The sequence below is a fragment of the Mustela erminea genome, chromosome 3, assembly GCF_009829155.1.
Source record: "Mustela erminea isolate mMusErm1 chromosome 3, mMusErm1.Pri, whole genome shotgun sequence".
Lineage (NCBI taxonomy): Eukaryota > Metazoa > Chordata > Mammalia > Carnivora > Mustelidae > Mustela > Mustela erminea.
The window spans coordinates 42,813,391-42,885,479 of NC_045616.1; positions in this window are offsets into that span (position 1 = coordinate 42,813,391).

Consider the following 72,089-nt stretch of genomic DNA (forward strand, 5'->3'; position numbering starts at 1 on the left):
AGGGATTTAAAATAGTATTAATTGACCTAGAAATGTGTTTAATTGGTGAATTAGAGTGTCCTCCAGCAAAAGGCACACTGTATAATTGCTATGAGTAAAATAAGTAAGTATAAGGCAAAATGTGACAACCTTCGGAAAAAAACACTAGGGGAAAATGAGTTCTAATAACAAGTAATTTATTTTTCAACCTAAGTGACTTCATTTAAAGGAGTTTATGCCTGAGAGCATTCAATCCATAAACGGCGATAATAGAATTCTGGGATGTTCGTGAGGCATCGTAAAAGACAGAAGGTAGCAACACCCAGGTACAGGGCAGGAGGGATTAATTGACTAGGCATTGGTTCGAAACACAGGCCTTACCATCTAGGGCAAAAATTAAGTTTTGGGAATTTACGTATGTGAGTTTTGCCATCTTCACCTTCCTCAACCGGAACTGAAGGAAGGTAGATATTACAGGCAGAATTAGTTGAGATGAATCATGCATTAGTCAGCACTGTTTTCCCAGACATCTACATTCACTTTGCCGACTTCATCTTTTTTGAGTACTTCTGAAGGGAATCTATCTGGTGTGCCTGTTTGGCATTCAGAACTGAACAGCCTTTGAAGAACTTTATGTATTCCCCAAAGGCCATTCTTCATCCTCAATTCAAAGGACCTAAACTTTCTGGCAGACATTTCCCTTTATCTTTGCAGACTACTGCGGACTACTGTAATTACCACAAGTGCACGGGGCAGTCAGAAAACTCGTGTTTTGCTTGTTTCTCCTGTATTCATTCACTTCCATTTCAACTTCCTGTCCAACTAAACATTCCTTTTTCATCTGGCTAAAACATTCTCTGTCTCTCCCATCTCCTCATCTCTCACTATCCCTCAGTCCGTGGCTGACAGAGTTTTTACCCTTTAATCAACAACAATTCCATACCTAAAAATTAACCTGCTGAGAGCAGAAGGGACAAGACAGCCTCAGAAGCACGTAGGAAGAAGGAGCCTTGTATTTTTTTCTACCAGTTGAAAGAACAACAGGAGGCCAACTTTCTACCAAGCACCACAATTTCTTTACTAAGAGAAGAAATCAAATTAAGCACATTTGTTGGTTCAGGGTTTGTGGATATATAAGGCTCTCCCAGATATCAAGGTGAAGCACTCACAAGCTTTCATGAGCCACAGTATTCTACAATCTTGCTTTTTACTCCCAAGTAGCAGCAAATGCTGTGATTTATTTTGTATACAAAGTAACATTACTTTTAGATAGTCCCTTTCTACACCGAGGGAATTAATCTGTCCTGAGACCTGGTGTGCCCTGTAGCCAAGAAAATAAGGACAAAGCCGCAACCACAAGTAACTGAAATGGAAATGAGTGTCCTATCTTGTGCAAGGAAGGAGAGAGAGGGAACAAGTGTGGCAAAAAAAGTCTCATTAGGGAAGACAAACCAGGCAGGATCCCTGAGTACAAAAGCATTTGTTTACAATTCAAGTCTCTTAATGAGAATTTAATTTACTTTCTAATTTTGTCTCATATTTGGTTACACTTTTATTCCCCCTGAATTTCCTAAATGTCTTTTTGTAACATAAATTAAACTACAAAGAGAAGACAAAGGACATGCCGCATGTTCAGCAGAAAGGCAGACGTCACCAAGGAGACGCGTCTTACAGGCCGACCTCTCACCATTGGTTAAAGCTGCAAGCTTACACTGTTTGCAACCGTCACACACGTATGGGAAAACGGGACTCTTCCAGTCCAGGGAATTCTGGTTGTCTTTCCAAACAGTGATGGTGACCCACTGGCCCAACAAGACAGTGCAAGTGTAGTCTCGAAATTTACACCTTTCCTCACTATGACTATGTTGATAACATACATCGCCATGACTACAGTCAGGAGAACAAGGGGCCAAGTAAGCCTTAAGCCCTCAGGTGTAGAAGTTCAAGTTACCCATTTTATTCACATTCTTCTGCTTTCAACCATCATTTTTTTTTTTCCTGTGACATAAAACTTTTATGAATGCCACCCTAGAAGGCACCACCCCTCTCACAAAAGTGTCACTAGTGGGATGACTGACGACCTAGCTGGTACCACATTTTCTCTCATTTGAACCCGGTTTTATGAATTATAATACCATTACAATAAACTAAGGTTCCTTTGCTCAAGAAGAGTAGCCAGTCAGCTATGGGGAGGGCAACTTGGGCTTTAACTGTTTTCCAACATACTACTACAGGTTCTCCTTTGTCTTCACTATTTACTTGAAAGAATCTAAGTTACAGTACTCCTTTTCCAGATTCCTCTTGCTTAATTCTCTCACCCCACTGCACCCCTCCCCTCCTCATCAGCACGCCTCCCCACCACAGTCTGCACTTGATCTTAGCCAAAAGGCCGAGAAGCGATCCCTCCCCACCACAGTCTGTCTCTTTCTCACTATCAGTCTTTCTCTAAGGTCTGTCGCCCCTCATATCCCGGCTGACCCGCAGAGTTGTTGGCCTGTGCCTTCCTCAATTTAGGAAATTATTTCTTTCATGAATTTTTTTCCTCCCTGAGTAAAAGATTGCTTTCTGACCGGTATTTTTCAATTAAAATTTGTCCAAATAGTCCACAACCACAATCCTGTGTAATTATCATGAAAGTCCTGATTAAACAAAATTACATTTAAAATGAAGATAAGAATCAATGTTGCTATGGAAGAGAGTGGCTTAGGACACACAGACTGAACGGACGTTTGTTGAGTGCCTGTCTTCTGGCTCCCCCAGCATGTGACTAATGCCACATAGCCTCCATCTCTATCTCAGGAAAGAGCTGAGGAGTTCTGCAATACAACCTACAGCAGCTCCCTCCTCCCTACCCCGAGGAAGCATCACAGAGCAGCTGAGATTCCTGTCAATCTGAAATTCACATTTAATAGCAAAAATGTTCCATTAACAAAAAAAGAAAACAGCATTATGCTTCATTATGAACAATGAATTGCCTTTTGTAGAAAATGGGCTTCTACATGCTAAACAGAATGACAGGGAGACCAGACATTATGGTGGTTTGGAGCATAGGCTTCAGTGTAAGGAGACCTTGGATTCAACTACAACTCTAATATTTATTTACTCAACAGGTAACCTTGAGGAAATCACTTCATCTTCTGAGTCTCAGTTTAGCCATCTGTAAAATGGAGCTAATAATGTACCTATCTCACAGGACTATTATTAAGGTAAGTGAAATAACAGAGTAAAGCAAGTGGTACCTCATCTCACATCATCTTTTAATTTTTTTAAAATTTTCATCACATCATCTTTTTAATGTTCAAAAAAATTTTTATAAATGAATTTGCAAAAAAAGTCTCAAAAATACACTGAAATAATTTTTCCTTCACTCTCAACTCATTATTACATTATTATGTAATGCACCTGAATCACTTTCACTGGTTTCCTGTTGATTTCTGGAAATACAAAACAGTGTAAGCAGCATCTCTACTCATCTGGGGAACACAGCCATGGGATCACTGATACACGGAGTTCCTGAACAGAACACAGTCTATCATTAACTAGGACTCTCCTAGCTCTGGGATAGTAAGGGAAGCATGTTTCAATCAAGTAAACTCATCTGCAGATTCAAAAAACAAAAACCAGTCTATCTTAATTGGTGCACGTGGATCTTTAGAATTGTAATGTGGCTGATCAAAGTAAGGTCACAAGACGTACTTTTCATTCTATAATTCTAATACCGTTTGTCCCAATTTATTGTTTTCTTTTCACGTTTTCTCTTTTCTATGGTTTGAAGCACCTTAACTGCTGTTAATAAACCCTGACTTAGTATGTATGTAGAAAGCAAGGCCCCCCACGATTATGCTTGCACAGACCATGCCTAATCACCTAATCATCATTTGCTAAATGTGTGATACGGACGTTGACTCTCTCTAGGGTGCGCACTGATGCAAGGCCTTTCATTCACTCATTTATTTATTTAACCAACTGATACTCATCCTTTCATCTTCCTGAAAATAAAACTATGGAAGACTAAAACAGAATCATTCTTTAAATGTTCTTAGTTCTATAAATATTCTCTTGCTGAGAGATTTGTTGATACTGATAAAATAACCATTTCTGGAGAAAACATGAGTGTGTGAACTACTAAACTTGGGCCCCCCCCCAAAAAAACGGTGTCTTTTGCCAGCACTCAGAATGTATTAGAGATATAATAGCATCTTTATTTACATGAGCATTACTAGAAGGCATTGCATGTGATCTGAAAATGTTGGGAATCTAATGCTCAAAAGCTCAATGAAAATATCACTACCAAGAGGGTCAACAGTTTCATGGGGTAACTGAAGGCAAAGAAAGTAATAAGTACAGTTTGATAAGCATCAAACAAAATTGGAACTCGTTCCCATACATTAATGCCAGTAAGTTTTCATAATAACATTTTAACCTTTGATCTTGGTAACTTCTTCTTGATCTACAGCTAACTCATATAGTTTTGAGGGGTTCTCAACAATTCTGCATATTATATTGTTCCTAGTGTGCACCACATTAACTTGGGCTTTTTTTTTTTTTTTAAATTTATTTGAGAGAGAGAGAGTGGGAGAGAGCATGAGAAGGGAGAAGGTCAGAGGGAGAAGCAGACTCCCCATGGAGCTGGGAGCCCTATGCGGGACTTGATCCCAGAACTCTGGGATCATGACCCGAGTCAAAGGCAGTCAACTAACCAACTAAGCCACCCAGGTGCCCTTAACTTGGGCTTCTGACTATGTTTTGTATTGGCTTAACTTGATTTTTATAAAATTACCAGGCTTATTTTATGTACTGAATAAAAAGAGCATTTAAAAATCTCTCCCAAATTTTTATGATTGCAACAGATTATTATGTGCTTTAGAAGGGCAAAGTATATCTAATCCACTGTTGGAAGATGAAATAGAAGACATTTAACATGTTTAGATGTAAAATATTTATACAGATGATAAAATAGTTATAAATAGTTAAAACAGTTATATTAAGAAAATATCAAACATCAGCCTGCCTATCCCTGATACACTGGGTTTTTCATTGAATACTTTTCAGATGACATGAGTATTATTTGCAGGAGAGTTCAATAAATATTGCAAGTAAAAATTTTATTGTTAAATGTGTTACAATAATATAATGTAACAATGTAATGGCAACCTAAATTTTCTCTGTCTGGAGTTGACCAAGGAAAGGCACCAGAGAAGAGCAAAAAAGTGTTAATAGAAAATGACAGGATAGAACAGTGAAGCTCCCAAACTCCTCGTCTTTCTCGTTACAGGAAAAGCTTGCTTCTTTGTGCTCATCTATGTCATTAATGAGCCAACCAACTAAATCTAATGTAATTTTAGGAGCTTCTTGTCATAAAGTAGGAGTCTATTATAGACTAAATTTCTTGCCTTATATAGAGAGGTTTAATACATAAGAACATTCCTCTAGCTGAGTTTTAGTAACCTATACAAAAGTCTTTTGATTTACGCTTTGAGCCAATATAAGCTCAGTGTATCAACACTAGCCAATATTTATGTTAGTAGTTGAGTATCCTCTTTCATTCAACCCCAAAGAAAAATCCAATTAAAGCTAAGACTCCCATGCTCTAATGCAACAATGTTTGAAAGACAGGTCTGCCAACAGTAATACTGTGATAGATAAAAATAAGTTAGAGGGAAAGCAGAAGTAAGCACAAAGGCATCAGAGCCTTTAACTTGGAAAACTAGACTCATATCCATCCCTCTAGAATGATGAGAATGATGACTTCTATTTCTATAACTTTCTTGACATGTAGAGAACAGCTATCAATGTCTTGGGAAAATCACCAGGATCAGGTTTCCCATAATACACCCATATTCTGAGAGGGAGCAAACATCTGCACAGGGATCTTTCCCAATGAGGCTAGGATATGAAATGAAAGATTGAGTCACGGAGAATGTGTGTATCTTACTTTGTCCACATATCTACTGATGTCTATCTTTCTTTTATAAATGTCCAGTGTTAAATTCAGTAGAAACACATGGCTAGCATAGGGATTGATTAAGTAAGCTAAAAATACAGAAGATAGCTCACAGAGGTCATATGAAGAGGGAAAACAAAAACCTTTTCTTTAAATAACAAAAAAAGATTGGTCACATAGAAAACAAAAAGGATTGGGGCACCTGGTTGGCTCGGTGAAAAAAGATTTGTCACATATAAAACAAAAGGGACTGGTTTGCCTCAGTCAGTTAAGCGTCTGCCTTCAGCTCAGATCATGATCTCAGGGTCCTAGGATCTGTCCTGCGTCAGATTCTCTGCTCAGCAGGGAGCCTTCTTCTGCCCGCTTCTCCCTCTGTCTGCCACCCCACCTGCTTGTGCTCACTCTGTTAAATAAATAAAAAAAAATCTACGTCAAAAACTAATGACACACTGTATGGTGACTACCATAACAATAACAATAAAAAATAAAAATAAATAAAATAAAACAAAAGAGATTAATATCCATAATAAATAAGTACCACTTATAAATAATTCAGACCTGAAACAGTAGAAGCATGGACAAAAATCTATTAACAAGCAATTGTATAGAAATTCAAATGACTTAAAACATGAATAAATGATCAAGTGTTGCAATTAGATGAGTAAAACTGATAATAATCACTGATAGCATATGGAGAAAAAGGCAGTTTCCTACAACTATTTGGGGAAGGGTAAACAGGTATGCTCTTTCTAGGAAGAACATTTGGTGAAATCTAGCAAAAAATAAAATATACAATTTTGTCTTTTCTCCAAACAATTACTATAATTTCACAGAGACTGCTAATTGATTTTTTTTCTATTTATTTCTCCTTCAATATTTACTGTAACCTCAAGTTCCATAGGTAACGAGACCTTATCTATCTATACTCTGCCTTCACACATACATTTTTACAACCTCATTGGATACAGCCTATGGCCATACTAGAAGATTTCCAGGACAGGTGTAAAACTGAGTCACTGCTGTTAACATGGAAACAATATATCCATTTATGAAGAAATCTTAAACTGAATTATACTTTACCTACAACTGTACTACCAGTAAATAGAAAGGTATACGTATGTACTTGATATGAAAAGATGCTTAATATATGAAATTAGTAAACCCAGTTGTAACCTCTAAATTTTATTTTCCTTAGGAATATCTAATTTTCCATTATGATTTTTTTTATTAATAACCAACCATTATATAACCTGTACTATATTTAGGAATATAAAATCACATGGAACCAATAACAAAAAATATATGTATAATATATATGTATATGTGCTGCTTACCCTGATTACCTAAAATGTGTTTTTTTTCTATTAAAAATGTTGAGTGTGGGTGTACCTGGCTGGCTCAGTTGGTAGAGCATTTGACTTCTGATCTTGGAGTTGTGAGTTCAAGCCCCATATTGGGTGTGGAAATAACATAAGAATAAGATCTTTAAAATAAATAAATAAAAATGTTCGGTGCATAGCTTTGCTCATGTTTTATCTCAGAAACAGACCGGTGACTCACATACTCATAACACCTTGCACTCATGACTTGCAGAAATGAATTTTACTCATTCGGTTTTTGAAAAGTGCTAATACTGGATCAAGTCACATTAAAAAATATCAGTTTAATTTCTAATCTATTTTTAAAACCCTGAGTTTCCTTTTAGTGCAGTACATTTAACAAATTATCACTGCCTCATCACAGATCCGGGGGCACATTTCAGAGGCTGCCTTGTTCCACTTGCAGCCTGGACCCACAAGATACCACCACCTGGCCGGGGGCTGCCAGACACCTTGATTTCAAACCTTTCTTAGGTGACTGAGACTTTGAATGTTCCATCACCACTTCCATCTGGATGCATACACACGAGCTGACCTGTTTACGTGTTGTACTTCAGCAAAAGCACAATATGGCATCCCTCGGGAAGGCTGTGAGTCCTTTAGGTCAGTTTCTTACCTTCACTTTCACAGTCATAAATATTCTCCCGCTAATCACATCACATTTCTTATTTCTCCCTCCTCTCTCTTCATTCCTTAATTCTGTCTTAATGTATCTAATAGCATTCCCTTGATTTCCTCCTTAGGTGCTTCTGTGTCTTGCTGCATACAGTTTAAGAAATTACCACTAAGCGGCGCCTGGGTGGCTCAGTGGGTTAAAGCCTCTGCCTTCTGCTCAGGTCATGATCTCAGGGTCCTGGGATTGAGCCCCGCATCGGTTCTCTGTTCAACGGGGAGCCTGCTTCCCCTTCTCTGTCTGCCTCTCTGCCTACTTGTGATTTCTGTCTGTCAAATAAATAAATAAAATCTTTAAAAAAAAAAAAAAGAAAAGAAAAGAAATAACCACTAACGGCGACTGTAACTCAGGGACACAACATACAGTTTTAGAGCCTGTCATTTAGATTTTCTTTGCTTCCTATTACTTATATTCTAAAATCTGTCATAATGACATTGACCTCCTAACCTTTCCATTCCAGACTATGAAACCCATTACTGTTTAGAAGACACAGAAATATTACTTTGGCCGACAAAACATTTCACATTTATAGCTTTGCATTCTGTCTGATAATGTCCCTGTATCCCAAAGAGGCTTTTTTTTTTTTTAAGCATTAAGAAACCCACTTATTATTCTTTGACATTTTCCAAGGTATTATTTTACTTTAGAAAGATGTTTTGTCCCAAACAAACAAAATGAGAGAGAGAGAGAGAGAGAGAGAATTATGTCCAAGAATATTATGGGCCATAATAATAGAAAACAATGTCCTAAAGCATAGATTGTCAGGGCCAGGATCCAAATGAAGTCTACTCCAGTGGCTAAGGCTGTTTGAGGGCATGTCAACATTGTATTTGGGAGAACAAAGGGGAGCAATAATACTGAATGCTGGACATGAGCAACCTCAATGGATTATGAGAACTTACTGCAAGCAGTTGAAGGTAAACTGTTTGGGGGTTTAAGGTTTATAACTGGAGATCCAGCTCTATTGGGTTCATCATATATAAACTAAAATTCCTTTTTGGTGTCCAGGTGGTAGAAGGCTCTCTCTGCCTTTTTTTTTTTTTTTTTTTTTTTTTCTGACAGACAGAGCTCACAAGTAGGCAGAGAGGCAGGCAGAGAGAAAGGGGGAAGCAGGCTCCCCGCTGAGCAGAAAGCCCGATGCGGGGCTTGATCCCAGGATCCTGGGATCATGACCCGAGCCAAAGGCAGAGGCTTCAACCCACCGAGCCACCCAGGTGCCCCTCTCTGCCTTACTTTTAAGATGTTTTCCACTACTATCTTCCCAACACCGAGAAAAGTATCTGTAACATTTACTGACTTGGTGATTCTTGTTCTAACAGCTTGGGAAGTGTTGTAACATGAGATGTCCATCATTATCTGTGCTCATTTCAGGAAAAAATAATAAATAAATAAAAGGCAGCATTTGTTTAAGACATCACATGACAGCACTCAGTTCCCCTATCTTGCTGTAAATTAAAAATAGGGAAAATTCTTTAAACAATGAGCTATCCAAAAATAAAATGTGGACTTAATGTATGGCACTGGACAAGTCCTATCTACAGGGGACAGGAGCAGTTCCATAATGTACTTTCTCTAACATAAGATACTTCAGGGTGTTCAATATCGATTCAGGAGATTGTGTGTTGCCTAATATGTCAGGAGTCAAACTCACTTTCCCAGAGGCGATCACACTGCATAAGTTAAACACTATTGTAGGGACTGATTTCTTCTTGGGTATAAATAAAGCAATCAGGTTAACAACTCTCATTCTAAGGACAAAGATAAAGAAGAGGAAGAAAGGAATGACAGAGACTACTACCAAAATGGCTAAGATTAAATTACCAAAACTTATTTGTAAGCATTGCTATGGCCCAAGGCAATTCAAGCAAGATGATATATCAACATGAGATTTGCTTTAATTAGAAATTTACTTCTAGTAAATAAATAACGTGATTATATACTTAACAGTTTGAATTGAAACATATCTCACTATTCACATAAAATAAAGTTTCTGTTCTGTGCCTCCAGATGATTTCCATATTCCTTATTTCCTCCATATTTTCCAGAGATACCTACTTTACCATCAACACATTACCTTATTCCTAAGATTTATTTTAACCATACTCATGGCAGAGACAATTTATTTAGCTGCAGCATTCCAAGCAAACCTCTTTGTTTTATTGTGTGACAGAGAATGCTTCCTCGCTCCTGGGTGTTTTCCTTCCAGTTAAAGATGTCTAAGCCTAATAAATTTTAAATGTAATCTTACATTTCTTCAATATCTAGTACCAAAAGATGAGAAAATATTTTTCTAAATAGAATCTTTGGACAGTTTCAAGATTGGGAACCCTTGAACTTGCTAGTCATTTTAGATCCTTCTAGCAAGTATTTTTAGTAAAATAAGCAATTCAAATATGCATTATTCCACCAGGTCATTTGGTAAGAATATAGCTACAGACCAGTTGTCAATGATGAATTAGAGGCGCAAATACCTAAGAATCTTGCTAAGGTAAAAGAGCAGAAAAATTAGTAAAAGATCTCCAGAAAAAGACAAAACACACATACAACCTATGAGAATACATCATATAATTATATAAAAAAAATATAAGCTCTTCTTTGAAATTGTAGCTATCAGTCTTATTTTTCCTTTGGGGACACAAACAGCTGTATTAACAGTAACAGCCTTCCTCGGGAAGCATAGGACACAGCAATCGTGGAACCTGCAGGTTGAAGACGTGGGCTTTAGAGATGAGTCTGAGCGCCTACATCACTGCTTTGCAAAGAGCCACCCTCCCATCAGAAACATCTATTTTGTTCTTTACTGCATGAAAAATAAATCCTCACATTTGACCCATTACCCACGTGATCTTTTTTTGGTGCTACAGCAGCCAGGGCAAACTTAAGCCACCTTGCTTAACAAAAAGCTCTCTTCCCCAACACTGAGCATGACAGATTGGCTAAATTTCAAATTAGAAATAATTTAACCTTTAATGTGACTGTAGAGGTTTGTAAAGCTTGTCACTGTTCATACTTTTGAGCTGCTTTTCATCTTCCAGCCAGATGATTTTGATGAAATACCTTAAAAACTAGGTGGTTGGGTTCTGAGTATGGCTGTTTTCTTACTTATACTAGTTGATCTCTTTCAAGGGTTTCCAAGTTCTGAAATTTTTGTCACCCTGGGTCATCAAAATTCTATTAATGCAAAAATACTATGTAGTTTTAGTTAGGAAGGAATTGTGGCACACAATTCATTGATATCAGACCATGTTAATTTTAGATACTAGGGTCTAAAATGGCAACTGTGTTGCCAACCTATTCAATTGTGTATCACAATATATCATAATATATCATAAAGTGGATCTCTATAGTGTATTGACAATGAAGATGAAAAACAAGTTGTTAAAATAATATTGGTCTCTATTGTGCAAAATGGTAGGGAAAATTAGAATGAAAATTAATAGTAATGGAAAAAATATTGTATCAAAAGGGTCTCATATGGGGCACCTGGGTGGCTCAGTGGGTTAAAGCCTCTGCCTTTGGCTCAGGTCAGGATCCCAGGATCCTGGGATCAAGCCCCACATCGGGCTCTCTGCCCAGAGGGGAGCCTGCTTCCCCCTCTCTTTCTGCCTGCCTCCTGCTTATAATCTCTGTCAAATAAATAAATCTTAAAAAAAATTAAAAAAAAATTTTTAAAGGGTCTAATTATAATGGGTTAACTGGCTACACCATGGCATGAACAAACCCTTTGTGTACCAAGGGCTTTAATGTGATATAAAAACCCCTTTTCACAGTTCTAGAATATAGGTATGCTTATTCACATCTTCCAGATAAAAATAAAGGGCTAGTGAGACTAAGCTGCATTAAGCTCTAAGGTCTAAGTCAACACTTTGTGTCTAAGTCCACATGTTTAACCATTATGCTCAATGACCTCAGTGCAGCCAGGTCATATTAAAAAGTATTAGTGACAATTATCATATGATCTCCCTGATATGAGGAAGTTGAGAGGCCATGTGGGGGTTTGGGGGTTAGGAAGAGTATAAATGAAACAAGATGGGATTGGGAGGGAGACAAACCATAAGAGACTCTTAATGTCACAAAAAAAATTGAGGGATGCTGGGGGGAGAGGAGAAGGGAGAGGGTGGTGGGGTTATGGACATTGGGGAGGGTATGTGCTATGGTGAGTGCTGTGAAGTGTGTAAACCTGGCGATTCACAGGCCTATACCCCTGGGTCTAATAATACATTATATGTTAATTTTTAAAAAGTATTAGTGAATGTGTTCTTCATATTTCTATCATACTGTCCTTTATCCTCTAATTTTACCTTTTTTTTCCCCCACTTGAGATAAGATCACCCTTGTAACAAATGTTAGCAGAACCAGAGAACAAAACTGTTCAATTCTTGATGTCAAAAGCAAGGGAGAAAAAAAATGAACCCAGGTAAATATGAAGACCCAAAACTATGCACAATCTTTTTTTCATGTGTCTCTTAGTTGCCCTGCAGAGAATCCCCTCTTCTATGGCAAGGCAAGCAATCAAGCAAAGGTTGGTTGGATAAAATGCATAAGCAGGTAGGGCTGTGTCAGGCTCAGTCAGCCCACGCAAGTCCACACACAGCTTGAGAAACAGCCACATACCTTCTCATGTTGCTGAGAATCGTGCATAACACGAGAAGCAGAGGACTTGGAGGAGTATCATAATCATGGAGAAGACTTCCCACTAAAACACAGCATTAACTGTGGCCCCAGACAAGAACATAGTAACGACAGAAGCAACCGAAGAGGCCTCAACAAAGGACCAGCTGCCTCCCTAAACCCAATACTATGACTGCCTGTAGCTGCTTGAGTTCATAGGCCAGTCCCTAAGAGATGGCAGGAGAAGGGAAAACTCTGTTACGTGAATTGAACATGGATGAGCTGGAGAACCCATGACTGAATAATACATTTATCAGGAAGAATTAGGATTCGAAATAGAAATTCGGTGGAGATAGAGAAACATAGTTACAGTACTTGTACCTAGGACTCCATGGCCTTATATTCCCTCCTGTAAATAACATATCACTACTTTTTTGTGCTAAGAACCCTCAAGATTTACTTTCTTAATAAATTTGAAATGCATAACATACAATTATCAACTATAATCACCATGCTACACATTGGATTCCCACTGATGTGTAGATGGATTAAATCACATTTTGTACCTTAAAAAATTCATAGTACGGGGGTGCCTGGGTGGCTCAGTGGGTTAAGCCTCTGCCTTCAGCTCAGGTCATGATCCCAGGGCCCTGGGATCAAGCCCCGCATCGGGCTCTCTGCTCAGCAGGGAACCCGCTTCCCCCTCTCTCTCTACCTGCCTTTCTGCCTACTTGTGATCTCTATCTGATAAATAAATAAAATCTTAAAAAAAAAAAAAACTATACTCATTCTAAAAAAAAAAAAAAATTATTTGTTCGATTGAACAGCAAGGTAGTAGAGAACCCCAGATTATCATCTTCCATTTTCTTACAAAGTATCACAACAGAAGAGACTAGAAAATAAACACTGAATCCAGTACAATATCTTCTTTTTCCTCTTAAATCAGTTATCCATTTTTTATCTTATCTGAGGCTTTCCTCTTACATTTCCAGGTTATTCCCTGGGTGGCATCAGAATTAGTAGCATATGATTATCCCCCAAAATAAACAAGTTGTTGCAATATAAGTACAGGCATTTTTGGTACCTCTGTGGATCTATTTGAAAATAAAGGATAATTGATAGTTAAATGTATTCTCAAAAGGAAAAAAGCATGCCTCACTTCTCTCTTTAATGAAAAGTCAGATTCACTTTTCACTCCTTCTAACTACACAATCTAATGATAAGAACAAACATTTCTAGCCTTCTTAGAGTTTTATGTAATTAATGTTAGTATTAAAATCAGTTGTCAAATATTTAGAAGTTTATTGCCATCTTTTGAGCACTATAAAGAGTTTGTAAAACCAAGAAAGTTCACCAACAATTTTATTCCCTAATTGCTTCTCTACCCATTTTAAGAGATTTTTTTGGGGGGGGGTAAAAATTTTTAGTGACATTTTTTAGGTTGTAAAATTAGCCAGAGTATGGAATTTTATGGTTATGGCCACATCTACCTAGATATAACCTCTCTCTCCTCAGGAGAAGATCAGTTTTACAAAATGATTAGGAAGTCACCAGTTTAAAAAGTAGCTAGGTATTGTGTGGCCTAGCAGATAGGACAGAGTGCTATCCCCCAGGAAGGTTTTAAGCCATTTATTTAGAGCAATGCTGAGTGAATAAGTAATAAGGGCTAATAGTAGAAGAAAATAGCTTTGTCTTCTGCTAATGAAATGAAGAAGTTGAATCCAAGCTACTGTATAAACTTGAAGAGCTATCTTTTAATAAGTGGATTAACTGCATTATGATCTTTAGCTACGTAATTTTCCATATTTAAACCAAGTCAGTTTTAACAAATACAAACATGACTCGGTCTAGGTCAACTTTCATCTGCAGGAAAAAAATTTTTAAATACTAAAGACAAGACATTTACTCATTACATAGCAGTGATGAGAAGCAAATGCTTTTCTATAAAACCCCCAGTGAGTATAATACTGGTTACCTTGTTTTTGAGAGTTTTTGGAACCTCAGATATTGGTAAGGAAGCCAATAGTTGATGATTCAATTATCTTGAGGGGTGGGTTTCTATAATCCGGTGCTTTACACAAAGAGAATGTTCTTTCTTTCTCTTTGCAGATAATCATTGATCAATCTATGCATTTTATACAATATATCCTCTGAATTGTAGGATTTAAAGTAAGAGAAAATATGCATTTTTTTAACTTAAATAAAATTCATTATTAAAAGAAACAGTCATCTTAGTCTCAGGAGACACATCTGGTCAACTTCAGTATTATAAAAATGATTCCTAGGGATGCCTGGGTGGCTCAGTCACTTAAGCGGCTTCCTTTGGCTTGGGTAATGATCCCAGTGTCCTGGGATCGAGTCCCACATCGGGCTCCTTGCTCGGCAGGGAGCCTGCTTCTCCCTCTGCCTCTGCCTGCTTGGGTGCACTCTCTCTCTCTATCTCTCTGAGAAATAAATAAAAATTAAATTTAAAAAAAAATGATTCCTGGAACACAGGAAATAGAAAGCTAATTCCTCAATGCATTAAAATTTTACATCCATTATAATTTGTAGGAATCCACCCTTAAATATAAAATTTGATAGCCTTTTCCTTTAAGTCATGGGTAAGACAAGAGTATTAAATATTACTTCTTTCAACATTGTAGATATCCTTGCAGATTGAAAAGAAATAATACAATCTATGAAAACTGAATTAGAAAAAAATTACTTTTTTGTAGATATGCTTAATATTAAGACTTGATATAAAACTTAAGGGAATTTACATGGGTGCCTGGGTAAGTCAGTTGGTCACACACATGACTCGAGTTCAGCTCATGTCATGATCTCAGTTTTGTGAGATCAAACCTTGCATCAGGCTCCACACTGGGTGTAGAGCTTGCTTAAGATTCTTTCTCTCCCTTTCCCCTGTACCCCCCCCACTCTCTTGCCCTCTCGAAAAACTAAAAAAGAAAAACAAAACTTAAGGGAATTTACAGAAAAATTATTAAAACTCAAAAGAATTCTCTTCAGTAAGATGATAAATTCAAACTCTGGTGCTGGCTAACTATTGGCTAGAGGTCTCTCTTGGCTTCTTAACACATGGGCTTCATCAAAAAGATAATGCTAGAGAACACCAGAGAATGCAAGCAAAGACAAAACAAATGGCAGAGTCTAAAAGGACAATAAACATTTATTCCTTATTTTTTTTAATGCTCCTAATAAATTAAGAAATAAAGAAATGTAATTGACATGATGAAATAATCCTCAGAAACAACACCCAGCATCTTTTTTCTCTTGTGGCACAGTCTTTTGTAACCTAATCCTCTAAATGACATCCAATCTCTTCTGCCATAACCCATTTTTTAGAAGCAAACCCCTAGCTTCAGACCTCAAGTGGAAGAGGATTTCAGAAACTCATGAATACCAGGAAGTAGAAATCACTAAAGCAGAAACCACCGAGTGTCATTTTAGAATCAACTAGTTACAGGTATACAAAGAAAATGCATTCCTTTAATTTTTCCTGGGGCACAGTAGTGACCTTAGAGCTAAACATGAAATCCTCTTCACCTTGTCAAGCTTTATTGACAGTGGCCACATATCCACATTTATCCATATTTATCTAAATATCCACAGTTTATAACCATTACCCCAGTATTCCATCTGGTTAGGCAACTTTTCATTCCTGAAGTGTCCCAATTTAGACAATAATTTAAATGGCTACCCTAATTCTTTAGACCTTAAGGAGGACACTTACCCAACTTAATTCTTCTAGATCTTAAAGGTACAGATGACCCCATAATAGATGAAGAATATATTCCAAAAACTAACACCAGGAACTCTATTAGAAGGCATGGAGGGACACCTGGGTGGCTCAGTAGGTTGGGCATCTGCCTTAGGCTCTGGTCATGTCCCAGGATCCTGGGATCCAGTCTGGCATCCAGCTCCTTGCTCAGCAGGGAGCCTGCTGCTCCCCCTGCTTGTGTTCTCTCTCCTTTCTTTCCCTGGCAAATAAATGAGTGAGATCTTAAAAACATAAAGGGGGGGGGGTGGAATTTGCATATGTAATCATGTGACCTTGGATACCTTAACAACTGATCATGTAGCTATTTATGTCCGTAGTTCCTTTAAGAATAAAAACCTGGTACACTGTCAACCTATGGGAGGTTTAAATTACCATGAGCAAGTTACCTGAAATTTTCCCATAACATCTCCACCTCCATCATTATCTCACACAAGTGGTGAACATCTATGAGTCATCATTATCTCCAAATCTCCTATGGTAGCATTAAAGAAAAGAAGTATTTGACATGATTTATAGCTTCAATATATTTATGTTATTAGTGAATAAAGGACTCAGAAAAGTTAAGCAATAATGTCATGAATTAAATGATCCACAAGCAATTAACTTTTAGAGAAAAATTAAGTTAAGACAACAAAGTTAAAAAGAGTATTAACAATTAGGCTACATAAAGATTGTTTTATAGAAGTGTAACTGGACTGAGAGAATACAGTACACTTGGGTGAGAATACTGCAGAAGGCTTCCAGTCAGGTTACGGGCATTTGAAGAGCACTGAGCTAGCAAAGCCCAAAATAAGGATGATGTGACAAAATGCAGTAATGGGATCACCTCGTTAGTAGGTGTGATGTGGCTGGATAGGCAGAGTAGCACTCAAGTGTAAATGGTTTCGAATACATTCAAGGGAGTCTGGATCAAAGTGGCAATCTTTAAGGTTAAAGTGGTGATAGTGGAATTAGAAGAGAGACACGTGAGTAACAGGAAAAGTTCCTGCAGAACATGGAAATTAATTGATCTTGGGGTTAAAAAATACTAAAGGCAATTTCAGGATCAGAGCTGGATGACCAAAAGCTAGCAGTGTCCCGCTAAGTAATTCAAACAGTCAAACTGAGTCAGATGCAGGGAAATAAATTCGTAATTTTTCAATTTTTTTTTTTGGAGCACACTGCCTTCTCAGGTTATTTACCTAACGTTAATAGAGTTGTGAACCTGAAGCAAATTTTGCCATCACAAGAAAGCATTTACTTTAACATGAAGGGAAAAAAATGTTCTACCTTACGAGAAAAAAAACCTGAGCACTTATGATTCTAATTTCCACCACAATTCAGAGTCAGGGAGATGACTGTAAGGACCTGTGCTAAAATGTAGAGCACAAGCCCTATTTTACAGGAAGAGGTGATTTTCACCTCTAGCCAGCTGTTAACTGAAAGGAACTCAAGCCAAATATATTAAGATCTTCTGATCCTAAGGTAAGGCAGACATATACATTTTATGTTATCTATCCCAGACTTCTTTTTTCCCAATATACCTGAAAACCAGAAATTTCATTTATTTAGCTGCCATTTCTTTCTTGTTAGTGAAAAAATAATGATACTGTTATGCTGAAAATAAATAAATGAAAAAAAAAATACTTGGTATTTTCACTTTCTATTAGACTTGCTCAAGAATAGCAAAATGAACCCCAGAAAGAAAAAGATACTAGCAAAAAAGCTTAGGAGGGTATGATGTATATTTACAAATGTGTAGCAAACTTATTGACTTCAGACCTCTAGATATACACCCAATTTTTGTTCATCTAATTCATAGGGAAATAATGACCTCCAGGTAAATAAGTCTTCTTGAAGTGTCATCTCTCCAGGGCTAGAACTAAAGAGTTCACATCAAGTACATAAAGTTTCACAGGGATGATTTTATATATATATGATATATATATTTATATATACATAATACTTTACCTATTCCTAAAACTAAGCTTTTCACCTTATAACAGTAACCAAAAGCAATACTTATATCTAAGTGGCCAAAAAAAGTCTTAGAAGATAAATGTGTGCACAATTTGACCACATGCAGCATTGTGTATTAAAACAACAACAACAACAAAATATATATAGTGAGTTTCACCACATAATTATCATTTCTTTTTTGTGGTTAGAATGTTTAAGATCTACTCCTTCACCAACTTTGCAGTATATAATATGGTAATGTTGGCTGCAAGTACAATGCTCTGCCTTAGATCTCAAGAACTTACTCAACCTCTATTCTCAAGCTGATACCCTTTTAACCAACATCTCCCCACTTCCCCACCCTCCAAGCTCCTTAACCATTACGCTCTTCTACTCTTTCTCTAAGTGCAGCTTTTATAGATTCCACATGCCAATGATATCATATAGCATTCTTTATTAACTTATTTCACTTAACATAATTCTCTCAAGGTTCATTCATGTTGTTGTAAAAGGCTGGGTTTCCTTTCTTTCCCATGGCTGAGTAATATTTCATCATCTGTGTATATAATATATACAATATTATATGATATATATATATATAGTCTTCTTTTATTCATTCATCCCTTGACAGACACTTAGAGACAGACAATATCTTGGCTATTATGAATAATACTGTAATAAACATATGAGTGCTACTATCTTTTCAATATTCTGTTTTCGTTTCCCTTGGGTATATACCCGGAGGTGGGATTACGGGATATGGCGGTGCTGTCTTTACTTATTTATTTTTTACCAAACTCCTTACCACTTTTCTTATTGACTGTACCAATTTACATTCCTACCCACAGTGCCCAAAGTTTCCTTTTCTCCACATCCTTACCAACTTCTATTTCATCTTATCTTTTCAGTGGTAGCTATGTTAACAGATACAAGTTGATATTTCCTTGTGGTTCTGATTTGCATTTCCATAATGATTAGTGATGTTGAGCACATTTTCATGTACCTGTTGACCGTTTCTAGGTCTTCTTTGGAAAAATGTCTGGGCACCTGGGTGGCTCATTTGGTTGGGCAACTGCCTTCGGCTCAGGTCACGGTCCCGGAGTCCTGGAATTGAGTCCCGCATCAGGCTCCCAGCCCCATGGGGAGTCTGCTTCTCCCTCTGACCTTCTCGCCTCTCATGCTCTCTCTCAAATAAATAAAATATTTTAAAAAGGAAAAATGTCCACTTAGTCCCTCTGTCCATTTTTCAATCTTATTATTTGTTGTATGAGTTCATTATACATAATACAGTTCTTTATAGATCTTTAACAGATATATGCTTCTGTGACATGACAGGTATTTCCTAAACTGCAGGGATACTCTCATTGCAATATATATGTACCAAATCAACATGTAATCCTTAAACTGACTGTGTTATATGTTAATTACATCTCAAAAATAAATCAATAAAAATACATAAGGGGGAGGAGTCAAGATGGCAGAGAAGTAGCAGGCTGAGACTACTTCAGCAAGCCGGAGATCAGCTAGATAGCTTATCTAAAGAATGCAAACACCTAAATTCCATCGGCAGATCGAAGAGAAGAAGAGCAGCAATTCTGGAATCAGAAAAACAACCACTTTCTGAAAGGTAGGACCGGCGGAGAAGTGAATCCAAAGCGACGGGAAGATAGACCCCGGGGGGAGGGGCCGGCTCCCGGCAAGCGGCGGAGCAACGGCGCACAAAATCAGGACTTTTAAAAGTCTGTTCCGCTGAGGGACATCACGCCAGAGGCTAAACCGGGGCGAAGCCCACGCGAGGTCAGCGTGGCCTCAGGTCCCGCAGGGTCACAGAAGGATCGGGGGTGTCTGAGTGTCGCAGAGCTTGCACGTATTGGAACGGGAAAGCCGGCTACAGAGACAGAGCCGACAGTAAGCTCACAGCTCTGTGTTACCTTGAACCGGTCGCAGGCTCGGTGAGCTCGGAGCGCGGCCAAAGGTCAGGCAGACGGGAGTAACTGGGCGCTGTTCTCTGAGGGCGCACTGAGTGGTGGGGCCCTGGGATCTCGGCTCCTCCAGGCCGGAGACCAGGAGGCCGCCATTTGTATTCCCGTTCTCCGGAACTCTACGGAAAGCGCTCAGGGAACAAAAGCTCCTGAAAGCAAACCCGAGCAGATTACTCACCCTGGCCCCTGATAAGGGCAGTGCAATTCCGCCTGGGGCAAAGACACTTGAGAATCACTACAACAGGCCCTTCCCCCAGAAGATCAACAAGAAATCCAGCCGAGACCAAGTTCACCTACCAAGGAGTGCGGTTTCAATACCAAGGAGAGCAGCAGAATTCCAGAGGAGGAGAAAGCAAAGCACGGAACACATGGCTTTTTCCCTGTGATTTTTTTTAGTCTTGCAGTTAATTTAATTTTTTTCTTTTTCATTTTTTGTTTTTTTTCTCGCCTTCTGGTTAAATTTTTTGTTTAACTTTTACCTTTTTCTTTTTTAACGTTTTTTAACTAGTTTATCTAATATATATATTTTTTATTTTTTATATTTTTCTTATTTGTTTTCTTTTTTTTTTAATTCTTTTCTTTTCTTTTTTTTTCTTTCTTCCTTTTTGAACCTCTTTTTATCCCCTTTCTCCCCCCTCACGATTTGGGATCTCTTCTAATTTGGTTAAAGCATATTTTCCTGGGGTTGTTGCCACCCTTTTAGTATTTTTCTTGCTCCTTCATATACTCTTATCTGGACAAAATGACAAGACGGAAAAATTCAACACAGAAAAAAGAACAAGAGGCAGTACCGAAGGCTAGGGACCTAATCAATACAGACATTGGTAATATGTCAGATCTAGAGTTCAGAATGACAATTCTCAAGGTTCTAGCCGGGCTCGAAAAAGGCATGGAAGATATTAGAGAAACCCTCTCGAGACATATAAAAGCCCTTTCTGGAGAAATAAAAGAACTAAAATCTAACCAAGTTGAAATCAAAAAAGCTATTAATGAGGTGCAATCAAAAATGGAGGCTCTCACTGCTAGGATAAATGAGGCAGAAGAAAGAATTAGTGATATAGAAGACCAAATGACAGAGAATAGGGAAGCTGAGCAAAAGAGGGACAAACAGCTACTGGACCACGAGGGGAGAATTCGAGAGATAAGTGACACCATAAGACGAAACAACATTAGAATAATTGGGATTCCAGAAGAAGAAGAAAGAGAGAGGGGAGCAGAAGGTATACTGGAGAGAATTATTGGGGAGAATTTCCCCAATATGGCAAAGGGAACGAGCATCAAAATTCAGGAGGTTCAGAGAACGCCCCTCCAAATCAATAAGAATAGGCCCACACCCCGTCACCTAATAGTAAAATTTACAAGTCTCAGTGACAAAGAGAAAATCCTGAAAGCAGCCCGGGAAAAGAAGTCTGTAACATACAATGGTAAAAATATTAGATTGGCAGCTGACTTATCCACAGAGACCCGGCAGGCCAGAAAGAGCTGGCATGATATTTTCAGAGCACTAAATGAGAAAAACATGCAGCCAAGAATACTATATCCAGCTAGGCTATCATTGAAAATAGAAGGAGAGATTAAAAGCTTCCAGAACAAACAAAAACTGAAAGAATTTGCAAACACCAAACCAGCTCTATAGGAAATATTGAAAGGGGTCCTCTAAGCAAAGAGAGAGCCTACAAGTGGTAGATCAGAAAGGAACAGCGACCATATACAGTAACAGACACCTTACAGGCAATACAATGGCACTAAATTCATATCTCTCAATAGTTACCCTGAATGTTAATGGGCTAAATGCCCCTGTCAAAAGACACAGGGTATCAGAATGGATAAAAAAACAAAACCCATCTATATGTTGCCTCCAAGAAACTCATTTTAAGCCCGAAGACACCTCCAGATTTAAAGTGAGGGGGTGGAAAAGAATTTACCATGCTAATGGACATCAGAAGAAAGAAGGAGTGGCAATCCTTATATCAGATCAATTATATTTTAAGCCAAAGACTATAATAAGAGATGAGGAAGGACACTATATCATACTCAAAGGGTCTGTCCAACAAGAAGATTTAACAATTTTAAATATCTATGCCCCCAACGTGGGAGCAGCCAACTATATAAACCAATTAATAACAAAATCAAAGAAACACATCAACAATAATACAATAATAGTAGGGGACTTTAACACTCCCCTCACTGAAATGGACAGATCATCCAAGCAAAAGATCAGCAAGGAAATAAAGGCCTTAAACGACACACTGGACCAGATGGACATCACAGATATATTCAGAACATTTCATCCCAAAGCAACAGAATACACATTCTTCTCTAGTGCACATGGAACATTCTCCAGAATAGATCACATCCTCGGTCCTAAATCAGGACTCAACCGGTATCAAAAGATTGGGATCATTCCCTGCATATTTTCAGACCACAATGCTCTAAAGCTAGAACTCAACCACAAAAGGAAGTTTGGAAAGAACCCAAATACATGGAGACTAAACAGCATCCTTCTAAAGAATGAATGGGTCAACCGGGAAATTAAAGAAGAATTGAAAAAAATCATGGAAACAAATGATAATGAAAACACAACGGTTCAAAATCTGTGGGACACAACAAAGGCAGTCCTGAGAGTAAAATATATAGCAGTACAAGCCTTTCTCAAGAAACAAGAAAGGTCTCAGGTACACAACCTAACCCTACACCTAAAGGAGCTGGAGAAAGAACAAGAAAGAAACCCTAAGCCCAGCAGGAGAAGAGAAATCATAAAGATCAGAGCAGAAATCAATGAAATAGAAACCAAAAAAACAATAGAACAAATCAACGAAATGAGGAGCTGGTTCTCTGAAAGAATTAATAAAATTGATAAACCCCTGGCCCGACTTATCAAAAAGAAAAGAGAAAGGACCCAAATAAATAAAATCATGAATGAAAGAGGAGAGATCACAACTAACACCAAAGAAATACAAACTATTATAAGAACATACTATGAGCAACTCTACGCCAACAAATTTGACAATCTGGAAGAAATGGATGCATTCCTAGAAACATATAAACTACCACAACTGAACCAGGAAGAAATAGAAAGCCTGAACAGACCCATAACCAGTAAGGAGATTGAAACAGTCATTAAAAATCTCCAAACAAACAAAAGCCCAGGGCCAGACGGCTTCCCGGGGGAATTCTACCAAACATTTAAAGAAGAACTAATTCCTATTCTCCTGAAACTGTTCCAAAAAATAGAAATGGAAGGAAAACTTCCAAACTCATTTTATGAGGCCAGCATCACCTTGATCCCAAAACCAGACAAGGATCCCATCAAAAAAGAGAGCTATAGACCAATATCTTTGATGAACACAGATGCGAAAATACTCAACAAAATACTAGCCAATAGGATTCAACAGTACATTAAAAAGATTATTCACCACGACCAAGTGGGATTTATTCCAGGGCTGCAAGGTTGGTTCAACATCTGCAAATCAGTCAATGTGATACAACACATCAATAAAAGAAAGAACAAGAACCATATGATACTCTCAATAGATGCTGAAAAAGCATTTGACAAAGTACAGCATCCCTTCCTGATCAAAACTCTTCAAAGTGTAGGTATAGAGGGCACATACCTCAATATCATCAAAGCCATCTATGAAAAATCCACTGCAAATATCATTCTCAATGGAGAAAAACTGAAAGCTTTTCTGCTAAGGTCAGGAACATGGCAGGGATGTCTATTATCACCACTGCTATTCAACATAGTACTAGAGGTCCTAGCCTCAGCAATCAGACAACAAAAGGAAATTAAAGGCATCTAAATTGGCAAAGAAGAAGTCAAATTATCACTGTTCGCAGATGATATGATACTATATGTGGAAAACCCAAAAGACTCCACTCCAAAACTGCTAGAACTTATACAGGAATTCAGTAAAGTGTCAGGATATAACATCAATGCACAGAAATCAGTTGCATTTCTCTACACCAACAGCAAGACAGAAGAAAGAGAAATTAAGGAGTCAATCCCATTTACAATTGCACCCAAAACCATAAGATACCTAGGAATAAACCTAACCAAAGAGGCACAGAATCTATACTCAGAAAACTATAAAGTACTCATGAAAGAAATTGAGGAAGACACAAAGAAATGGAAAAATGTTCCATGCTCCTGGTTTGGAAGAATAAATATTGTGAAAATGTCTATGCTACCTAAAGCAATCTACACATTTAATGCAATTCCTATCAAAGTACCATCCATCTTTTTCAAAGAATGGAACAAATAATTCTAAAATTTATATGGAACCAGAAAAGACCTCGAATAGCCAAAGGGATATTGAAAAAGAAAGCCAACGTTGGTGGCATCACAATTCCGGACTTCAAGCTCTATTACAAAGCTGTCATCATCAAGACAGCATGGTACTGGCACAAAAACAGACACATAGATCAATGGAACAGAATAGAGAGCCCAGAAATAGACCCTCAACTCTACAGTCAACTAATCTTCGACAAAGCAGGAAAGAATGTCCAATGGAAAAAAGACAGCATCTTCAATAAATGGTGCTGGGAAAATTGGACAGCCACACGCAGAAAAATGAAATTGGACCATTTCCTTACACCACACACAAAAATAGACTCAAAATGGATGAAGGACCTCAATGTGCGAAAGGAATCCATCAAAATCCTTGAGGAGAACACAGGCAGCAACCTCTTCGACCTCAGCCGCAGCAACATCTTCCTAGGAACAACGCCAAAGGCAAGGGAAGTAAGGGAAAAAATGAACTATTGGGATTTCATCAAGATCAAAAGCTTTTGCACAGCAAAGGAAACAGTTAACAAAACCAAAGGACAACTGACAGAATGGGAGAAGATATTTGCAAACGACATATCAGATAAAGGACTAGTGTCCAAAATCTATAAAGAACTTAGCAAACTCAACACCCAAAGAACAAATAATCCAATCAAGAAATGGGCAGAGGACATGAACAGACATTTCTGCAAAGAAGACATCCAGATGGCCAACAGACACATGAAAAAGTGCTCCATATCACTCGGCATCAGGGAAATACAAATCAAAACCACAATGAGATATCACTTCACACCAGTCAGAATGGCTAAAATCAAAAAGTCAGGAAATGACAGATGCTGGCGAGGATGCGGAGAAAGGGGAACCCTCCTACACTGTTGGTCGGAATGCAAGCTGGTGCAGCCACTCTGGAAAACAGCATGGAGGTTCCTCAAAATGTTGAAAATAGAACTGCCCTATGACCCAGCAATTGCACTATTGGGTATTTACCCTAAAGATACAAACGTAGTGATCCAAAGGGGCACGTGCACCCGAATGTTTATAGCAGCAATGTCCATAATAGCCAAACTATGGAAAGAACCTAGATGTCCATCAACAGATGAATGGATCAAGAAGATGTGGTATATATACACAATGGAATACTATGCAGCCATCAAAAGAAATGAAATCTTGTCATTTGCGACAACATGGATGGAACTAGAGCGTATCAGGCTTAGCGAAATAAGTCAAGCAGAGAAAGACAACTATCATATGATCTCCCTGATATGAGGAAGTGGTGATGCAACATGGGGGCTTAAGTGGGTAGGAGAAGAATAAATGAAACAAGATGGGATTGGGAGGGAGACAAACCATAAGTGACTCTTAATCTCACAAAACAAACTGAGGGTTGCTGGGGGGAGGGGGTTTGGGAGAAGGGGGTGGGATTATGGACATTGGGGAGAGTATGTGCTTTGGTGAGTGCTGTGAAGTGTGTAAACCTGGTGATTCACAGACCTGTACCCTTGGGGATAAAAATATATGTTTATAAAAAATAAAAAATTAAAAAAAAATACATAAATAAAAATATTAAATCAGTCCCACCAGAAAAAAAAAACAAACAAACCTGTGACCTAGGGTGATATATATATTTAGAGCTGAGTTGGAGATACTAATATTTAGTTACATTTTATCTTTTATTTCCCTTACTGGATGAACACTAAGAATCTTCCCAGTGTACCTCTTTGTCTGCACATATGTGGAATGCTGGCCATGTATTTGCTTTTCCTTCTCAGCTTATATGAGCCAATAAGCTGATGGCAGCTTCAGTTGGAGGTTTTCTACTGACCTATTCCCCAAAAAGGAATTAGGGAATTTAAGTAATGAAAGACCTCTTTTCCATATCTATTATTAAAATAAATTCGCCCATTAGATTTGTGATGATCTGGGAAATAACTGGTTTATAATGTGGGATTTAATCAATCAAGCAATATATCCTATTGACATCTATGGACAGAGACCAAGCCTTTAAACACATTAATATATAACAAGATTCATATCTTTAAGGAGCTCCCAGTCTGACAGCAGAAAATAAGATACACAAAAAATGAAACAAACTTTGTTTTAAACCATTCACTAGAACCATATTGGAGTTGTTAATAAAAGTTGTTGATAAATGTTAGAGAATGTGTTACCAATGTATCCAGGAGTAGGCACAGATAGGAGCATCTGGGTCTTGCAAATAAATTATCAGTTCTTACTCTTACTACCTTCATTAACCTGTACAAATTACTGAAACATTCACTCTTTTCATATGAGTTAGATAGAGGACACGTGCTCACAGTGTTACTGTGAGATTAAGTGACTTATTTATGAAAACATCTATCCCAGGTTCTGGAATGTTATAAGAGTTAAATAAAATTTTAGAAAAAGGAGGGGAAAAATAGAACTGAAACAGTTTTCAATCAAGGAGCCACTGACTCCCACTTTGACAAATGACAAGTCACAGGTCTTGGTTAAAGTATAAAAATATCACAACTGTCAAGATACAGGATGTCTATTGTGGACGAAATGAACAGAATGCCCTAGTGCAGAACACACAAAAGCACAGTGCTGGGCTTGAAGCAGTCGTCCTCATATGAAAACAGTCGCACACATCTACAAGGTGGAGACTTCCCAGTTTTCCCCACAAGAGCTTTTACCTAAGACGTACTTCACCCACAGTGATCAATGCCAGGACTCCATTTATACCATTTTAAACATACCATAAATCCACAAATAACTTCTGGGAAGAACTTGCTTACATTTAATAAATTATGCTTTGGCTTAAGCCAGTACAAGTGGTATTTATCTCTGATTTAAGTAAATAGAAACTTCAATAATTACTCAAGGCTTTTTTTCCTGAGTTCTGTGACCCTAGATATATGGATTTTTATGCATCATTTGCAGGCCTTATTACCTGACTCTTGGATAGTTAGTATTGATTCACTGATGATTGTCTTATATTTTAATGGCTTGATCTTTTCTGTTATGTGATCTGCTTATTTACTGCTTTATCTCAAATACCTTAAAGGGTTCCCAACACAGAGATGTTCAATAAATACATGTGCATTGGAATAATACCTTTCAGGGCTAACACATACCAAGAACCCCGTCTTTTTTCCCTACTTGGTTTAAGCAGTATTTTGTTTCATTTATTAGTCTTCTGAAATTCTGTCTGTGTAACATTTTAGATGTGCAATGAGGGATAAGATTTCCTCCTTTATCTCAGACTATAAAAGTCTGGACTCCCAACAAAGTATATTCAAGATAGTCTAAGACTTTTTAGCTCGTATATAATAGAAATAGCACGTATTGCTGATGAAAATATTCAATATTCTGTACTTTCCTTATTTATTTTTACCAATTTACTTAACATAAGAGAATCATCCCCACCCCAGCAGCAATTCATAACTGCAAAATCTCTTGGGTAAATAAAAAGCTATCTCCCAAACAATATATTCTCTGTGCCCAAAAACACGTCAAAACTCAAACATGTAATTTTTTTTTAAGATTTTATTTATTTATTTGACAGAGATCACAAGTAGGCAGAGAGGAAGGCAGGAAGAGAGAGGGAAGCAGGCTCCCTGCTGAGCAGAGAGCCCGATGTGGGGCTCGATCTAGGACCCTGGGATCATGACCTGAGCCAAAGGCAGAGGCTTTAACCCACTGAGCCACCCAGGTGCCCTAAAGCATGTAATTTTCTATCAGATTTTCTAAGATGAATGTTTCTCTGTAGAAAAACTAAATAGTCTCACCATTCTCTGCTATTTTATGACAAGTAAAATGCTTTAAAAATGTATTGACTTATTTCTTGTATTGAAAAACAATATTCTTCACATATTGCATGGAGCACTGGGTATGGTGCATAAACAATGAATCTTGGAACACTGAAAAAAAATAAAAAAATTTAAAGAAAGGAAAAATATTCTCTATTAAAGACTTACAATTTTTTAAATATTCTCTTATTTAATTTCTAAAGCTGAATATCCAGTATCTATTTGTGACCATGGCCAGATACTTTAAAAAACAATGTTACCTATTAAAATATTTTTTGTCTTCAAATGAAAAGAAAGCTGTGTCATTGGGATCCTGTTGATTTTGGATTTGTGTTAACATAAGACAAGGACTACCTAATGCATATGGTTAAGTACTTGCAAAACAAATTAATACTACAAACCACATGTGATCAAATTACTGAAACAGTGCTAAGTATTTAATACCACAAGTTCTCTGTCATTCCTAAATGTGTGATTAACCTATATCACTCTGTGATTTTTGGTGGTGTTTGTTGCTGAAGGCCCACAAGTGAACAAACCAGGCCAAAGGTCTTGCCCTAGTTATCACACATCCTAGTCAGTGTGGTGAAAATAGAAATGAGCACCACTTCTCTCTTTGAGATTGGATAGTTTCAGGAGGAGCAGCTATGTTTAAGTTGTGTCTTTCCTCCCAAAAGAAAATCTAAAACATTCACTTCTGACTACCTATTTTGTGCTAGTGTTTTATATGCATTATTGAAATGCTACCTTAGTACAAGGTAGCTGTACTAGGACTGCAAGGTTGTCACTATTATTTCCCATTAAACATGAGTTAACTAGAATGCACCAAGTGTGAACACTTTGTCTTTGCTTATTTAGCTCTTTAGTAGAGTCAAGTTCCCATGTCCCACCTATATTTTTGTTTATAGACTGAGTTACATCTTTAGATTCCCATCAAGATTAATTTCTAAAAGAATTTCCAGCAGGGACTTGTGGAATTTTTCTTCATTGGATATTTATTCTTCTTTTCAGCTCACAATTTACTGAATAAACCTGAAACCAATTTCTATTCGAGGGTCCAGAAAAAAGATTAATAATGCGTAGTTTCTGTCTTTGCAGAGCTTGGAGAAGAGTCTAGTCAAAGAGGGAATAAACATCGATTCTTTCTGTGAGGTCAGACTTTAGAGAGGAAACGTTGTTTGTGTAGAGTATATCTAAGTTGGTAGATAAAATGAAAGAAGTGGCAAGATCAAGGACATGAGAGAATTATGGAACATGGTATACTAGGGAACTGCAGTCGTTTTGTAGGTTTTCTTTATGGCTAGGAGTAGTTTCAAAAGATAAGTAGATATGAGGTCATGAAAGACTGTTTACACTGTGTTAAGTAATTGGGCCTCCTTACAGTGGTCTTTGAGGTATTGTAAGCAAAGGAGTAACGTGGTGAGGTTTGTGTTTTAGATGATCATTTTGTGGCAATGTGAAGAACAGATATGTGGATTTTTGAAGGCAGAGAAACCAGTTATAAAATATTTCAGTGGTCCAGGGGCAAATGAAAAGATCCGCATTTAAGCCACTACCAGTGGAGTTAAAGAGGACAGACAGGAGTTAGTAATGAGGTATCATTGTCAGCGCTAATCACCACACATATTTAGGATTGGGAGAAAAGGAATCTGGAGGAATCTCGTTTAGACTGGGATACTTTAGCAGTATTTTATGTGCATAAGGAATATAGAAGAATAGTCGGGTTTGTTTGTTTGTTTGTTTAAAGATTTTATTTATTTGACAGAAACACAGAGAGGAAACACAAGCAGAGGGAATGGGAGAGAGAGAAGCAGGCTTCCCACCTGGCAGGGAACTTGATGTGGGGCTTGAACCCAGGACCCTGGAATCATGATCTGAGCTGAAGGCGGACACTTAATGACTGAGCCACCCTGGTGCCCCAGGAGAATAGTCCAGTTTAAGAGGAAGAGATACAATTTAGGATAGATTGATTTTAGGAATTCTAGCAGACACCCAACTGGGGATGTCTGGTAGGCTGCAAGAATTTGAGTCTAAAGCTCAGAAGAAAGATCTAATACTCTAAATGCTTGTCCAGGCTGCACTTGATCTGTTGAATAATGTGGTTATGCTTTTTTTTTTTTTTTTTTTTTTTAAATCTTAGCTCACTGACTGCTTGTTTAAAAATAAGCTTCTCAATTTTCCAGGAATTCGATAAGCTCCCCTTCCTTTTAGTGGTGATAGGTTTAGTCTAGTTGATTTGTTGATACTATGTTCTGTAACCAATCCTAAAGTACAATTAGAATTTATCTCAACTCTGCCATTAATTTTCAGTGTGACCTCAGGCCGCTTATTTAACCTTCTTCTGTTTTAGTGTCCCCAGCTGCAGAATACAAATACTGTAATACAAGCTAACATACCACACTAAGAGAAGGAAAACTAATACAAACTTTACTAAAGTGCTTAGTAAATACAAAATCTTATATAAATGCTAATCCAAATATATTCCACATTTTCTCACTGTTGCTGGTAATAGCTTAGGAAAGAAAGAGGTGACGGACACAAACTACTACTCCCCAATTGGCTGCCAAGCCAAAGAAAAAAATGAGATAAAATGCACACGCAACAGCTTCTAGTACGTTATCTATATATTACCTGGTACTTCTGACCTGTGGCAAAAATAAGTCCTATGAATTTCTATGAGCTAACATGATTGAATTGTGCAATCATCAGCCCCTATCCAAAAGAAAACGACAGTCCTGCCTTTGATAGTCTGGCTCTCATTGCGTATGAGAAGCAGGCTCGTCTAGTCTTTGCGGATGCTCCAAAAGGGAGAAATGAGGTTCTTTCTGGGAAGATAGGGAGTCAGTCCATCTCGAAAATATTTTATGTACACAGTCCTGAATAACTCCGTCTTCAAGGCCAAAACCTAATGGAGGATGAATTGTCTTAAAAAGTAACCTTCCTACATTTTTTTCTTAACATAGGATTCTCCACTGCTCTCCATCTCTCTCCCTTTTTGCCTCCTCCCTGACCTCCCTTGGTGGAGATTACAGATGTGGAGATGTAGGATAGCCACAGATCCACACTGTAGCAGAAGTGTCTTCTGGGAGGGGCGCCTGGGTGGCTCAGTCAGTTAAGCATCTGCCTTGGGCTCAGATCATGATCCCAGGGTCCTGGAATTGAGCCCCATGTCGAGCTTCCTGTTCAGTGGGGAGCCTGCTTCTCCCTCTCTTCCCCACGCTTGCTCTCTCTTGCTGTCACTCTCTCATTCTCAAATTTAAAAAAAAAAAAAAAAAAAATCTTAAAAAATAAATAAATAAAAAGAAATGACTTCTGGGAGAGGCTCTCAGTGCCCAAAGAGCTGCTTCTAGAGAGTTGCCAAAGACCATGGCATTCTTAGAAGACTACCACGCTCCTCTTCCAGAAATCTTTGAAGCATTCAGCTTTACCCCAAACATACTTCTCCGTCATGTATTTATTTTAAAGTACATTTATGGCTTATCTTTGTTTCAGGCACAGTGCTGGGAACTGAGATATGATGAGTATTCATAGTTTTAAAAAAGGACTTCATAAAAGAATGTTCATTATGTCAATAGTAACAAAATTTATTGAGGATTTTTACATGCCAGGAACTAACCTATCTGCTAGTCATATACTCTTTAATGCTTATATAAGTTCAGGGGCATATGTATTATTTCCGTGAGTAATAATAAATTACCACAAACTTGATGGCTTACAGTACAGAAATGTATTCTATTACAGCTCTGGAGGCCAGAAGTCAGAAATCCAGGTATTGGCAAAAAGAATTTCTTTGGAAGTCTCTGAGGAAGGATCAGTTCCACACCTTTCTAGTGACTGGACAACACTCCTTGGCTTGTCAGTACATCATTCCAGTGTCTGTCTCTACTTTCACTGTATCTCCTTCTCTTTGTCTTTTTGTCTCTATGTTGTGTTCTCTCTCTCTCTCTCTCTCTTTTTTTTAAACCTCATAGAAGAAACTCTCACTGGATTTGGGACCCATCCAAAGCCAGTAAAATTTCACTTCAATCCTTTCCTTATTTATTTCTGTAAACACTATCTCCAAATAATGTCATATTATGAGTTGCCGGATAGACAGAAATTTGGGGGACCCTAATGAAATCACAGTAGGATGTAAGATCATTATAACTGAGAAAATTGAATAAATTTCTCTAGTATCAGTTTTTGCTGAACAGAATATTAAAACTAAGAGGCTTAGAACAGATTATTTCTCACATATTTTGATAATCTTACTGATTTTTGTTACTCCCTTTGCCATGCTTCCATATGAACCAATTTCACACTGAATTTTTTTTTATTTCAAAAATGAAAAAATAAACTGTTCACTTATTTCAAGCAATATGTTATTATACCTTATTGTATCAAAAGGTTTTTAGCTCTTGTTCCCACCCAAAGTCCTTTTTCAGAAGAATACAAAAGAAGGGCATTGTCTTTGACTCTTAGATCACATACGTACTCCTTTGGAACAGGCCATTTCTCATAGCAGTTATGCAGTAAGAAAAATATCCCACCATAAACATTATTTCATATGTATCTTTCGCAGCCAAATTCTGCTCCAAAGTAATACTGCTTTTTTACTTTGAGGAAATTTTTATTCAGATTATATATCTGAGCAAGACTTCGCTAGTGAGATTCTATTCTGGAGAACACCAGATGGCCGCAACACAGAAATGACACCTGCAGAAGGAATTAAATAAAGAAAAATATTCACTAAGCTGTGCCTTCTTGTGGCTGCCAGCTGTGTGCATAGTAACATGAGAAACTAGTATAATCTACAAAACTGGCTTCCTTAAAGAGACCATGGGAAGTTGTTAGCACAGTGCTCTGAGACTCATCAAATATTAAATCAGAAAGAATATAGTGGAGAAACTTGTTTGGTCTTCACTCGCGGCATTGGCAGTACTAGGGAATTAGACTAGGACTCTGCCATCTGTGGGCTTGTTTGAAGTACAAGTGTTGCCATTGACCTATAATGATCTAACATTCCCCTTGGGAATACAGAGTGTACAGACACATATGGGGTGAATTTGTACAGAAAAATAAAGGAACAAATAAAATATGGAGCTTGCCACTTGAGCACTTTTAAGGTCAAGTGCTATGACTCTAGATGGCCATATTAAATGAACGGATTTGATGGGGTAATAAATGTTCCCTTGGCTCATGACTTCACACTGTAGATCATCAGGTTTCATGTAGGTCTCTCACTGATACGATTATTTGTGGGTTATTTATTTTATATGCTTCACATTAAATTCCACTGTCATATTTCTTAGAGAGTTATATGTGATGGTTTGTCATCATTTGTCGTCATGTAAACTTACTAACAGAGCCAACTCTCATCTGAAACACTTTTTACCTAATTTCACACATCTCACAGGACAAAGTACTGAACGATTGCCTCATTTTTATCAAGTCCTAAAGGAGAAAACCTCAACTACTTAAAAACGTAACAAAAATGGAGTTTAATGCATCTAGTTATAGAAACTTCTTTTTTCAAAATTAGGCTAAGGTGATGGTTGTAAAATGTTCCAAATATACTAAAAACCATTGAACTATATACTTTAAGTTGGTTAAGTGAAAGGATTTTATCTCAGTAAAGCTGTTTAAAAAACTGGTCCATCCAAGTTTGGCTGAGCACCATTGGTTCTCATTTAGAGAGAGAGGTTCTCTCCACATCTTTCTTCCTCTTCTTCTCACATGTTCTTTCGTATTCCTTGAGGACCCAGTCAAACCTACCTCAGTAGCCCAGATTCCAACAAGGTTTTGTACAATCATCGTATGTTAAAAAAAATTTCAGGGAAAGCTTTTCTTCTCTCAATAATCTAGTTGAGTTTTTAATTGTTTAACAAATATATTTGTGCAAAATCATTTTCCTTTTATCTTATCCACTTATTTAATATGTGTGTGCTTTAAGGGGCAGCGGGGTGGCTCAGTCAGTTAAGCATCTGATTCTTGATCTCAGCTCAGGTCTTGGTCTCAGAGTTGTGGGCTCAAGCTCCATGTTAAATGTGTGTGTGTGTGTGTGTGTGTGTGTGTATGAAATATATGTGTATGTATGCTTTAGGAAGCATCTTTTCTAAGCCCCCAATATAGAACATTTGGGGCTAGAATGTTACTTAAGGAAAAAGAATTGAGGATCCTCATTCTATAGGAAACATTTTGCATTCACATATATCCTAGACATGTGCCCATTCTATGTTTCCTCCTCCTCTTTTTTTTTTTTTTTTTTTTAACTGTACTATTATGCCTACTGGTACTCCAATGTGTTTCTCTCAGTCAAATACATTCAGTTCTATTTCTCTACAAAAGAGGGTAGAAATCAATAACTGGGTGACATTAAAATACATCCTTCCTCACCAAGTTTTCACTCTAATACCTTTATAAGTACACTCTTGATAGGCACTTTATTACAATTTTTACCATGAAAAAATCATTACCAACAGTGATAACTAGATCATTATACCGTCACTTCTTTGGATTTACCAAATGCTACATATTAACAGCTTTCAAATTTCTTTAACTTCTGCTTGTCATCTCTCTCTGCGGCATTTCTTCATCCATGAAACTTTTAGTTTCTGGAGCTCACAAAGAATTCCTCCTTTAGAATCATTTAATGCTTATGGCGAACAGAAAGAAATGGCCTCTCTTCTAAATAGGACCCAGTGGTCCATTGGCCCTTTTCCTTTACTATAGTTATCTTTATAAATACTGTGTTTAAAAAATAAAAACACAAGTAATCCATGTCTATATAGAAAGATAGGAAAACAAAAATAAACAAAAATAAAAGTAAATAATAATTACTGACATTCTTACCATACATAAATAAGTGAATGCAAGTTGGTGCACCACTCTGGAAAACAGTGTGGAGATTCCTTAAGAAATTAAAAATAGAGCTACCCTATAACCCTTAAATTGCATTAGTGGGTATTTACCCCAATGATATAGATGTAGTGAAAAGAAGGGCCATCTATACCCCAATGTTCATAACAGCAATGGCCACAGTCACCAAACTGTTAAAAGAACCAAGATGCCCTTCAACGGATGAGTGGATAAAGAATATATGGTCCATATATACTATGGAGTATTTTGCCTCCATCATAAAGGATGAATACTTTTGTATCAACATGGATGGGACTGGAGGAGATTATGCTGAGTGAAATAAGAGTCAAGCAGAGAGAGTCAAGTACTATATGGTTTCACCTACTTGTGGAGTATGAGGAATAACATGGAGGATACTGGGAGAAGGAGAGGAGAAGTGAATTGGGGGAAAATGGAGGGGAAGAAGAACCATGAGAGACTGTGGACTCTGAGAAACAAACTGAGCATTTTGTTGGGAGTGGGGAGGGAGGCTGGGTGAGTCTAGTGGTGGGTTTTATGGAGGACACATATTGCATGGAGCCCTGGGTGTGGTGCATGGAATGAATTCTGCAACACTGAAAAGAAATTTTTAAAAAATAATAAAATCTTTTTAAAAAGGAAGAAAAAAAATAATAACCATTATCTCTTTGTGTGTTGTATCCTTGCATGTGTGGTATGTATGTGTACACACTTGTACAAACACACACTTTTCTCCACATCTTAATTATTCCACTGTATATTACTTCTTACATTAATTCAATAAATGTGCCTTTAGTAACTATCATGTTTTAGGTTCCACGCTGGGCACTTGGAATAAGTAAAAATGATATGGTTGGCCTTGAGAGCCCCTTCTAGTGAAGGATGCAGTCAACTAACATCAAAACAGAAAAACTAACTGCATTATAAAAAATATTATAAACAAGGTTCAAAGGGCTGAGGTACAAAGTACTCCTGGGAGCATTACTTTATGTAGTTTGTAATCCTCATAATAAAGAGTATTTAAACTAAGACTCAAGAATGTGAAAAAGCTAATCTTGGAAAGACTGATATATGGAGCGTTCCCAGAGGGACTATCAATTTCAAAGCCCCTGTAATGGTCAATATGATCTGTCCAGATGGTTAAGCTAACATGTCCAGTTATTCCATCAAACATTAATCTAGATGTTTCTGTGAAGATACATCATTGACGTGGCCAACACTCATGATCAGTTGAGTTTAAATAAAGGATATTATCCTTTATCATCTTGGCAGGGCTCTTTCAATCACTGAAAGTTCTTAAGAGCAGAAGTGAAGTTTTCTAGAAGAAGAAATTCTACCTGGGAACTGAAGCTTCAGCTGCAGGAAAGTGCCTGCCTTTGGGACTACTTGCTTTACACATTCCATATGCGACTGGTGCTGAGCTATGGTTCAAATCTAGGCATGAGGGATATGTGTGCAAGGCGGCTGAAGAAGTACGGCTGGATTCCAATGAGCAAGAGGGAGAGTGGCACAAGATGAATTAACAGATAACCAGAATCCAAATCATGCAAGATCTAGTATGCCACAGAATAATGGCTGAATACTATCAGATGATTAAATAAAAGCATGGCTTTACTTTCAAAGGTGAGGGACATTATCCAACATAAGCTTTAAGGACATTATACTAGTTGCTGAAGGAGAGAATGAGGTAGAAATGGACAAGTATACTAAGAGGGAGACCAGTTAGAAGGTTTTTTTGTTTGTTTGTTTGTTTGTTTTTTACTGGTCTGGGACAAAGATCATGGCTGCTAAGTTGGTCACTGTGGATGTGCAGAGAAGGAGATGGATTTATCCCTGAGATAAAGTTGATAGAACTTTGAGACAGTGGGCAAGGAGAAGACAGCCTTGAAGATGGTCCCTACATATCTTGCTTGAAGTATTAGCTAGTACTCTCCCCCTCTGAGAGGGGAAATATGTTCAGTTTTGACATACTAAATTTGAGATGTCTCAAATTGAGATATCCACATCTGGAGATGTCCAAGTTGAGATATCCAAGTCTGGAGTTCCGAGGTTTGGATGAGATTCACGTTTGGAATTTGGAATTCATGATCATTAACATCCTATCTAAATCTGTGTAAGTGAGTGAGATCACTGAAAAAGCAAGCCCAGAGAGAGGAGGAAAATGAGGCCATCTGAACCATAAGATGTACCACACAAAAATCAACAAAACAGCTAGGATGGAAAAACAAAAACACATTAACATGGAAAACATCTACAGTAAAATTAGTTAAAAAAATTTTTTCCTTGGGGCACCTGGGTGGCTCAGCGGGTTAAGCCGCTGCCTTCGGTTCGGGTCATGATCTCTGGGTCCTGGGATCGAGCCCCGCATTGGTTCTCTGCTCTGCAGGGAGCCTGCTTCCTCCTCTCTTTCATCCTGCCTGTCTGCCTACTTGTGATGTCTATCAAATAAATAAACAAAATCTTAAAAAAAAAAAAAAAATTTTTTTCCTTAAACCTTCACAAATGAGTGGACACAAACTACGCTGATGATGAGAGTTGGTGGTAAGAACACCTGTGTCAGAGGAAGCAGGAGAGAGGGGAAGCCAAGAGAATGGCCAAGCTTCTGATGGAACAAGGACTTTGTAAGCAGTCTATTTAGGGAAGCATCAAGTATGCAAGAGAATTTACCCAAAGAGAGTGAAAGACATAGAAGATGAGAGGGAGGCTGGCTACCTTTGGGGGCACATGATTGCATCACATACTCGTTTTTCATGTCTATGAATTCAGGCCCACGTTTTCAATGATTGCACAGAATTCAGTTATGGATATATGGGGAATTCCTTCATCCTCCATCATTGGATAAATGGTTCTCATGGTGTGTGGGTGGCAGGGAGTCACAAAACTGATAAAATAGCTACATGCAACTATCATGTGCCATCTTCTTGACAAGTTCATTTGCTTTCTTTCTGAGAATAAATTCTGAAAGTGAAATTCTTGGGTTTAAGTATGCACATTCATGAAAGGGATTTGGTATCTCTAAATTGGTCCTAAAATACCACCCCCCACCACTAGAGTCTTTAAAATAGCAAATACTAATCACACTAATCTTGGGTTTATCCATTCTTTTTATTGTCTATTACTTAATTTCTAGTATTTTTCAATTTTAATAGTCACTAATTTTTGAAAGTTGTTCACTTTAAGAGGGTTTTCACAGAAATTACCTGACACAGTTGGCCTATTTGCTTATATCCTCTGCTACTGTGATTTTTATCTAATTTGGGATATTGAACCTGTTAATATTGAACAGGAATGCCTTCTACTTTAATTGGATTGCCAGACAGTGATTTATCTGTTTTGGTTTTCTTTTTCTCTAAAACTGTTTTTCTGTTTATTTATAGATTCTAGAGTTATATTTTCTGCTTCATTATTTTTTGGTTTTCTCTGTTTTAATCCCCTGTTCCTATTAGGCTTTTGTTTTAATATAATGAGTTTTCACAATCATTCTTTCCAAGTTGTTTATAATTGTAGTTGTGCTTTTCCTCTTTGACAAATTAATACAAAAGAAACATTGCTTTGTTATTCCTTTACTAGTAATTTCTAATTCCACATATTTTCAATCAAAGATTTTCATTTGGTGGCTCTTTTTATGATTCTCACATGTTAAAATATATAATCAATTTTTACAAATATGCTTTAGACATATAAATTCTGTCTTGAGGTAAACACTTAGAATCAATCTAATCAAAATATATAATTGTTTAATTCCTGTATTTTTGTATTTCATTTCTGACTACTTAATGAAGAGAGAGACAAAGACAGAGGAAGAAAGTACACTAAGAATTAACATTTGGGTAAACTTGGTGCAGGATTTCTGGGAATTCTTTCTACTCTCCATGCAACTTTTGTGTCTATCTAAAGTTAGGAAAAAAGAATTTTTAAAAGGAAATACAGTAAGGTGATCATAAATTGAAAAAGTATTCAACTGTCTGAATGCAAAGTCAAATGTAAACACACCTTCAAATCAAGAGATGATTTCAGACACTTATTGTCCCTTTTCATAATAACTAAGTAAGCATACATTAAAATGTTGTTACTGAGAGAAATGGAGAGTCTATGGATATTAAATATGAAAAAAATTATTTGGCATAATATTGAAATTTGAACTCTGGCTGAAGAAGCATCAGAGAATTTTCCTAAAAAGATGTGAAAATTTAGGAGAAAACTAGGCTTCATCTCGATATATCAAGAAGTCAAGAATCACAGACAAACTCACTGTGAAAAATGCTCCCTGTCGCCATTGGTCATTCTGAGGCTCCATGCATAATAAGTCATATCCAGACTATTTTGACACATATTATATTAAGCTCAGCGCAGTTCAAAGGGCCAATGGTAAAAAAAAAAAAAAAAAGTTTGTCAATTATTGTTACAGGGTAATCTTCTAGTTTTATTTTTTCCTCCTGTCTGAGCTTTGGTCAACACATTTTTCAAGAGCTTCAACTAGGCTAATCCATGGGAAAAAACCCACAATAAGGAGCATATTTTGTCAGTAATTTTTTAAATTACTGGTTTTATGTATCTAATAACTGCATACAAATATATATATCCCCCTTGCTAATTTTACCTATCAATTTTGATACTCCTCTATTAACGGAGTTTTCAGAAGTAGCAATTGATTAGTCAAAGGAGATGGCTTATGATTTCTTGATGTATGACTATCGTCTAAGAAACAAGTAGGTATTCATCAAACATCAACTGAATGTAGCAAATATGAATTTCAGGCCTAAAAAATGAAGGTGTGTGAGGAACATAACATAAATTAATTTTGATCTTTTAAGCCCCATTTCCACTGAATATTGAACTCTGTTAGTAAAAATACAGTTGCCTCTTTTCTCACTAGTGTGCTAGTAAATTTTTAATCATGGTGTCTGGGAGAGGTACAGTACAAAGCAAGCCCTGATTTGCAGCAATCCCCAGTTTTTATGGCATAAATACTCCTCCTTGGCCAGTTACAAGCACCTAACCTGATCTTCATTTAACAAAGAGATGCACAGAGTGGAAACAATCCTAACGAACCAGCTCTGAAACGCACCATTGTTTCCTGTCCTAGAGCTGTGTCAAATTACCTGTTACCAGAGTTTGTTTGTTTGTTTGTTTTAAGATTTTATTTATTTATTTGACAGACAGAGAGAGATCACAGTAGGCAGAGAGGCAGGCAGAGAATGGGAGGGGAGAAGCAGGCTCTCCGCTAAGCAGAGAGCCCAATTCGGGGCTCAATCCCAGGACCCCGGGATCATGACCTGAGCCGAAGGCAGAGGCTTAACCTCCTGAGCCACCCAGGTGCCCCATTACCAGACTTTTCTGCTAGATTGTAGCTACCCAGGCCTGTAGATATGGAGATAAATGTCATCCTTTGAGTTACTCCACAAAGGATCCTACTTTGTTTTCACTTGTTCCCTAACTCAAGAACTCTCCAGACTGTTTTTTATCTAGCAGGGGTCCATTTGGACCCATGGGGAATTTGCATTTACTCCTATAACTCACCGGGGGAAAAGGAGGCTCTACGCATATGTTGTTAACCCATTCACCTAGACACATCTTGCAGTCACTTCTATTCTGCTGTCCCTGTGACACATTGCACAGCAAAGAAACCTGACTGTCAACCACTTCAGATTCCTTGTGCAAAGTGAGGAACATGGCCCATTACACCTGATTCCCCAGGCTACTTGAGGTTTCTGTCACCCCTTTACCCAAAGAAGGGTCATTCAGCATTAAAGGCAAGAAAGAGGGTTCTTCTCTCAGGGACACTCATGAACATCTAACAATGGTTTTCCTTCCAATTACAGTCCCATCAGAACAGGAATCTATACCCTATAGAGGAGTCATAGTAATCATTTATAAATTATGCATTCTTCAGTGTTTTTTGACAATACCCAAGCTTAGGCTTTTAATATTTTCAGGCTCAAAAACAAGAAATTCTTTTTCTGTCTCTTTAGCATCTTTTTAATGAGGAAAGTTATTCTACTGAAAAATGGGATAAGTGGCAAAAAATTAGCAGAAATTTAAGGGAACTCTTCAGTTAATGTAAATTTAAAAATACATATATATTTATTTGTCCTGGAGGGAAATTTGATTGTTTATCAAAAGTTTTACTCATATACATAAGCTTTTCCCCAGCAACTTAATTTCTCAACTTCTACTATAAAAAAACAACTTAATATGTTCATAATTTAACTGTAAGAATGCCCACCAGTGTTGATAATCATTGCAAAAAAAAAAAACCATAATGAAAATTTAGTAACAAATTACAGTAGATCTATTCAATGAAATTGTGTGCACCTTTTATGAAGGATTATCAAAGGATATATTATCACAAGAAAAGATGTTTGTAATTTATGATTTAGTGGAAAAATCAAAACATCTTCCTAAAACAAAACAAAACCTCTCATACATTCATGTGTATGTTTTAAAATCCAAATGATAAAAATGCCAGCAATTTTTATTTTCTTATTGCCTTTTTTTCCTTAACAGTAACAATTGGTAAGTGGTAAAAGATCCTTTTACCAAATACCACTTGAATAACACCTCAGACAAGATAGTATTTTGAGCATGATGTCTTATTTTTCTGTGGTAGGCACGAGATAATCTGTTCTTTTATTTCATTACATTTGTTCTACACCTTGGAGATGAATGTACAGTTTCTCACACCTACCCTACGTGAGTAGAAGTTGCTAACCCTACTTCACATCTACAAAAACTGGGCCTGTGTGATGTGCTGTGATTTACACTATTACTTAGTATGTACGTTAAGAATTATGTGCGTCCAAATTCTGCACTCTAATACATCATGATGTTTCATGGGAAATGTGTTCATACAATATTTTAGAGAAGATAGCATGAAATAAATCTGTTTATTATTTATAGGTTCTAGAAAAATTGTACAAAGGCATTTTCATCAAAGGAATTACAGTTACACCCTGAAATAGGTGCCTATGCCCATTAGTTTAAAAAAATTGTAACAGAAATATGTATATTAACCAACTGAGCCACCCAGGCATCCCCGAGAAATATGTATATTAATACTTCTAAAAACAAGAGGGAAAAAATAAGACTCTCTATAGACTCAGCTTCAGGCTAAGGCCACTGAATGTATTCCCTTATTTAATTATCAAATTGACTTTGCTGAGTATGTACTCTCAAGTTGGTATCACGTATACCTTTTCCTATGATAAACATGAAGTTTAAAAGTAAGTAAAGCCACCCCAGGTTTTGTAAGTAGCAAATGACTACCTAGTTCTACCTATGGGATAGAAACCAGTTGACGCTCTTCACCATGACCCCGTTTAAGTATGAGCAAGTAGGGATCAGTGTGAATCACCATAACCATCAACAAAACCCTGCAAGTGACATGTACTGAACTGTTAACCCAAAGACTACAAGAACATTTAAAGGAGATGCACAATCAGTAATATCTTTTTCAACCACTCAAATTCTCTGAAACAGAAAAAAGAAACTTAGAAGAAATGTGCTGAGTGGAATGCAAAACTTTGGCATGCATAATGACCTCATTGTTCTGTTTCATAATACTCTTCATGATAATCAAAAACCATTCTGTTTATGCCTCACATCACAATAAGGAAAAAGGAAATGGAGCAATTACGTGGATAGACCAAGTCAGCACATTGCCTTTGATTGAATTATATGGCACTTTTATGTAAAGCTCTTTTCAAGCACCTATATTACCTAAGGAAGTGTGGATTTTTTTCCCTTTGCCTCACTGAACACGGAGTGTCTACACAACAATGTATTATACTATTGCCCTAAAAGACAGTCATAATTATATTCTTTATACATAGGAGTATGTAACAGCTTTGAGTTCTAACTATTCTAAAGATACCTATAAATCTAACAGAAAACAAGAGTCCTTATCCACAGTTTATAACATTTATGCCTTTAATTAATTAATTGATTGATTAGAGAGAGAGAGAACAAGCATAAGCACTGGGTTGGGGGAGACAGACGGAGAAGCAAACTCCCTGATGCACAGTGAGCCTGACTTGGGGCTCGATCCCAGAACTCTAAGATCATGAACTGAGCAGAAGGTAGACGCTTAAGCCAAGTGAGCCACCCAAATGCCCCACGTTGATGCATTTTAAAAGATCTACTCATTTACTTCCAATTCATACATGAGTTCAGAGAACTAGAAAAAGCAAAACAGCAAGACTTATCAAAAATAATATAAAAATACAATTGGTATACCACTGATCTCATTTTATTCATTCAGCAAACCTTAATATAATTGTCTACTGTACGCCATGCACAGGGTCCAAGAGAACAGGTTAGCCTCTGCCTTCCTGAGTCTTTCATTCCAGTGATATTCTTGTCAATATCGTAATTTAGTTCCCCTGCAAGGAATTTCCCCATCCTATTGAGTATGAGATTTTCAAGATGGTTCTCTGTGTTGCTAGTGTGACTAACTATTGCAGTTTGACAGAAAACTACCTCAAAGTTTGGCTTCGTGTCTTTACTCATCCTCTAAGCAGAAGTCTGTTTACTAACACAGCTTTCAAAATGAGTCACACCTGTGGCTGTCACTTGAAAGGAAACACATGAAAGCCTGGAGACTTTGTTCCTGGGGAAATCTCACAGAGAAAGACTGATCAAATCAAGGACATGCCCACAGCAGAGGACAAGATCAAGCCACCAGGTCTGGCTCTTCTAATGCATTTTCCTATCTGGAGTCTGTTGATCAGAGTCCTGTTTCTAAAAATGTCTGTGCTTCTGGGAATACTCTTATTAAATCATTTTTCACTCTTCACATTTTCTTTTCTTCTATCAGTCTGAATATCTATTCTAAAGCCACAGGACTGCATTTGTCAAAGAGATAAGCAACACTGTTGTTTGAGGGAGAATGTGAGATTTCTTTTAAAAAGAAAGTAAAAAACTTATAAAATCTACTGTCTTCCTTCGAAGAATCAATTCACAACACTTATGACCTGATCATTAGATCATACATATGCATCCCCATGGTGGGAAGCGATGAATTTAAATTAATCTTCTTACTGATATAGTAAAAAGTTATTTTTTTCTCCTTAGGTACATGAACAAATCAGCATGCTCAAGTACACTCTGAAATACTCAGTTCTGCGTTCTTCCCAGCTTTATGGAAAGTCTCTACTACTTAGCAGCAAAGCAAAGCATGGGTCATAGAACAGATCAGTCATTAAAAGTTTGCTTCATTCATTTCAAAGACACATCTGCATTAAAGTTACAGCCACTTAGGAGTAAATACCACCTAGGAAACTTGCAATGCAAGGTTAAACCAGCAGTTTAAACTTCACAGTTGACCACTGATGCACCAAGCCTTTAAAATTTCCCTTTCCAATGAACACTTTCTTCCTTTCATTTAAATTCGGAGACCTTTGTCCCCAACCTATGTCCTAGGTTTACTAAACCATATTTTCCTAGGAGTGAGAAATAATATACCCCACGAAAACATTTTCTGCTCCCACTCTCTAAGATTACTGGAAGAAATACCTCCCCTTGCACAGACTTAAGACTATTTAAAATCTCTGTTCCTGCTACATAAAGCCAGTCAGATTTATTCAGAAATACACTGAGTTATGCTTTCATTTCTCCTCAATAATGAATAATTCGTTGAGTCCTCTAAAATAACAGGCAACAATTTGCCCATGATTTTAATATTCAAGAAAATGTTTTTCTATTCATTCCCCCCCCCCAAATATCTTTCATTTCTTTCTCCCTACCAAGCATCTTTTACTCTAGTCAGGTTTTTATGCCCTCCTTGAAAAAGACAGTATTTGGGTTGCAGTAGTCTTAACTGAAACACCAAAAAGACATCATTTGGCAAAGGAGACCTGGCTTAATTTCATCCTATTATATCTGATATACCTCATTAGTGTTCTTACTGCCAGTTTGCAATTATCCTCCAAAATGGAGAATACAGAATGCATGGAACTGGAAATCCACATATAAATCCCAACCTTATTTTACCCAACAAATTCAAACTTTCTGCAATCTAACCTTTTACCGGAGAGCCTAATAATTAGTCAAAATGGCTGGGAGCAGTTTCACCTCGTCTCACTTCTGACAGAAAACGGATTCAAGTAAGTAGAGGCCAGGGTGCAAGCCACAGCATAGAGCTAGGAGTTTTATCAAAGTGAACTGAAGTACAGAACTTACCAATTACTTGAACATGCTAGGAATTCTCAGAGCAGGAAAATCAAAAATAGTAGAGCTAGAGAAGGACTGGATGTTTCTCCAGTTCTGGCTCAAAGCAGTCAAGAGTTAGAGTCATTTTTATAGACCCAGGTAACCTACCATGTCAGTTAAGGTCTACAGTCTCAGGTCCTAAGCACAGAATAAGGATTGGAACAGGAAGGAAGGAGAGAGACGGGAAAAGCTCCCACAGAACCACAAAAGCATTAGTTAAAAAACAGGCCAGCAAAGACTTCCTAGATTCTATACTAAGTGGAAAAGATAATAAAACAGGAAGGCTATATACAAATTCACCCCAAAATGCCATGAGTCTTTGTTCCCTTCAGGCAGGGGCAGATTAGGAGTTTTCTGTCTGCCTTTCCTTCTGGGCCCTTGCTAATTTCAGACAAGACTCCCTTTAAATCTCAGGATTGAGAGGGAGGGAAATCAGAATGCTCTAGGACTGGACTCCTGGCACTCCATATTCATCCTTCTATAAGCCACATGTAGATCCCTGTGTGGAAGCACATTTCTAGGGCCAGAGTTCCAAGAGTATCTTCTCTAGTCAATCCTAGAGATGGTGTTTCGTAAAGAGTGGTTATCATTACAACTTCTGTCCCAAAGTAACAGAGGTCCTTATATTTTTTGAACAATTTTTAAAAGAGCAATCATATATGCTAAGTGAATATATGTGTCAGGTAATAGGGGAGGAGAGTAATCTAATTTTAAACTATGTCAAAAACAAAAACAAAAACAAAAACAAAAACATTATGTTATTTGAGCTTCCTGACAGCAAAAGTAAAGTAGAAAATAAATTAAGAGGGGATCCCTTGGGATAATTAGGCAGTGTGTAATATGAGGATTTTTCCTACAATTAGGTCATGAATTAAGAGTTAGGCCAATAAGTAAAAAGACTAAAAAGACCTAAACATATTTTGGGTACACAAAAAGAAATGCATAAAATTGATTATATCACTAAAAAGAAAGGAATAAAATCTAATAAGTACACTGAATGGGGAAGCTTTTATTAGTAGCCAACTCTTGAGTTGGTTGTTAATTTTTGAGAATTCACGTGGGGAAACTTCAACCAAAGAAGATCAAAGACACGTCTAAATGGCTGTTTTAAGTACGGGGAAAGACAACAGCCAGGTAGAAAGCTAGGGACAATTTTGATAATCATGGCCAAGTTTAAAAAGAAGCAGGAAGAAAGATAAAATCCTGGACATTTAAAGCATTAGCAAATCCCATGTATCCAGTAGCATTTCAAGGATCATAGAAGTTAATTCCATATCATGACGCTTTTATTTATTTTGAGGCAGTTTAAAGATATTCACCTTGTGACGATTTTTACCTTTGCTCTGAGGAAGCAAAAAATAGTACACAGGCTGTGCTCAGAATATTAGAAGGTCTCTGAGTAGTTAGGAATACAAATACATTTGAATCTATTCATTAATTTTGAATTGTAATATACAATCAGAGGATTTGGATAGCTTCCAACAATTGCAATGTGTACCATGTCAACCTACTACAGTATGTTTTACAGGAAAGAGTCTTCTTCCTTTAGGATATTTTTAAATAAGTAATTGTTCACTGGGAACAAATATTTTTGTATTTAAGGAATTTTTTCCTTTTAATTGTTCAACAAGAGAAATAGCGTCCCAGAGATAATAACTTCATTTATATGGTATATGTCCATTTAATTTAGATTTTAAGAGTAATGTTCCAGGGGCCCCTGGGTGGCTCAGTCAGTTAAGCATCCACCTCCTGATTTTTGCTCAAGTCACAATCTCGAGGTCGTGGGATAGACCCCCTGTTGGGTTCTGTGCTCAGCATAGAGTCTGCTTGTCCCTCTCCCTCTGCTCCTTTCCCATACCACCTCCAATCTCCCATGCTCTTTCAAATAAATAAAATCTTTTTAAAACAAGAGTAATGTTCCAAGTTAAATTTTAAATCTCCAGTGAATACCTTCATTAAAATAATCTGATAAATCTATTTAAATATACATTTATAAATACACTTAACAAAAAAGTCATGGTTATCACTTCCCTTTCAACATGTATTTTATAAAAAAAAAAAAACCGGGAATGGATAGGTATATTTCTACAAATTTCTGTAGAAATAGAAATACATAAAGGTGAGAAACAATCAAGAAAACACAATGGTAACAGTCTTTTGAAATAGATGTCATGTTACAGAAAATTTTAACCATGAAAATTAAAGTTTTCATTTAAATATCCATTATAAAAATTCAAATGTATGGTTTGAAAATTTATGAAAGCACATGATTTTGAAGCTTTTAAAATGACCATTCATCCTGAGTTTTTAATTTATAGATAATCTGTGTTTTATATGAAATTGGGGTCAGTAGCCTCCTCTCATGCTATTAGATAAAACAAACAAAACCATTTTAAAAGCAGTAATTTTAAATTCTTCCCCTATAAATATGAATACTACAGCTGCTTTTAAAAATCTTATTAACAGGGACACCTAGATGGCTCAGAGGTTAAGGCTCTGCCTTCAGCTCAGGTCATGATCTTAGGGTCCTGAGATCAAGCCCCACATGAGGCTCTCTGCTCAGCAGGAAGCCTGCTTCCCCCTCTTTCCCTACCTGCCTCTCTGCCTACTGGTGATCTCGTTCTCTGTCAAATAAATAAGTAAAATCTTCAAAAAAAAAATCTTATTAGCAGGGTGCCTGGGTGCCTCAGTTGGTGAAGATACTGTCTTCGACTCCAGTCTTGATCCTGGAGTCCCAGGATCGAGTCCCACATCGGGGGTCCCTGCTCAGCAGGGAGTCTGCTTCTCTCACTGACCTCTCTCCTCTCATTGTCTCTCTCTCTCCCTCTTATGTAAGTAAATAAAATCTTTAAAAAAAAAATCTTATTAACACTGTAAAATTTTACCCAACATTGAGGCTCCCCACAAATATTCAAACATACATAACCAACTTATTTCTCTGTACAATTTCAGGGAGTCCCTAGTTTTAATGAAGTCCAAAACTAGCCTAAGAATTCCTGATTCTATAAATCTGGTACGTTCCTTCTTTCTCCTTTTCTTTCCTTTCCTCTCTCCTTTCCTTCCTCTTATTTGTTTTTAGACTCCATGAACCTAAAATCTAAACTCAAGATGTGAAGTCTAAAATTCGCTTCAAAGGACTACTTCTCATTTGTGGGTAGGTAATATTTAGGCATGTTATTAAAGGTCTTTATTCTATTTTCCTTTAATTTCCTGAACTTATGTAGGTAGCAGTTTCCATTCTCATTGCTTCTCAGGGAGGCACACGCATGGTGAGGAAAAAGGTTATAGTAGCCTTCCAGAATTCTACACAGTTGGTTTCCAGAAGCCCCAGCCCCAGAGAGAAAGAAAATCATTGGGATGAAGAGAAGTTCTCCCCAAATTGAAGAAATAGGTCAACTTTCTGGCACTCGAGGATGACAGATAAAAACAAGTCTGAGGACCCTAGATTTAGAAAACCAAAGCCTGACTCTCTGTCAAGACCCAAGGGAATTATCAAAACTCTAGAAAAAAATGGCTTTCTGATCCATATAAGACCATCAGATTGCTGCACCAGGATGCCACCTCCTGCTCCGGACACAAACAATGCATACCACCATGAGAACCCCTGTGGACAAGTGACTAATAGCCACAAGATTACTGCCTCCCACAAATCCTTTGGCACTGCATCAAACTCCACAAAATTAACAAAATGAGACTTGGAAGGGAGGGCAAATCTCTAAGACTGACAGAAGTTCAATTTCTCACCAGAGCAGCTGGACTGGATTCCAATCCCAAAGTAAATTGATTAGAAGAAAACAAACATTAATTAACAAACTAGTAAGATATTTTTAATGTAGTTATACTGTGTTTTTAAAAGAAAACCTAAAGCAGAGTTTCTGAAAAGTGCAGAGGAATTTTTTTTAGAAGTTATACCATCAAATACTAACTCAAAGTAAGCTCAAAGAGAAGAATTAATATTGCAAAAAAATAGAGATTAAGACAAAACACACACACACACACACACACACACACACAAGCATTGGGGATGAAGAAAGTCCTAACACAATTATAGAAGCGAATCTCCTTCACCAAGAGATTCTAGAAATCCACAGACCAAACACAGGTGTTATCACCTCAGACTATACATTAAAGCAAAAGCTGACAGATTTGTGTGGGAGCACCCCAGACTCAGTCCTTGGACCTCTGCTCTTGCCTATCAACACACATAATCTCATCCAGTTTCATGACTTTAAATACCATTTATGTTAGCTGATGCTCTCAAATATGTATTTCCAGCCCATCTCTCTCAAGTCCACATGCATATATCCAATTGTCACCTATGTTCCAAAATCTAATAGATCTCTCAAACCTAACATGCTTGGAACTTAAGTTCCATACCTGGTCTTTCCATCCCTGCTCCACCACAGCATTCCACACCACTGCCAATGGCAAGGCCATTCTCTCAGGTGCTCAAGCCAAAATCTTTGAGTTGTCAATGATGCCCCATGGTCTCTCAAATCCCATATTTAGTCTCTAAATTATTTCCATTCTATCTTTGAAACAAATACAGATTCTCATCACTTCTCATTCATTTCATTTTTATCACTAGGGTCCAAGCCACCATTGTCTCTAAACTCATTGTCCAATTGTCACCATAGTCCAGTCTGAACATGACAACGAAAGAGATCCGTATAAAACTTAAGATCTCCCTGATATGAGGAAGTGGTGATGCAACATGGGGGCTTAAGTGGGTAGGAGAAGAATAAATGAAACAAGATGGGATTAGGAGGGAGACAAACCATAAGTGACTCTTAATCTCACAAAACAAACTGAGGGTTGCTGGGGGGAGGGGGTTTGGGAGAAGGGGGTGGGATTATGGACATTGGGGAGGGTATGTGCTTTGGTGAGTGCTGTGATGTGTGTAAACCTGGTGATTCACAGACCTGTACCCCTGGGGATAAAAATATAGGTTTATAAAAAATTAAAAAAAAAAAAAAAAAACCTTAAGTCAGATTGTGTCACTCCTCTGCTCAAAATCCTCCCGTTTTTGGGCACCTGGGTGGTTCAATCAGTTAAGCATCTGCCTTTAGCTCAGGTCATGATCACAGGGTCCTAGGATTGAGTCCTTGCTCAGCAGGAATCCTGTCCCTCCACCAGCTTGTGCATGTGCTCACTCACTCTTAAATAAATAAATAAAATTCAAAATCCTCTAGTGCCTTCCCATCTCCCATCTCTTCAGACTAAAAACCCAAGCTTTCTCAGTGATTTATCTGGCCCTACCCAATCTCCCCATTAGCACTCTGCCCCCATATCTTACTGCTCCCTGCCTCAGTATTCTACTCCAGTCCCAGAGGCATCTTTGATGTTCCTCGTATTCATGAGGATATTTATTATCCTCTTCTTTCCCTCCATTTCCAGGATTCAAATACATAACTGTCACATTTTTACCTCACGACCTTTGCACTTGTTCCCTCAGCCTGGAACACACCAACCACAGACATTCATAGGACTCATTCCTTCATCTTCTTCAGGCCTTTTCTCAAATGTCACATTCTCAAGGAGGCCATTCCCAACCGACCTTTTAAAAGTTGACTCCTAACTGGTTCTTACACCAGTTAGAATGGCCAAAATTAGCAAGACAGGAAACAACATGTGTTGGAGGGGATGTGGAGAAAGGGGAACCCTCTTACACTTTTGGTGGGAATGCAAGTTGGTGCAGCCTCTTTGGAGAACAGTGTGGAGATTCCTCAAGAAATTAAAAACAGAACTTCCCTTTGACCCTGCCATTGCACTCCTGGGTATTTACCCCAAAGATACAGATGTAGTGAAAAGAAGGGCCATCTGAACTCCAATGTTTATAGCAGCAATGGCCATGGTCACCAAACTGTGGAAAGAACCAAGATGCCTTTCAACGGACGAATGGATAAGGAAGATGTGGTCCATATACACTATGGAGTATTATGCCTCCATCAGAAAGGACGAATACCCAACTTTTGTAGCAACATGGACGGGACTGGAAGAGATTATGCTGAGTGAAATAAGTCAAGCAGAGAGAGTCAATTATCATTTGGTTTCACTTATTTGTGGAGCATAACAAATAGCATGGAGGACATGGGGAGATAGAGAGGAGAAGGGAGTTGGGGTAAATTGGAAGGGGAGGTGAACCATGAGAGACTATGGACTCTGAAAAACAATCTGAGGGTTTTGAAGGGGCGGGGGGTGGGAGTTCGGGGTACCAGGTGGTGGGTATTATAGAGGCACGGACTGCATGGAGCTCTGGGTGCAGTGCAAAAATAATGAATACTGTTATGCTGAAAATAAAAAATAAATTTTAAAAAAATGCAAAAAAAAAAAAAAGTTGACTCCTGGGGTGCCTGGGTGGCTCAGTGGGTTACGCCTCTGCCTTCGGCTCAGTTCATGATCTCAGGGCCCTGGGATCGAGCCCCGCATCAGGCTCTCTGCTCAGTGGGGAACCTGCTTCCCCCTCTCTTTGCCTGCCTTTCTGCCTACTTGTGATTTCTCTGTCAAATAAATAAAAATAAAATATTTTAAAAAAATAAATAAAATAAAAGTTGACTCCCCCATCATTCTCCATTCTCTTTCCTGGTTTTATTTTTCTCTGTATCATTTAATAGTGAAAGATAATATTGCACACTGACATTTTATTTCTTGATTTCCCCCTTGCTTAGATATAAGCTCCATGAAGGCAGAAGTTTCTGTGCTTGATTTTGTGCTTCCTTTCCAATGCTTAAAATATTCCCAGACACATAATAATTTTTGGATGAATGAATTGTTTTATCAACTTCTGGGTGTATTCAAGGCTATAGAGGGAACACCATTCAGTAAGAATTAATCTTAAATTTGATTCCAGGGATAGGATTTCAAATCTCAGCCTTCTAAACTTCACTGTGGCCTTAAATTGTCTAAATTCTCTGAGCCTCAGTTTTCTAATCTGTAAAATGGAAATAAATTTTTTTTCCAATTAGATACTATAAGAATTCAATGGAAACAACACATATCATCAGCAATCTGACAGTATGGAGATGACAACGGTTAGGTTAGGCAATGTTTGAAAAAAATTAACTTGCATACATTTACAGAAGTCATAGTATTTTGTTACCTCAGATTCTACTCTTTATTCTCCTCTATATTCTTGCCCTCCTCTTCCTTCGTGTATTTTTTATGTGTCTAATCCATGAAGGCATTTGGGTTTGATTCCTGAAAAATATTCAATACATATGTTGTCTTTAGTGAACATGAAGGTAAAATTTCCTTGAAAACCAATGTATTTTTTGCGAAGGAACAGTTTCTTTTCATATGCAGAGAAAGACTTGAAGCATTACTCAGAATTTATTAAGTTCTGTGAAAAAGAAAAAAAAAATAAACAAGATTGATGAAGTGGCAGCTACCACACTACAGTCCATGTATAGACCAAGGGAAATTAAGAACAATAGGAAATCATCAGCAGAATGAAGACTCCAGCTGTGGACAGGATTGTTAACCAGCCCCTCAATCCATCGTCAAAGAGCATCAGTAGTCACAAAGAAAATCAAGGAAATATAAACAATAAACAGTAAGGATACCCAAAGGCAAAATAAAAACTTCGAGATGTCAAACAACCTAGATAGTTAAGCTGGAGTTTTAAATAATCTGAAGGTTTTCTTTTTTTTGGTTTAAACTAAGTTTGAAAGATGGAGCTTCACTGTCTTTTATCCTCAAAATATGTGTGGGCATAAAATATCTAGCTTTATTTTCTCGACAGGTTTTATTGGTGTGTCCAACCAAGTGAAAAGCTCCAGCCATTGGGGAATGCTGCTGTGAATATTTTCTATTTGCAGGTTTTGTTTTTGTAGTTAGTGAGAAATTTTTTTTTCCTTGAGTACCTTGAGATCCATTTAGTCTCCTGGCAACCTTTCTCTACATTTCTCACAAAAGGACAATGAAATTACTGTACTTTTGTGGTTAAAAAAAAAATCACTATTTCTGATCCTTTCACCTATGCAACTTGAAACAAAATAAATCTCAAAACTAATAGCATCCAGTTTTTACTTTAGATAGAAACTTAAGGTCAGTTCATTACAAACTGTAAACAATTTTTTTTAAGATGAATAAACATGAAATTAACTATCACATGTCTTGACCAGAGAAGAAATGAGAGTGTTCATAAATGTGGCACTGCCATCAAATGACAGCTTTGGCTTTAAACCAAACAGATTGCTATATCATATTAGGGCAGCCACACTGACTAACCTCCAGGTGATAACCACAAACAGGAAAGAAGCTCAGATGCATCCAAAACAGGGGCTTGAATCCAAAGTCGGCCAATTGCACAAGCAAGGTATACTCTAGAGGATATAATTGTCTATGCTCAAGGTTTAAACAGAGAAGAGAGATTAGTGCTTTTTTTCTTAAGGAAAAAAAGGAAAATGGAGCAGGAAAATTTCACAGCTTGAGAAGAAATTTGGTACACTGTCGAATGTTATATATACTTAATCGTAGAGCTAGAACCTCTTAAGAAGTATCTCTAATTCTCTCAACTATGTGATAGCATGTAAACTGAGGCTCAGAATCAGTAAGTAATATGCCCATGATCACACAGCTAGTAAGAGGCAGAGCCAGGGTTTAAATCCAAGTGTATCTAATGAACGTCCAATCCCATTGTTCAGCTTCTCAGTCTAGCATTCTTTCTCAAGCATCCTGTATTTTCTTAGTACCTTTGAACCTCAGATCCAAGTGTCTTCTGGAGTCTTGGGCCAAAGGGAATTCTCAAAAGCAACTGTGAAGTAATTTATGGGGAAAGCAAACCATAGCACCAATGCCAAAGGACCAACTATATATGCCATTTTAATTAAGAAGCCAGTCCATACCCTCCAGTAGGGCTGACCAACTGCAAAGCCACACAACTCTCCACAGGAAAATGCTCAAAGTTACTCAGGAATGAGTTTTCCAGTGGGAAGAAAATACATTTGGAGACAGACCAAATGAACAGGGTCAACATTTATTTTTTGGTTCTTAAAAAGGGTTCTTATAGTATTTCTATGACTGGGTATAACATGAAGCTATTATAGGATAGAGGAGTAATGTACAGGTTGCCTTGTATGAAATAAAAGGTTTACCTAATCTGGAAGTTGCATTGAGATCCCATTTCCATGGCATGTAAAATAGAATGGGATATGTCACAGATACACCAAACTTTATGGCAGACTAATATATGTAGATACAAAATATAAACAAATCTTAATATAGAAACATATTATGTTTTATAGTGGAGATTTAGTTAAAACTTGAGAAAAATATCTTCATCTACCAAATAATGCCAACTTCCTTTTTCTCTGAAGAGAATGTGTAAGACTGACCACAAAAAGAAAAATCCAAAAGCCCACTTATATTGCTTTAATTGTTTATAACTCTCATATAATTATTTTACCCAGTCTGGTTACTGCAGTCATTATATCTTCTCTTTCAATTATATATGAACACCTTACAATTGAACATAAAAATCTCTCTACCAAGTTACTCTGAGGAAGTAACTTTTTTCCTCTTTTCCTTTCAAGCTTTTACATTTCTTTCATGATTCTGCTTCTCCAGTAAAATCAAGGAGCTGAAAACAGGAAAACAGACACGGTTCTCTTTCTCATTTGCTGTTCACCTTCTGTATTTCAGGCTTTCAAAATCAGCTCTAAAACTACTTATGACACAGACCTGAATTGTCACTGTTTTCTAAATCAGGTATTGTAATTAAAGAAAATAAAAAGGTGGTAGAGGAGGAATAAGATGGCAGGGGAGTACAAGATCTAAATTTTGTCTGATCTCAGGAATTCAGCTAGGTAATTATCAGGACATTTTGAACACCTACAAACTCAACAGGAGATTGAAGAGAAGAATAGCAGCAATTCTATGAACAGAAAAGTGACCACTTTCTGGAAAGTAGGTCTTGCAGGGAAGTGAATCCAAGGTGATATATGGGAAGATAGACTGCAGGGTTTGGGGGGCGGGGGGAGCCGGCTCCTGGCAAGTGACAGAGCAATGGAGCACAAAATCGGAACTTTTAGAAGTCTGCTCCACTGAGGGATATTGCTCCAGCGGCTAAGCGGGGGTGGAACCTTCACAGGGACAGTGTGGTCTCGGCATCCTCAGGTTCACAGAAAGACTGAGGATGCCTGAGTGGGGTAGAGCCTCCCAGGTATCAAAGCAGGGAAGCCAGCTGCAGAGATAGAGCCAAGGAGTGGTCTCTCAGCTTGGAGTTGCCATGAACTGTGGTCCATGGCAGTTGGGCCCTCTTCGAGCAGGGACCCACCAAGCATCATACCCAGGGAGACTGCCCTTCTCCCCCTGGGAGGAGTGGCATGGAAGCACACCACAGGGATCTGCTGGGTTTGGAAACTCCAGACAGGGTCATGTGCCAGATATAGAAATGCTCAATCACAGGCTGGGTGAGCACAAAGTGTGGCCAGAGACCAGGGAGACAGGAGAGATTGACTGCTTTTCTGTGATGGCTTACTGAAGTGTGGGGGCTGGGGGTGAGTTCTTGACTCCTCTTGGGCCAGAGATTGGGAGATGGCCATTTTCATTCTCAACCTCCAAAGCTGTATGGAAATCTCTCATGGGACTAAAGCTATTGAGAACAAACCCGAGAAGATTACTAAATTTGGCTCCTGGCAAGGGTGGTGCAATTCTAGCTCTGATAAAGACTTTTGAGAATCACTGCAACAAGCCCCTCCCACAGAAGATTTGCAAGAACATCCAACAAAGACCAAGTTTACCATGCTAGGGGAATATACAGAATTCATGGCCCTTTCCCCATGATTCTTTAGTCTTTCAAAGTTAAATTTTTTTAATTTTCTTTATTTTTTCTTTTTCTATTTTTTTTGTATTTTTCCTCTTTCCTATTTTAACCATCTTATCAATATTGTTTTAAAATCTTTTTTAATTTTCATTTTTATAGTCATATACTATCCCTTCATTGTATTTAATCTTATTTTTGTGTATATATATATTTTTTTCTTTCTTTCTTTAAAATTTTTGATATAGTTTCTTGTAACAAACCAAAATATACCCTTAATCTAACATATGGTTTTGTTCTAGTCTCCAGCCTGATCATATCCTCTCTCTTTAAAAATTTTTTTCTTTTTTCAACCAACTTATCAATTCCTTTTTAAAAATCTTTCTTAATTTTCATCTTTACAGTCATATTCTATTCCTTCATCGTATTTACCCTTATTGTGTGTGTGTGTGTGTGTGTGTGTGTGTGTGTGTGTGTGTATGTGTTTAAGTTTTTCTTTCTTTAAAAATTTGGGAGGCAGTTTCCTCTAACAGACCAAAATAAATGCAAAATCTAGTGTGGCTCTGTTCTTCCTATTCGCCAGCCTGATTATATTCTTTTTTTTCTTTCTTTCTTCCTTTCTTTCTTTCTTTTCCCCTGGGTTATGGGTCTCTTCTGATTTGTTTAATGCACATTTTTCTTGGGTTGTTTCTATCCTTTTAGTATTTTATTCTCTCATTCATCTATTCTTCTCTGGACAAAATTACAAATTGGAAAACTCACCTCAAATAAAAGAACAAGAGGCATTACTGACTTCCAGGGACCTAATCAATACAGACATTAGTAAGATGTGGGAACTAGAGTTCAGAATGACAATAATAAAGATACTAGCTGGGCTTGAAAAAAGCATAGAAGATACTAGAGAATTCCTTTCTGGAGAAACAAAAGAACTAAAATCTAACCAAGTTGAAATAAAAAGGACTATTAATGAGGTGCAATTAAGAAATGGAGGCTCTTACTGTTAGGATAAGTGAGGCAGAAGAGAGAATTAGTGACACAAAAGACCAAATGATGGAGAATAAAGAAGCTGAGAAAAAGATAGATAAACAACCAGTGGATCATGAGGGGGAGAATTCAACAGATAAGTAATACCATAACATGAAACAATATTAGAATAATTAAGATCCCAGAAGAAAAAAGACAGGCAGGAGTGGAGGGTATATTGAAGGAAATAATAGCAGAGAATTTTCCTACTTTGGGGAAAGAAACAGGCATAAAAATCCAGGTGGCACAGAGAACCCCCCTCAAAATCAATGAAAATAGGTTAACACCCCATAACTTGATAGTAAAACTTACAAATATCAGAGACAAAGAGAAAATCCTGAAAACAGCTCAGAACAAGAAGTCTTTAACTTATAATGGTAGAAATATTAGATTGGTAGCAGAGCCTTGCCTGGCCAGAAAGGACTGGCATAATACATTCAGGGTACTAAATGAGAAAAATATACCCTCAAGAACACTATACCCAGCTAGGCTGTCACTTCCAGGACAAACAGAAACTAAAAGAATTTATGAATACCAAACCAAACCAAACCAAAATATTGAAAGGGGTCTTCTCAGCAAAGACAGCCTTAAAGTAACATAGACCAGAAAGGAACAGAGACAATAAGAGTCAGTAACAGAGAACAATAAGAGTCACCTCACAGGCAATACATGGCACTAAATTCAAATCTTTCAATTGTTACCCTGAATGTAAATGGCCTAAATGCCCAAATCAAAATACACAGGGTGTCAGAATGGATAAAAAAACAAGACCCACCAATATGCTGTCTGCAAGAGACCCATTTTAGATCCAAAGATACCTCCAGATTTAAAGTGAGGGCATGGAAAACAATTTACCATGCTAATGGACATCAAAAGAAAGTTGGTGTGGCAATCCTTTTATCGGACAAATTAGATTTTAAACCAAAGACTGTAATAAGATATGAGGAAAGACCGACCCTGCATCATACTTAGAGGATCTGTCCAACAAGAATATCTAACAATTTTAAATATCTATGCCCCTAACATGGGAGCAGCCAATTATATAAGCCAATTAATAATAAAATCAAAGAAACACATAGACAATAATATAAAAGTGAGGGACTTTAACACCCCCCCCTCACTGAAATGGACAGATCATCTAAACACAAGAAGAACAAGGAAATAGAGGCTTTCAATGACACACTAGACCAGATGGACATCACAGATATATTCAGAACATTCCATTCCAAAGCAACAGAATACATGTGCTTCTCTAAGGCACATGGAACATTCTCCAGAATAGATCACATTCTGGGTCACAAATCAGGTCTCAACCAGTACCAAAAGATTGGGATCATTCCGTGCATATTTTCAGACCACAGTGCTTTGAAACTAGAACTCAATCATAAGAGGAAAGTTGGAAAGAACTCAAATACATGGAAGCTAAAGAGCATCCCACTAAAAATGAACGTGTCAACCAGAAAATTAAAGAATTTTAAAAATTCATGGAAACAAATGAAAACACAACTGTTCAAAATCTTTGGGACACAGCAAAGGTGGTCCTAAGAGGAAAGTATAAAGCAATATAAGACTTTCTCAAGAAACAGGAAAGGTCTCAAATACATAACCTAACCCTACATCTAAAGGAGCTGGAAAAGGAGCAGCAAAGAAATCCTAAACCCAGCAGGAGAAGAGAAGTAATAAAGATCAGAGCAGAAATCAACAAAATAGGAACCAAAAGAATAGTAGAAGACATCAACAAAACTAGGACCTGGTTCTTTGAAAGAATAAATAAGATTGATAAACCCGTGGCCAGACTTATCAAAAAGAAAAGAGAAAGGACCCAAATTAATAAAATCATGAATGAAAGAGGAGAGATAACAACCATCACCAAAGAATACAAACAATTATAAGAACATATTATGAGCAACTATATGCCAGCAAATTAGACAATCTGGAAGAAATCAATGCATTCCTAGAGATGTATAAACTATGAAAACTGAACCAGGAAGAAACAGAAAACAGAACAGTAAGGAAATTGAAGCAGTAATCAAAAATCTCCCAACAAACAAGAGCCCAGGGCCAGATGGCTTCCCAGGGGAATTCCACCAAACATTGAAAGAAAAATTAATACCTATTCACCTGAAACTATTCCAAAAATAGAAACAAAAGGAAAACTCCCAAACTCATCTTATGAGGCCAGCATTACCTGGATCCCCCAACCAGACAAGACCTCATCAAAAAGGAGAATCACAGACCAATATCCCTGATGAACACAAATGCAAAAATTCTCAGCAAAATACTAACCAATAGGATCCAACAGTTCATTAAAAGGATTATTCACCATGACCAAGTGGGATTTATTCCTGGGCTGCAAGGTTGGTTCAAAATCTGCAAATCAATCAATGTGATACAATACATTAATAAAACAAATAACAAGAACCATATGATACTCTAAATAGATGCAGAAAAAGCATTTGACAAAGTACAGCATCCTTTTTTGATCAAAACTCTTCACACTGTAGGGATAGAGGGCACATACCTTAATATCATAAAGCCATCTGTGAAAAACACACAGCCAATATTATTCTCAACGGGGAAAACTGAGACCTTTTCCCCTAAAGTCAGGAACATGGCAGGGATGTCCACTATCACCACTGCTATTCAACATAATACCAGAAGCCTTAGCTTCAGCAATCAAACAACAAAAAGAAATAAAATGCACCTGAATCAGCAAAGAAGTCAAACTCTCACTCTTTGCCAATCCCAAAACTGCTAGAACTCATACAGGAATTCAATAAAGTGTTAGGTTATAAAATCAATGCACAGAAATCAGTTGCATTTTTATATACCAACAATAAGACAGAAGAAAGAGAAATTAAAGAGTTGATCCCATCTACAATTATACCCAAAACCATAAGATATCTAGGAATAAATCTAACCAAAGAGTCAAAGAATCTGTACTCAGAAAACTATAGAATCCTGATAAAGAAATTGAGGAAGATACAAAGAAATGGGAAAATTTTCCATACTCATGGGTTGGAAGAACAAATACCACAAAAATGTCTATGTTACCTAGAGCAATCTACACATTTAATCCAATCCCTATCAAAAATACCATCAACTTTTTTCACAGAGCTAGAACAAATCATCCTAAAATTTGTATAGAACCAGAAAAGACCCCAAATAGCCAAAGGAATGTTGAAAAAGAAAACCAAAGCTGGTGGCATCACAATTCCAGACTTCCAGCTTTTTTACAAAGCTATAATCATCAAGACAGTAGGGTACTAGCACAAAAACAGACACATAGATAAATGGAACAGAATAGAGAACCCAGAAATGGACCCTTAACTCTATGATCAACTAATCTTTAACAACACAGGAAAGAATGTCCAATGGAAAAAAAAAGAAAGACAGTCTCTTCAACAAAGTGTTGGGAAAATTGGACAGCCACAAGGTGTTGGGAAAATTGGATAGCTACACACAGAATGAAACTGGACCATTTATTTATATCACACATAAAAATAGACTCAAAATGGATGAAAGACCTCAATGTGAGATAGGAATCTATCAAAATGCTTGAGAAGAACACAGGCAGCAACCTCCTCGACCTTAGCCACAGCAAATTTTTCCTAGAAACATTGCCCAAGATGAGGGAAACAAGGGCAAAAATGAATTATTGGGACCTCATTGGCATAAAAAGCTTTTTCACACCAAAGGATGCAGTCAACAAAACCAAAAGACAAACAGAAGAATGGGAGAAGATATTTGCAAATGACATATCAAATAAAGGGCTAGTATTCAAAATCTATAAAAAACTGATCAAACTCAACACCCAAAGAACAAAGAATCCAATCAAGAACTGCACAGAAGACATGAATAGATACTTCTCCAAAGACATCAAAATGGCCAACAGACACATGAAGAAGTGCCCAACATCACTTGGCATCAGGGAAATAACAAATCAAAACCACAATGAGATATCAACTCACACCAGTCAGAAAAGCTAAAATTAACCCATCAGGAAATGACAGGTTTTGGCAAGGTTGCAGAGAAAGGGGAACCCTCCTACATTGCTGGTAAGAGTGCAAGCTGGTGCAGCCACTCTGGAGAAACAGTATTGAGGTTCCTCAAACTGTTGAAAATGGAGCTACCATACAACCCTGCACTACTGGGTACTTACCCTGAAGATACAAATGTAGTGATCCGAAGGGGCAAATACACCCCAATGTTTATAGAAGCCCTGTCCACAATAGCTAAACTGTGGAAAGAGCCTAGATGTCCACCAACAGAAGAATGAATAAAGAAGATGTAATATATAAATATATGTGTATATATACATATATATACACATACACACACACACACACATACATACATACATACAATTTAATACTATGCAACCATCAGTAAATGAAATCTTGCCATTTGCAATGATGTGGATGGAACTTGAGGGTATTTTGCTAAGTGAAACAAGTCAATCAGAGAAAGGCAACTATCATATGATCTCACTTATACGAGGAATTTGAGAAACAAGACAGAGAATCATAGGGTAAGGAGGGGAAAAATGAAACAAGACAAAACCAGAGAGGGAGGCAAACCGTAAGAGATTCAATCTCAGGAAACAAACTGAGGGCTGCTGGAGTGGAAGGGGTGGGAGGGATGGGGTGGTTGGGTGCTCGACACTGGGGAGGGTATGTGCAATGGTGAATGTTGTGAATTATGTAAGACTGATGAATCACAGGTCTATACCCCTGAATCAAATAATACATTCTATCTTAATTCAAAAAAAAAAAAAGGTTTAAGGAACAAATAATAATGATCCAAGTTACACCTTAGTATTCCCAGACTGGGAGACTCATCAAAGATCATCTCATCCATTTAAGGTCACCTTGTCACCAAGAAAGGTCAAGAATGAAATGAACACCTCACCCAAGACAATGATCTCTCCCACTCCAAGTTTTCTGCCTCCATTATCAACCAGGTTGTCAGCTCAAGAGTAAAACCTAGCTATAGCAGATTTCATCAGTTCTGTTGAAGGTCCTCAAGAAAAGGCTAGATAACAACCCCTCATTAACCTATACTGGCCACAGCTCACATCTTCCTTCAGTCTGCCAGAACCAATCTCATCATGTCATTTTTCCCTATTTATTCCAGTAAACACGAGAACCCTCAGACGCTCAGGTCACTACTCATTTCCCATAATTTAACTATCATAAGGCTATCACATGATTTCTTTTCATCGTCTCCTACCTTCAGGCAACCTAAACCTACCTGCAAAACTTCTCCTTTGAGCTTCCTGGAATCAAAGCCTACCACCAGCACAAGTCTATTCTCAATACCTTCTGTTAGCATTTTGTTCACTTTCTGGCTCCCTAGATCTAAAGTCTGCCTTTCCCTGAAGACTCCGCTTCCCATCCAGCTCTGTAAAGCATGGTTGTCTCTCTCTCCTGGATTGCACTTCCAAGTGGGACATGTATCCTCCTTGCTCTTCTCCTCCCTGGCTCATTCTTTCAAGCCCCACTTTTTAATTGCATGTTATCAGATGTATTACTCCCTATACTCATTTGTTCATTAATCAACTTATTTCCAATTCTTTGTGTTACATTTCTCAGTGGTGTCAGTTCCCTGCTCATTATCATTCTCTCCAATATGACTCCTGTGTTAATTCTTGGTGGATTGTGATATCTACATGGGTCAGCTTTCCGTATCTTGCCTTGTAAGTTCCTTGACCTCTTCTCCTCCACTGATCCTGCGATTCACACTACCTCAGTCACTACTGCCAGTGGGTCAACCCCAGACCTGGTCTTCGTCAACAGCTACACCTCCTTCACAATCTTAGTGCCATGCCTTATTTCTGATCACCCCACAATCTTCCTTCTGACGTCGTAGGTCTCCATTCTTCAGCCATTCTTTGATCACATGCTCGATTTTTCTATCCCCTCACTGTTCAACTTACCAATGTTCTTGTTCTCCTCCTCAAGCCTATATTTCATAGCAGATTTATAACTATTTCCTTTTACACACTCTTAACTCCCTTGCATTTCTATCGATTCATTGTGCTCACTTGTGACACGGATATGAAGGTTAAAGCCAGCTCTCGTTTTCTATGTCTGACAGTGGCTGGAGAGAATCACATCTGTGCTGGTCTTTCAGCTATCATCTCTCACTAAAATGATGATTACAACATTGGTGTACAGGAGAGTCAACATAGCAGACCTGACACTGCTGTCCTTAGAAAGGCCTGCTGGCAAAGCTAGCCCTTGGCTTGTATCTGAGTACCTGAATTTTGGAAGTTCTAACCATTCCCTGGTAAGAATGGTTCATTGGGCTTCAAGTATTTGTGCAAGGAATATAGTTTATCCTGAACTAGCTAGTTTCCTTCTGGAAGTCTGAAATTTTAGTATGTGCTACACAGAGGATGCCTATATGACCAGCCCACAATAAAACCATGGCCAATGAGACTCTAGTGAGCTTCCTTGGTGGAGAGCATTTCACATGTGTTGTCACAACTGGTTGCTCCACAAATGAACATGTCCTATATAACTATACCAAGAACATGCTCATAGAAGTTTATACCTGGTCTTCTATGGACTTGACCTCATTTGTCTTTTTCCCTGCTGATTTTGCTTTGTACCTTTTGCTATAATAAATCAGTGTTAAGCACAGCTATTTGCTGAGTCCTGTCAGTCTTCTGCAAATCATGAAATCTAGAGGATGTTTTGGAGACCAGTGAAATATCTTACTGCTATTCTCCATTTCTCTAGTCCATTTACTTTCCTGGGCTATTATAGTGTACCTTTTACTTCTCAAATATTTCCTCCCCTGCTCTTAGTGCAAGTTTATTACCCTGTTTCCTAATTCTTTGAAAAAATGCAGCAAAGGGAAGCCCACCTCTACATCAATGCACATACCAACATCTGTACTTCTATACTCTGAGCATACTTCCTGCTAGTATAGGTTAATTCTCTCTTCATATCTAAAACCTATCCCTTGACTTCACGAACAACTTCTCACTTAAGGATACAACTTCAGTAATTGTTTTCTACTTTCTGCATCAACTTCTTCCTCACGCTACAATCCTACTTTTCAGGGAGGTAAAAATATTACTGTTTTTCTAGGTACTTCTGGCTGATCTAACAATCAAATTGACATAGGACAGATTAGCAGGAGAAAAACAAATTGTATTACTTATGTATGAGCGCTCATAACACGAGACTTAGGCAGTCAGGCAAATGAGGCTTACATGCTACCCTCCGCTAAGAAGGGAGTAGGAGGTTGACACTTCAAAGAGGAGGAAAACAATTCACAAGGAGATAGGAAAAGCAACTGTTTAGTAAAAAATATTTGTTATTCTTTAGGGAAAAGTCTGAAAACAAAGGTACCTTTGGTGAGAGCTGCCTTCTTGGTGCAGTCACCCTATCTAAATTTTGGGGGGCAGTGAAGGAGAAAGTTTAAAAAAATTCTTGAGTCTTCTCTTTCTTAAAAATAACACTTTAAAATAATTTTATGCAAAGAGACGCATTTTGGGGTGGCAGTTTTTCTCTACATCAACATCCAAATACATGGATATTTACTTCAATACATTCTTTTGGTTCTGTTTTTCTAAACTACCTTCCTATCTAATTTTTGGGTTTTTTGGTTCCTCTTTGCAGCAAAATACTTTGAGAAGTGTTGTCTGCACTTCTTTTCAATTCCTATTCTCCACACAATCTGGATTTAACCTCCAGCACCATAAAATTTCTCTTGCCAAGGTCACCAATTACCCCTCATTGCTAAGTGCAGCAAGCAATTCTTAGTTCACATCCTTTTTGACCTCTCAATATTTGAAAATGTCAATCAATGCTATCTCCCAAATATGCTTTCTTCACTTAGCTTTCAAAGTGACATATCCTCGTTGTTTTCCTCTTACTTACATTGTTGTGTCTTCTCAGTAACCTTAATGGATTTTATTTTTTCCAGAACTTTTAATGTTAGGTTACCTCAGGACTCAATCTTTTTCCTTTTATCCAATTCCATATGCTCCTTTTACTTTCTTTTGTGTGTGTGTGTGTGTGTGTTTGTGTCAGTGAGTCCCAAACTTCTATATACACTGCTAGCCTCTTTTCTGAAACCCTGATTCATATTTCCTAATGTTCACTTGACGTTTCCACTGTGGTGACTAACAGGTATCTAAATCTGAACACGTCCCAAACTGGACTCCTAGCTTTCCTCCTCCAAACTTGATCTACCCAGTCTTGTCCATTTCAAATGATGCCAAACCTTTCCTTCCAAGCCTTCAAGCCAGAAACATCACAGTCAACTTTAACATGTTTTGTTTCCCAAACCAGCTTCTCTTCCCACCCCTCACCAAAAATAATCTTTCTGGCTTTCAACATATGTGTAGCATCTGGTCAATTTTCACCACCTTCTCTCAACATCCCTGGTCTAAGCCATGACAATTTCTTACCTAGATTACTAGTCTAGATTTCTAACAGGTGCTTTTCTTCCTGCTCTTGTCAACACAGCAGCAAGAGGGATCTGATTTTTAAACTCAAGTCATTTATGTCCCACCTTAACTCAGAGCCCTCAAGTGGTTTCTCAGTTCCCTCAGGGTAAAGGCCAAACTGCTGTGACTGGATTCTTCATGATCTCTGACTCAGAATTACCATGAGTTACTATTTAGAAATTCACCTTTTTTAGAGCCAGTAGTTTGGTGAAAGAGTCCTTTCATACACACAGAATTTTTCTGAAGTTTTCCTTCCTTCCAAAGAATGGCATCTCTGCCTGCCTTAAGGGAGTTCTTCTAATCTCCTACTCAACCTTACAATGGAAGTTACCCAAGAGTCTCTCTAAAAGTTATTTACTAAGATCTGGGGAGACTTTTTGTTAAGTACGTAGCTAGAAAGGAATTGTTGCAGTGAATATTATCAGAACCCAAGGAAGAAAACAATCTAGCATCAGCAGATGGGAAATAGTCTTACATTTTTGTAATAAAAAGTTTTCATATAGTAAAATTCCAAAAGATAATTATTACAATTAGGCTCAAGGAGAGTTATTATATAAAGAAATGGGCATAAGATGCTAAAAGTGGAAAGTAGGAGTTTATATATTCCAAGGCTGTTACTGTTAACTTGAACTTTTGTCTTATGGAGAAAGCACAGACAAGAAAATAGAGAGAGAGAGAAGAAGAAGAAGAAGAGGGTGAGAAATAGAAATCTTATTCAAATATCATGGTTCCATCAATTATCTGTTAAGAAATTTTACCAATTTGGGACACATAATTTCAAGACTCAAAGTTTTAGGTCTTTCATGCATTTTGAATTTATTTTTGTGTGTGGTGTAAGGAAATGGTCCAGTTTCATTCTTCCACATGTGGCTGTCCAGTTTTCCCAACACCATTTGTTAAAGACACTGTCTTTTTCCACAGCCTCTTCTTTCCTGCTTTGTTGAGGATTACTTGACTATATAGCTGTGGGTCCATCTGGGTTCTCTATTCTTTTCCACTGATCTATGTGTCTGTTTTTTGTGCCCCTATCATATTATGCTAATAACTACAGCTTTGTAATAGAGCTTGAAATCTGGAATCATGGTGCCTCCATAAAACTATAAAACTCTTAGAAGAAAACACGGGGTTAAGATTCATGACATTGGATGTGGTAATGATTTCTTGCATATGATAATAGTAACAAAAATAAATTGGTGCTCATTAAAATCAAAGGACACAAAGGTAGGGGCACCTGGGTGGTTCAGTGAGTTAAAGCTTCTGCCTTCGGCTCAGGTCATGATCCCAGGGTCCGGGGAGAGAGCCTGGTACTGGGGTCTCTGCTCAGTGGGGAGCCTGCTTCCTCCTCTCTCTCTGCCTGCCTCTCTGCCTACTTGTGATCTCTGTCTGTCAAATAAATAAATAAAATATTTTTTTAAAAAAGGACACAATCAAAAAAGTGTAAAGGCAACCCCCAAAATGAAAATGGTATATATATTTGCAAATCATTTATCCAATAAGGGACTAATATCTAGAATATATTTGCAAATCATTTATCCAATAAGGGACTAATATCTAGAATATGTAAAAATGCCTAACAATTATACAACAAAACAAAACCCAACCCCGTTAGATGGGCAAAGGCTTAGACATTTCTTAAAAGAAGATATACAAATCGCCAGTATGCACATAAAGAGATGCTCAATATCACTGATCAGTAAGGAAATGAAAATTAAAACCTCAATGAAATACAACACTTCACTATTGGTTCCTCAAAAAATTAAACATAGGGTGCCCTGGTGGCTCAGTTGGTTAGGCATCCGCCAGCTCAAGTCATGATCCCTGTGTCCTAGGATCAAATCCTGAATCGGGCTGGCTCCCTGCTCAGTAGGAAGCCTACTTCTCCCTCTGCCTCTGCCCTTCAACCCCCCACCCCGACTTGTGTGCATGCTTTCTCACTCTAATAAAATCTTTAAAAACAAAAACCTGTGGGACGCCTGGGTGGCTCAGTTGGTTGGACGACTGCCTTTGGCTCAGGTCATGATCCCGGAGTCTGGTATCGAGTCTCGCATCAGGCTCCCAGCTCCACAGGGAGTCTGCTTCTCCCTCTGACCATCTCCTCACCCATGCTCTCTTTCACTGTCTCTCTCTCAAATAAATAAATAAAATCTTTAAAAACAAAAACAAAAACAAAAACCTAGAATTACCATAAAATCCAGCAATTCCACTTCTGTGCATGCATCTAGAACAGTTGAAGGCAGAGTCTCAAGGAGATATATTTGCACACCCATCTTCAGAGCAACATTATTCACAACACCCAAAAGGTAGAAGCATTCTAAGTGTCCATTTATGAAAGTGGGGATAAACGAAATGTGATATATATGTAAAGTCATTAAAAAGGTTTGGGGGGGTGCCTGGGTGGCTCAGTGGGTTAAGCCTCTGCCTTCAGCTCAGGTCATGATCTCAGGGTCCTGGGATCGAGCCCCACATGGGGCTCTCTGCTCGGCAGGGAGCCTGCTTCCCCCTCTCTCTGCCTGACTCTCTGCCTACTTGTGTTCTCTCTCTCTCAAATAAATAAACAAAATCTTAAAAAAAAAAAAAAAAAAAGAAGAAGAAGAAGAAGATTTTGACACATGCTGCAACATGGGTCAACTTTGAAAACATTATCTAAAGTGAAGTAAGCCAGTGCCAAAAGAATATATGATTTCCCTTATATGTGGTAGCTAGAGTAGTCACATTAATACAGCGTAGGAAGGTAGTTGCCAGGGGCTCGGGGGAGTAGAGAATGGAGAGTTATTGTTTAATGGGTCTGGAGCTCCAGTTTAGGAAGATGAAAGGCATGGGGATGGACAGTATTGAGTGTTGCACACTATCAATGTACTAAATGCCATTGTTCTGTATTTTCTTATTGTGTAATTGTCTTATTTGACAACCATTCATCACAGGGCCAATTTTATTAACTAGGTTTTCTATTTTCTTTATTTATATGCTCTGTCATGTGGGGAGAGCCTCTCTGTGAGAGCCTACCCCTTCCAGGACTAGCCAATTCTAGAGATAACAAAAGGCTCAGGGGGAAGCCCGTCTTTTATATGTAAACTAACCAGTGCAGAAAGATAACCTCCTCTATCTGTCTCAATCATCCTAAAGCCAGGTACCAGAAAATTGGAGACTATTGTTATACTCCAAAGCCCACCAAAATTATTACAGCTAGCAAATTTCAAACTGTTTATCTTGTCCAATGGTAAAGAAAAAAATTATTCAGTGAAACTCATTAAAGTACCATAAAGCAGACTTTATTCAGGATCATCACAATAGGGACTGGGACCACCAAAATGGGATTTTACAGTGGGAGAGAGAGACTAGACTCAACTCCGAATGCAGCATGGGCAAGTGGGAATTTATAGCCAAGGAACAGGGTGGGGTAGTGAATGAAAAATCACTAAGAGGAAATATCCAGGCTCAGGGATGTTCCTGCTAACCTGACCTACCAGAATTCTTGAAGACAGACCAGGGTGATCAGACATCACCTCTGGGATGGTGGAAAAGGAGGAACCTGATGAAATATTGAGAATGCTCAGAGAGGGAAGATGAGGGAATCTTTCTAAACTGCTTATCAGGATTCTTGACAAAATTGGATTTGGCAAGGAAGTACATAAAGGACCCTAGGAGAGGGTTCGAGAGTCAGACTAAAGTTTGATCAAGCAAAGAACTTGTTACTAGCATTGTCTTTTCCACAGGAACCCCAACCAAGGCATGGCTTCAGTTAGACTTTCCCTTCACTCCTGTCTTCTACCTCCTGACCACAGCAGTACTTTGCCCTGTGACCCCAGCAGGGATGTGGTAACTCTGCAACCTGGTATTCATCAACTTGTTCCTTCCGGCCCTGCTTCTCATCTCCTCCTGTGGCCACCCCAACTCTACCAAACCACATTCAACGTACACGTATACGTTCTTAGAACAGCCACTGATCTGGATACTCAAAAAGTAGAAACGGTAAAATTTTATGCACATTTATTTTACTCTCATAAAATTTTGAAGGTTAATAACCAACTCTCTTTTTAATTTCTCTTAACAGGTGAAATAATTTGTTAAAGTGATTTGTACATTATTAAATTATGAATTTAAGAATGAGGTTATGTGAGTTATCCCTGTTGACAGCAGAGACTTACCAAGTTGATTTATCTTAATTATATACTTTCAGGGTATATTATTCTAAATAAAGTAGAAATTTTAAGTTTACAGTGTTTAATTTAGCTACTGTATTCATATTCCTGTGACAGACTTCCAAGGTATCAGAAGCATATACTGTTCTTAGGATAGTCAAAGATCACAGGATTTAACTAAGTTTTGGGGTTTTTTTTCCAAATCATAGTTTTACAGAACTTACGTCTTCTAGTTGCATCTTTCCATTCTGAGCTAATCAGTTTTGTGTTCCAGATGTTTCAGCTTCTACACTTCTCAAGGGAAGTTCACATACATGTTCAGTTGCCCAGAACAAACTTTATGAGACCAGCCTAACATATGAAGGTAGACACTTGCACGAATACTCCACTGACTTCAGTGGAAAATGTCATTGAGAAAACTTCCAGTAAAACCTAAGTATCAGATATTTTAAAACCTGTTATTGGACATTTAAAAACAAAAACAAAGTTACTCTTCTGTTTACAATAAATACCATTTTAAGAAAATGGCTGGAGGAGTTACAAAGAAATAAAAAGGGTTTTTTTGTTCATTTGTTTTTAAAAGCCAACAGTTTACCAAAAGACCAAAAAGAAACTAAAAATGTTATACTTCATATTTTAAAACGATGTTTTAAAGCAACAAGCAGTATAAAAGTTATCCATATTCTACTTAATCATCAATAAACTCTTGCCATAAACTTTCACCTAATGAATGCTAACCTCTAAGATCAATGTCTCTATAACTGAAAGAAAATAGAAGGAGCTAAATCACGGAGTTTTCTAACTGACCCAGGGACTATGGACATGGCCCAAGACTTGTGCCTCAAAAATATCAATTACTCTATTTTTTTCTAATTTTATTAGAGAACTTCAAAATGACAGGATGTCTTGTTTGTGCAAGCCGAGGTGTTTAATAGGAAAAAAAACAAAAAACAAGAAACAAAAAAACTTCTGGTACTCACAATCTTTTGGGAGAGAAGAACACTGAACTTTTTCTTACAAATCCTACCTTCTAAGCTATTTGAATCCAACTTTATTGATTTGAAAATACTTCACTAGTCCAGGGGGATATTTGACCTTTATTATCTCCCAGAAGAAAAAGCACAAGACTAACAATGCACAGGCAAGCAATTGTCAGACTTTTGGACAATAAGGAAACGACACAGAAGGAGTGTCTGAAGGCAGGGATCCAGCCAAGCTACAAGGGCTAAAAATAAGCCAGTGACAAGTAATGAGTAATTGCACCACATTTCCTTAACTGAATGGCACGGGATACATGGTCAGTGAAAGCAACAGCAGGCACATTTCAGACTCCCTTGAAGGTCAGGTTGTGTCTCTGCTACATTTTAGCAATTCTAAACACCAGCTAATAGGAACATTTCTCTTCTCTTATCATGTCTTGGGGCATGATCAAATACCTTTCCAAGAGATAATAGGAATCTTAATCATCACGATCATAATCACCAGATAAAATGAATTAAGCATCTTCAGACCTGCTTTAATCCCTGTCATGTTAATTAGACAGTAATGAAGGTGCTCAACTGTCTCCACCGCCCTGTCTTCAGCCTCGCTATAGGAATTTTTTGTGAATCCAATAGGTATTCCATTGTTTCCTTTTCATGGTCTATATAAAACAAACATCTCTAAAGTCTGCAAGTTGTAACCTTTAACTCACATATGTCTTAAAAACTATCTCGAATGAATTTACAATGAAATCAATACTGTTACGCATTTCAGCTCTTCCTAGAAATTAATGCAAGAATATGCAGTTTGCTGACTTTAAAAGTACTAAGGGATTTAGAATGTAATGTTTAAAAAAATGAATACCATTAAGAAAATATTTTGCAGGAAAAGTTGTCCAACTTAACTGTATCTTGAGTGGCATGTTCAACTAATGTTGTTCTTTGTTTTTAAATAACCCATGAAAACATGACACATAACATTAGAAATCCCTTCCAGAGGTTCAGACAAAATGAGAGTACCAAATTAAATTAACCATAGTCGAATGTGCTAGAAACCTCTAGACTGCAAATGAGAATGCTGGGTTTTGGAGTTTTTTCTCCTTTAGCATTGACATTTGAAGACTTTGGTCAAGTCAATTAAACTCTCTGAACCTCCATTTTCTCATCTGTAACATAAAACCTCACATACTTTCAAAGTTTTCTTCCAGCTCTGAATTCCATACTTTGAAGCCTGATAGACTTTTTAGCTCAGAAGCTATACTAAAAAGAATGTGACTTCTAATCACAT